Source organism: Hibiscus syriacus, unplaced genomic scaffold (assembly GCF_006381635.1).
Source record: "Hibiscus syriacus cultivar Baekdansim isolate YM2019G1 unplaced genomic scaffold, ASM638163v2 tig00111427_pilon, whole genome shotgun sequence".
In the NCBI taxonomy this organism is placed as follows: Eukaryota; Viridiplantae; Streptophyta; class Magnoliopsida; order Malvales; family Malvaceae; genus Hibiscus; species Hibiscus syriacus.
In genome coordinates, this window is record NW_024063088.1 from 2335057 (window position 1) to 2407145 (window position 72089).

Sequence of the window (72089 nt, forward strand, 5' to 3'; positions counted from 1 at the left end):
TTTAAAACTTATTACATTTTTTTTTACTTTTTTAAAATTTTAATTATAATAAAAAATACTTTCATTTGCCTATGATAATAAAAAAGTGCAAACATACATTATCATCTTAATTAAATTAAATTTTATGTTCAGATTCGGATATCCATATATGATTTTTATAGATTGAATACCGATCATAATTTTAGTAGAATCGAATATTATGTGATGGTTTAGTTTTTTTTTTTTCTCTAGGTAAGATTAGCTACTTATTTCTATCGGTAGATATCCGCTTGAGTTATTGTTCGTGCAAAGAATTATATATTATCAGGACATTAGATATTAACGTTTATTTTATTTTATGTAATAATATTTATTAGATTTATAAATAGACGGTATTTGATACGTCTAATTATAATTTTATGCATTGTTATTGAATAAGGTTCGTTTTGACATCGAACTGTTAGTGAACAAGATGAGCAGAGACGAAACAAATATATGCGGAGGGAAATTTTTATTAATACTAATTGGGACATATATCTATTTGAACCCTTAATTTTAATTCATTTGAACTTTTCCCTCCCATTTTTTATTATTAATTATATTTTATCCTCTGAGTTTAATTTTTGATTCTGTCCCTAAAGATGATAACATATTATCTAAAATGAAATTAAGTAAAGTTAATTTTAAAATCTATTAATGATATTCTATCATTTAACTCATTGATAATTAATTTAAATGGTTATATATATAATTTTAACTCTATTATTATTAAATATAAAACATACTTTCAGCTTTAAACCTCAATTTTCAATTATGGTTGTCCCCTACCTTAAATTCTTTGAATCCTTTGAAAAAATCATAAAATCTCATAAAATATAATTAACATTATCTTAATTTAAATGATTTTCTATGTACAGTTTTTTTTAAATCTTTCTATAATCTCGAAATTAATAAAATGTCTCACTAAAAAAAATAATTAAACAAAAATATCTTGTTGATAATGTACACATGCATACATAATATAAAACATTTAACAAATCATTATTTTATTTGTGAAAATATCTTTTTGAATGATGAGGAATATTTATTTTATTTTCTGTTATATAGAAATACATAAAAAAATATTTAAATTATTCATATCTTTTGATATATCATTGGACCTACCTCCGTAGAACTTTCTATGATATAAAACTCATTCTAAAAAATTTAATTTATTTGATTTAATATAATATAATAATAGTTTAATTTCATAAAAATAAAAACACGTTAACCATATCGTATTATAAATTTTATAAATAAAAATATGCAATATTTTATTATTATTATTATTCATCAATATTCAAATATTTATTTATTTTAATAAAATAAACAATTAAATTGAATAAACTAACCAGCACATAAATTGAAAAGTTATGCAAATTATTCTTATTTTTTGATAAATTAATAATTAAGAAACTCAGTTTTCGGTTTAATTATATATAATTATCGTGTGATAGTATTCTTATTTTGAACGATGAAGAAAAAAAATCTAAAAATTGCATAATTTTGCGTGAAGCCAAACGTGCATACCTTTCTTTCTCTATTTAACCATTATCAATATTCATTATCAAACATTCCAAAAAAATTAAAGAAAACACTCTTTGACAGTGTAGTACTCATACTTAGGTCTTCACTTTGTATACAAAAAACGTTTTTTTTTTCTTTTGAAATATTTGATCTATTGATCGACTAATCTAGATCGGATACTGCAGAAGTGAAGGCGACCCTCTCAACCGAGTTTACTCCATTCGCAAACGTCATGGTTTGAACCCCTAACTTTACTTAAGAAAACTAGTGTCTCATCTCACTAGATCAACTGGTTATTGATAAAATGTTTATTTCTTTGTTTATCTTTCTTATTCTTTCATTTCTTTAATTGTAGTGGTTTTAGCCCATTTATCTGAGTTCTTTAAATTGATTCAGACCTAATGAAAAAGTTCGACGAGCGAATCTTTTTATTTAAAGAAAAAGAGTTAATTGCATCATATGTTCCTAAACTATGATTTTTATTTTAAATATTTGAATATTCTATTTCATCCTCAAACTATGATACTCATTCTAAATTAGTCCTTAAACTTTTAAACATTCCCATTTCATCCTCAAACTATGACTCTTATTATAAATTAGTCCCTAAACTTTTAAATCTTCCAATTTAATCCTCAAATCCTTCCAAATATGTAATAAATTTTAACCATAATTTAACCTAATTTTTTTTCAAACATATAATAATATAACTTGACCTAATCATTTCTTAGGATATTATTATTACATGTTTCCATTTATCATTTATTATGAATACCATGTTAAATGATATTCATGCATACAACATATATCCACAATGTTATTTCAAGCATGTTAAGTATGATATATTAGTCTTGCATTCATTTAAGCATGATTATCACATATACATCAAGGCAACATAATTATCATTCATTTTATCAGCTCTATGCATTCATTTTAGCACTTAGGCTTTATGCATTAGTTCATACATATTATAATATGATATATTTAGCTCATGACCTTCAATCATAACTCACATTACCATATTCATGCATGGCAGTAAGGTATTTAGCTCATATCAGCTCAATGCCATGTACTTACCTTGTTTGCTTGCACATGTAGGTACATTGGATCATGGCACACATTGGGGTAGATTGGTGGATTATTTGGACATCAAATGAAGCTCACAAGGAATATGGCAGCTCATGGAACACTAAAGAAAGCTCAATTCAACTGGAGGAGCTCAAGGCTAGCTAAACTCAGCTAGTTGGACTATTTGGAGCTGAGTTGTCATAAATGATATCAATGGTAGCTGAATGTAGATGAACATGATGTTATGGAGCTCACAAGGACTCGGCTAGGAAGCTTGTTCACAAACAACCCCATTCTTACTAAGCTAGCTCCACATTCAAGATAGCTAGGAGGAGACACATGCACGACCAAGATGGAACACATGACCAGCCATCATCCCATGCACAAGGCTGCACCACAAGGCTCCCTAGATCACCCATGTGCATTCAAGTAGGCTGCCATGTGCATCATTCAAGCATGTGCACTCCATGTGACATCAAATTGGCGCCAAAACACCAAGGGATGCTTCCTATTCGGCCAAAGACTCTTTCATCTTCATTTTGGCACCCAAATAACTTCCAAAAGCATTCAAATCTTCCTTAGGGCCGAACCAACACATAACCATTCGGCCAAGAGCATGTATTTTCATTAAAGTCTTGTTTTTTCATTAAAAATTATGTCATTTTAGGAAGGTACAAGGGCTGGCCGAACCAACATGTACCTATTCGGTCAAGTCCCTTTAAAAACTATAAATAGGCTTTCCCATTTCATTTGTAATCAGACCTTTTGATTAATATAAGTGAGATTATTCTCTCCCTTAAGTTATGGTGACTTTTATCACTTATCAAGTATTTTATACTTGTGACGTCAACCCCTTTCTTTTCACCTTGATACTTCTAGTTCCTAGTTCATATAACTAGTGGGTCAAAGTACTTAATACCACCCCTTGAAGAAGCATTATAAAGTCTGGGCCTTTGCTCTCTATAGCATTGGTTCTTCTTTGAGTCTTCTTTAAGATACTATCCTCACAACCATCCCTTTGTTTCATAAGCCATAACCATAGCCTTATCAACCATCTTCCGCTTCCATCTCTCATTTTAAACAGCTACCTATTCACCATACGTCTACCACCCTTAACCCTCTCATTTTGAGTCATTCACTTGTGCATGTTGTTTGCTTTCTTCCTAGATCCACAATCAATTTGTTAAGGTACAAATGCCTTACATCAAGTGGTATCAGAGCTATTGGTGGAAGAAAGCAACGTGAAACAACAACAAAAAGAAAAATACAAAAAGAAGTGCAAAGTCAAAGAAAAAAAAAGAAATTAGAAAAGAAAGTGAAGCACTCAAAAGAAAGAAAAATTCAGCACTCAAAAGAAGAAAAAGCAAAGAAAAGAAAGAAAAGAAGTTGAAGCACTCATCAACAATTATCATTACCAAGCAATTCAAGTAAGCCGTGTAAATTGATTGTGGTGATAGAAGGTTATGAAGTGACTTGTGTAAGTAACCCTTTTTGTTCACTTCTTTCTATTTCTAAGCCACCCTTTCATTATATTTGTTTTTCCATTCCTACAAACCCTTTTGCACTGACGCCAAACAAGTAGAAATTTACTTGATACGGTCTTGAGTAAAGTCCTCTAGAACTTGGAACAAGAGAATCAAGAGGAAAAAGGCTAGAGCGTGTGTGAGATCAGAAGAGGACAAGTAAAAGCCATTAAAGTCCTAGAGTGCAAACACGAGCGGATTGAGTGACATTCAAGTTTTCCTTGGAGTGACTCTTGAGGCTTTGTGAGAGTATATTCTGGTAAGGTCCTATACACATTTCGTTTTTCCTTATTTGCTAACATGCCTCTTCCATCCAACATCTTTGTAGTCAAAAGGACTTTAAACATTCAAAGACAAGAGGATGAACAGAGAGAGAACATTTTCCATACCAAATGTCATGTGGGAGATAAAGTTTGTGTGGTGATCATTGATGGAGGAAGTTATACAAACATAGCAAGTACTCACATGGTGGAAAAGTTGGGTCTCAAGACTTCCAAGCATCCTCATCCATACAAACTTCAGTGGCTCAATGATGTGGTTGAAGCAAAGGTAACCAAACAAGTTGTTGTACCTTTTTTAATTGAAAGATACAATGATGAAGTCCTTTGTGACGTGGTGCCCATTAGTGCAAGCCACCTTATACTAGGGCGACCTTGGTAGTATGATAAGAAAGCTACCCATGACGGATTCTCTAACAAGTACTCTTTCCAGCATCAAGGAAAGAAAATCATATTGGCACCCTTGTTACCAAGTCAAGTTCATGAATGCCAAGTGACCCTTAAGTCACGTATAGAAGAATGGGAGAAAATGAAGGCCATAAAAAGAAGCTTTGAAGAAGAACATTTTGAGGAGACAAGAAAAATTGGAAATGAATATGTTGGAGTTGAAAAGGAGGTTTTGCAAGTAGTGGAGCAAATTGAAAGTGGCAAATTTGAAAATGATGAGTATAGAGAAGAGAAGCAGAATGAAGGAAAATTTTACCTAACAATTCTTCTTCTACTATTTCTTTTTCCTTGCAGGATATTCAAAGAGACATATCTTTTCAAGTAGAAAATTCAAGAAACGTGTCTTTTGAAGAACCAATAGGTGTGACCTTTGGTAATCCACAAGACATGTCCTTTGACGCTCTAACAATTATGGCACTTGAAGTTCAAAAAGATGTGTCACTTGAAGTGCCACAAGTTGTGATCATTGAGGCTCCAAGCACATTACAACTATTGAAGAGATTTCAGCAACCAATGGAAATTTTCATCATCAAGCAACCAACACCCATTAAACATCCTCCATGGTTTGCTATTTCCATTCACATTGTTAATAGTTTTTCATTTACTAACTTTGATTTGTGTTGCAGCAACTTGTTTCATCCTTATGGTGAAATACTACCAACCTTAAAGGAATCATTTTAAGAGTCACAAAGGTGAAAGGAGTCATTCAAAGAACAATTATTTTCACCAAGTGACATGGTGACTCCAATCAAGAGACAAACCTTTTCACCAACAAGCATGGTGAATTAAAAGGAGGAATTGAAGAGATAGAGGTCCTTTCCAAGCATTGTGATGGTTCAAAGAATAAAGTAGAAGGATCAAGTTGTTTCGTGAAGGGATATGTCTTTTCCATTCAAAGGACATGTGATGGTTCCCAAATATTGTGTCCTCCCATCAAAGGACGTGAATTTATCAGATTTGAAGCCAAGAGGTTGAACATTTAATGTGAATCATCTATTGGAGGAAAGCATAAGGATTTAATCTTTCCAACATCAAGAAGGTTTTCAATGAGAAACTACTTTTATTTGATGACAAATCGCCTAAAAGAAGGGGAGGATGATACGATCCAAACTAGCTCCAATTTTCTCCATGACTTAATCACACTTTGGATATTTTTCATTGTTGTTTCTAAGGGTGTTCTTCCTTACCCTATCTTATATTATATCATTCATACATTATATTCTATCATAAGCATGCATTCACATGTTAGTATAAATTATCATATTAATTCCATCCTATGCCTAGTTGATCATGTCCTTCATGTCATTCAAATATATATGTTATGATTAAATATCATTTCTTAGGATATTATTATTACATGTTTCCATTTATCATTTATTATGAATACCATGTTAAATGATATTCATGCATACAACATATATCCACAATGTTATTTCAAGCATGTTAAGTATGATATATTAGTCTTGCATTCATTTAAGCATGATTATCACATATACATCAAAGGAAGCATAATTATCATTCATTTTATCAGCTCCTATGCATTCATTTTAGCACTTAGGCTTTATGCATTAGTTCATACATATTATAAGATGATATATTTAACTCATGGGCTTCAATCATAACTCACATTACCATATTCATGCATGGAAACAAGGTATTTAGCTCATATCAGCTCAATGCCATGGACTTACCTTGTTTGCTTGCACATGTAGGTACATTGGATCATGGCACATGTTGGGGTAGCTTGGTGGATTATTTGGACATCAAATGCAACTCATAAACAGCTCACAAGGAACATGGCAGCTCATGGAACACTAAGGAAAGCTCAATTCAGTTGGAGGAGCTCAAGGCTAGCTAAACTCAGCTAGTTGGACTATTTGGAGCTGAGTTGTCAAAAATGATATCAATGGTAGCTGAATGTAGCTGAACATGCTATTATGGAGCTCACAAGGACTCGACTAGGAAGCTTGTTCACAAAGAGCGCCATGCTTGCTAAGCTAGCTCCACATTCAAGCTAGCTAGGAGGAGGCACATGCACGTCCAAGATGGAGCACATGACCAGCCATCATCCCATGCACAAGGCTGCACCACAAGGTTCCCTAGATCACCCATGTGCATTCAAGTAGGCTGCCATGTGCATCATTCAAGCATGTGCACTCCATGTGACATCAAATTGGCGCCAAAACACCAAGGGATGCTTCCTATTCGGCCAAAGACTCTTTCCTCTTCATTTTGGTGCCCAAATAACTTCCAAAAGCATTCAAATCATCCTTAGGGCTGAACCAACACATAACCAGTCGGCCAAGAGCATGTATTTTCATTAAAGTCTTGTTTTTTCATTAAAAATCATGTCATTTTTAGAAAGGTACAAGGGCTGGCCGAACCAACATGTACCTATTCGGCGAAGTCCCTTCAAAAACTATAAATAGGCTTTCCTATTTCATTTTTAATCAGACCTTTTGATTAATATAAGTGAGATTATTCTCTCCCTTAAGTCCTGGTGACTTTTATCGACTTATCAAGTATTTTATACTTGTGGCGTCAATCCCTTTCTTTTCACCTTGATACTTCTCGATCCTAGTTCATATAACTAGTGCGTCAAAGTACTTAATACCACCCCTTGAAGAAGCAATATAAAGTCTAGGTCTTTGCTCTCTATAGCATTGGTTCTTCTTTGAGTCTTCTTTAAGATACTATCCTCACAACCATCCCTTTGTTTCATAAGCCATAACCATAGCCTTATCAACCATCTTCCGCTTCCATCTCTCATTTTAAACAGCTCACCTATTCACCATACGTCTACCACCCTTAACCCTCTCTTTTTTGAGTCATTCACTTGTTCAGGTTGTTTGCTTCCTTCCTAGATCCACAATCAATTTGTTAAGGTACAAATGCCTTACATCAAAAAGTAACAACATTTTTTCTTTCAGTTTTCCTTTTAATCTAATGAAGCCTTGCCTTGGTTGGTTGGTGCCAGCCATGATATTCGAGCATCGTTGACAGGCATTAATGGTTTCATCATGAATGATTTAGGTCGTATTTAAAGCAAATGAGTCATTGTGCACAAGATCTATTTGGTAACTTGTTGCCTTTTGCTAGCAAAACTTTACTTTTTAGTATTCGAGTCTAATTAGCTGCATATATATAATTTACAGGGTTGCTTAATTATATACTCGATGCCAGCAAAATCAAAGCTGGCAAGATGAATTTGGAAGAACAAGAGTTCAACTTGGCTGAACTGGTTGAACATGTAGTTAATCGGCATCATCCTGTGGGTATGAACAAGGGTGTGGATGTTGTTTTGGACCCATGTGATGGATCCATTATTAAGCTCACACGAGTTAAAGGTGACAGGGAAACTCATGCAGATATTAAGTAATGTGCTAAGCAATGCTGTTAAGTTTACTGCTGAAGGGCATGTATGCCTTAGAGCTTGGGATCAGAAAGCTTGATTTCGAAACCTAAACACTTTCTTCTAGCCTGAACAGTTTTCACAAGTATTTGTCCCGCTTGTTTAACGACAAGAACGGAACCAATGGTGACTTCAAAGCAATAAGTGCAGTTATACAAAATCCCGATTCCATGCAGATCATGTTCAAGGTCGATGATACAGGTAAAGGGATTCCCAAAGAGAAGCAAAAATCTGTTTTCGAAAACTACGTGCAGGTTAAAGAAACAGCAACTGGACAAGTAGGCACTGGCTTAGGCCTTGGAATTGTTCAATCTTTGGTAAGTCACAAATATTTGCAGAACGTCAGGTTTCTACACGTATGCATGTGCGTACGTATTTAGTACATTTCATAGCCTCAAGCCCGTTGAATTTGCTGGAAACCACTTTGATTAAAGGTTCGGAGTCTGATAAATTCTTGCAAGCTGTCCTAAAACACAAGCTGACCAAAATTTGAAACTCTGTAGCTGTCTCGGAAAAACGATTGTTAAGAAATATATTTTCCATCTTTGAAACCTCAATGTTATTCTTTTCACAAAACAAAGAAACTTCTTCAAGTAAAGATTGCCATCACACATCTCTCATCATTCACAATTGTTGTTAGGACACACTAACTAATTGCATAACATTCACAATATCTTGATCACTCCGTTGCAATGCTATAGATAATTTACTAGTAACCCCTAATATGTTTTCATCAAGTGCAAATTAAACACAAACTCAAAAGACTGTAAAAAAACTCAACAACATACAAGCTTCAGCACTTTGCTCTGAGTGTGCTCCATCTTCCTCAATAATTTCAAGCACACCCATCACAGAAGAAAACATAGTAATCAAGCTAACAACAGTTTTATAATGTGAACCCCAACAAGTATCTCCAGTTCTCTTTATAACATTTTCTTGATTTAATCTGCGGCCACTGAAGATTTCACCATTTTGTAATGCTTCTCTTACCTTAATCATTTGATTAGATTGAAGAAGTTTTTATCTTACATGAAGCATCAACCACATTAACCATACTAGCAACCAAATTAAATAGAAAGCCAACCTCAACTTGTTTTTTTAACAACAAGAAGTGCTAACTGAAGCTAATGTGCAAAACAATGGACATAAAAACACACTCGTTACCTCTTAGAATCAAACTTTTAAGCCTGTTAAATTCTCTTTACATATTACTTGCCCTGTCAAAACCTTGTCCTCTTATTATTGAAAAACATAGTCTATGAGTTGCAAACACATCTTCAAGAGCATTTATAAGTGAAGTAGCAACAATATTAGAAACATGAACAATACACATAAATCGTTCGACAACTCTTCCAAGATCACTAATAATTACACAAGTAGTCTCACTAGCAACTGCACTAACAATATCGTTTTGTATAGTCGGTGCTATTAGTTTAAGATTGTCACGAGCATTTTTAAAAACATTGTTAACAGTTTCATTATGAGTAACAAGAAACTGCAAAAGCTCAAGAAAGTTACCTTAATTACAAGAATCTTGAGACTCATCAAGTCCACGAAAAGCCAATCCTTGTCGCAAAAAGAATTGAAAGCAATCAATTGTAGTTGTAAGATGAGTTTAATATTCTTGTTTGGCTTGGATTAGATTGCTTTATAATGACAACTTCAACATATTGTTTCTGGAGCTTTACATTTTTCAAAGCTACATTATGAGCACTATTAGGACCTCCAACATGAAGTTGTAATATGTTCTTATCTTTCCAATTCTTAAATCCATCAACCAATAAATGTATCACGTCCTCCTTGTTCTCCCCTAGGTCCAGGTCTTATAAGGTAACAATGTAAATAAAAATGCTGCATCATTGGATACACTATATTCTAACCAACTTTTATGTTCTTCGAACCATGTAGGGTCGAAACTTCACAATTTATCATTATAATTCGGGCTAGGGAATGGATTTTTAAACCCAAAAAATTTATGTTTATAATGGGCGTTTTTAGTTGTCTTTTGTGCATAAAAAAGTCCATGATGGGCACACATATAAAAAATGAATATTTAATAAATTAAATTTTATATTTTAGAGTGGACACGTGCTCACCTCGAAGGTCATATAGCTCCGCCAATAATAAATTATATGACTTGCAGACACCGGAAAATATGCATTTGGAAACAAGGATAGAATTTTTTATTAATCATGTTTAATATTAGGAGATCCATTACTGAAATCATGAAAAACAGGAGACAAAAACCAAATGCACACTACTCATGAAGAATACCCAAGAGATTGACACAAGAAATCAGTCCCTTCACATATTGCTCGGTAGTTTCAAAATGCCAGGCAGGCATGTGAGTAAAATGGTTTAATGATTTGTATTCCATGAAGCTTTGAGTTACAACTTGTAATAGGAAATCTAATTAAGATGCTTACTTGACGAAGTCTTGAGCAAGTTTAATTACTTGCCCTTCCGAGTTAGAAAATTTTACTCGGTAAGAGCTGATAGCCTCCGCTAACCCACTCACAGAACGCTATTCTTAGATATATAGTTGGAAACAAGTCCTCATTAGTCTATCTAGATGGTAGTTTTACTCCCCAGGCCTCCTTTACATTTTAGGGGATGCCGAAGAAGACAAATCCAACAAGCCATATAGAGAGTTTTTTTAAGGGCTAGTTCATTTCCTCATTAGCTGTAATAATATGAATGACTTTTACCTGTCTAGGATCATTAGATTCAATGGACACATTCTCAATATCATCTGTTTTAGGCTGAAGGTCTCCAAGAAATTGCTAAACTTTTCAAGCAGTTTTACCTGTAAAGTGTAAACTATCCACCTGTCCAAATACAGATAATCCTGGTTATGCATTAGAATATATGTCACTCAAACAGATATATGAAGATGTGTCAAAAACGTTTTACAATGTTATTGAAACTTGCAAGCCAAATATATTTCCCGCACGTTTTGAAGGTTTATAGTAATAGAAGTTCAAATGTTTTAACAAGACGTGAGAGGGAAATTATTTACATCCATTTGCTGATGCCTTTCATGTGGAGTATAGCCATGCATGGTAGTTTAGTTTTTAAGCTCCATTTTAACTTCCACAGAACCAGCTAGATATTCAATCTGAAAGTTGGAGTATAAACTGGAAAATCCAACTGCTTCAAAAGAACGGCTGCTTGAGCTCTAGCTTGAATGGATTCAGAAGCTGAGAACAGCTTTCCCTGAGAAGTTAATTTTGCAGAGAAAACATTAAAAACTTCCTTTTTTCTTCAATAATCACCATACATGCATAAGGCAAGACTAGGCATACCTGCAAGTTTTTTTTTACTATTCTAGACTTCTAGTAATTGCTTCATCAGAAGCTAGCTTATAGTCCTGGAATGATGAATTTCCATATGCCTGATAAGAAAAACAATGATGTGTAAAACATTAGAGGAAGTAAGGTGATTTCGTTGTTCGTTCAAAATATTCCAACGAGATATCACTGGAAGGGGCTGAGACAAGTGTTCGGTAGACACGGTGCAGTAGTGGACTCATACATTGCCAGAAGATTGGATAGGACAGGTAAACGATTTGGTTTTGTAAGATTTGCAAATAAGGCGGATGCAGATAGAGCAAGTGAAAGGCTGGATGGCTTTAGTCTGAATGGTTTCCGATTAGCAGTAAAAGAAGCAAAATTAAGAGAGAGACATCTCCATTGGAGAAAGAAACAACGAATATCCTCAGCAGCTAGATCAGAACGGAAACCAGAAATGCAAACAGGCTATGAAGGAAAGAGCTGCAGCTTCAAATGACAAACGCACTGAGGCGCAATCTCTTAACGTGGAATCCGAGGAAGATAAAAGGAAGCTGGTTACTGTTCAGGGTCATGTTGAGGAGGAAGCATTGGAGAAACTTAACATGTGCCTGGTAGGTACAATGGCGTCAGTATGTAGTTCTCGTCAAGTGGAAGAAAGATTACATAATTGGAATTTGGGAGAGATAGAAGTCAAGTTTATGGGAAGTCGAAACTTATTACAACAAATTGAAGATCAAGAAATTGTTTAAACTATTAGAGGACCACAAATGGTCTTACTTAAAGGAGGTCTTTTCTGCGATCGAACCTTGTGTTGGAAATGAAACACTCACACAAACAATTTTTATTGAAACTCAAACAACTATTACAAGAGCACTCTCACTCAAAAACAAGAACTACAACTCACTCTTATAAGACTTTGTTTTTTCACTTACTTAGAAGCTCTTAATTTTTCTGATGTTTAAACTAAAATGGGGAGGGGTATTTATACTACTTAAGAACAATCCTACACCACACAAATAAAATAATTTAAACCATTAAAAATAGACAAATACTTAACTCTCACCTAACTCTTCACCTAACTAAATTGATGTAAAAAATGACATATATTTAGTTTGGGTTTAGGTTTAGGCTCCCATAATGGATCAAGTTTATGATCCAACACTCCCCTTAAACTTGATCTTGTGACTCCTAGTAAGTTCCTTAATCTTATGAAGTCTTCGCTGGTCAGTGGTTTGGTAAAAATATCGGTAACTTGATCTTGTGACTTCACGTATTCAACTTCCACATCATTTCTTGCAACACACTCCCTTATATAGTGGTAGCGAATATCGATGTGCTTGCTTCGATCATGGAATACTGGATTCTTTGCTAAGGCTATGGCTGACTTGTTGTCGACACAAACTTTGGTAGGCTCTTCTTGTATCAAACCTCTCTTCTTCAATAGATTTCTAAGCCAAATTACATGACAAAAGCATGAGGTAACAATAACATATTCCACTTCACAAGTGGACAATGTGACAATCGGTTGTTTCTTGACATCCATGTGAAAGCAATATCTCCCATGAAAAATACGAATCCAGTAGTACTCCTTCGATTATCTATGTCTCCACCCCAATCACTATCGCTGTAGCCAACAAGCTTGTAATCATTAGAAACTGAATAGAACAAGCCAAAGTCAATTGTACCTTTCAGATAGCGAAGAATTCTCTTTGCAGTTTTAAAATGGGTAGTTGTTGGAGATTCCATGTAGCGACTAACCAATCCAACTACATGAAGAATATCGGGCCTTGTGCAAGTTAGATAGCGTAGACTTCCCACCAAACTTTTGAAGAATGTTGGATCTACACTTTCTCCTTCTTCATGTTTGGACATCTTGATCCGTATTCTGTCGGTGTGATTATTGGCTTACAGTTCTCCATCTTGAACTTCTTCGGAATCTCCTTTGCATAGCTTTCCTGTGAAATGAAAATTTCATCCTTTTGTTGCTTAACTTCAATGACAAGGTAGTATGCCATGAGCCCCATGTCTGTCATCTCAAATTCTTTCATCATCACATCCTTGAATTCATTAAACATGCTTGGGTTACTTCCGATGAAGATCAAATCGTCCACATAGAGACACACGATCATAATATCTCCATCTTTGATTTTGATATATAGAATGTGCTCGTAGGGACATTTGTTGAAGCCATTCTCTTGGAAATACTTGTCGATTCGGTTATTCCATTCCCTTGGTGCTTGTTTTAGCCCGTAAAGAGTCTTCTTCAACTTCAACACCTTGTCTTCGTACCCTTTTACTTCGTAGCCTGATGCTTGTTTAATGTAAACTTCCTCTTCAAGAACTCCATTTAGGAAGACAGACTTTACATCCATTTGTTGTATCTTCCACTTGTTTTGAGCTGCCAAAGAAATTATTAGTCTGGTAGTCTCCAATCGAGCAACATGAGCAACACTACTAGAAAAACCCCCTTTAATGACGCACAATGCGCATCATCTATGGGTGCAGATGACACACAAGTTCATGTCATTTAAGCCACCAAAATAAATATCAGATGACGCGTAATTGTGCGTCATAAATCTATGACGCGCATTTATGACACGCATTTATGACGCGCATTTATGACGCTCATTGCGCGTCATTGAAGCCCCCGTCATAAATGAAGATGCCACACATTTGTGTGTCATAAATTTATGACACGCATTTATGACTTACATTGCATGTCATTGAAGCCCCCGTCATAAATGAAGATGACACACATTCGTGTTTCGTGATTGTATTTCGTAAATTATATATATATATTGTTGACAAATAATCAAACTAAATCACATTTAATGCTCATAATACTAAATATATATATATATATATATCATATTATATATAAGCAATCCATTTGCATACAATATATTAACATTAAGTTATCAAAAATATTATAATCATATGTCGATACAAAATATCACGGCATAATAAATTTTGCCACACAAGATACCCATTCTTTGCGAATATCATCAATATCATCATCCGTGTATTCTTCCTTCCCATCGCCAACCTAAGTAAAAAATATGAAATAAGTATATAATTTATACTTATTTAAAGTGAAGTATATAACTATCAAAGAGTTAGCAAGCAATTGAATTATACACAGATGTCACTGTAATATGCTGAGTTAGCAAGCAAATGTGTGATTGTTAGAATAACATGCTAACTTTTTGAATTATACAGGTCACTTTTCAACTTAATCTCAAATTGGCCCAAGTTCTAAAGACCTTGCGAATGAATTCACAAGTTACAGGCGAATGAATTCACAAGTTACAGACATGGATCTATCCTTGTTTTCAATATTATGCACTAAACACTTCATTGAAATCAGCCCAAGTTCTAAGCTCTAACCTTGTTTTCAATTTTATGCTCTAAACAACCCTCTCCTCAATAATAAAACACATGAAAATATTCTGAACATGCTGCTAGCGAATCAATAATGAAAACATAAACTCTTTTAGTAGATATAGAGCACCATCAAATCCAATATTATTGAGTACGACAATAATTCACTTCATTTTTTAGCTAGTTGGTATCAATATTTAAAAACATTGCCTGACACCAACAATAACTTGTAAGATTCGCTACTACTTAACATTTGAATCATATATTTCATAATCACTTTCAACTCAAAACTAAGAAACCATGAAATATATAGGGAATGCATTTGTGACCTTAGCTTGACACATTTTAATCAGCATAATCGGGAAACAAGAGACAAAATCAAGGAAATAGACATTTTCCTGCATTCCACTTTTAAATCACTCCCAGAAAAGCACATGAGTGTAAAAGCACGGTGATTTTCTATTTTAGCCATCTCCTTGCCCCTTTATCTTTACATTCTTCCAGTATTCAACACTCTTGACCAAGAAAGTTTCTAAAGTTCAATATAAAATGCAAAGAATTTGGCACTTTTATTTGTTTGTACCAATAAATAGATGTCGTTCTTACATCTTTCAATAAACATTAGCTTCATTATTTGTGAAATCTTTTATGGATAAAACTAGCAAAGATCATCAAAACATATTGTCCACGTTCATCACAACAGTCCAAGAAATGAAGAAAGATATCCTCAACCCTATACAGGGCATGATAATTTTTTTATCACAAGATGCATTTAGAACTCGAAAACACAAGAATATGGAAATAAGAACACAAATAACATTATTATCTATTAGAGACTCTTCATCACCTTCCCTTGCTAGCAAAACTAGTAAATTGACCTGTAGGAGAAAACATCATAAGTCCAACATCGGTATCACTTAACATAGATAAGTCACAACCCTCCTGAGAATGATATCCCTGCGTTTTATATAAGTCATATGATGAGACCAAGAATTACCATTTTTCTTCTTCGTGTGAACTATGATCAAAGAAATTAGATAAGAAAATGAAGAAAGAAGAAAATTGTTGTAGACTATAAAGAGAAATGGAGTTCATATAAGAAGGGAAGAATATGAATTAAATTTTTGGGGCTATGCAAGAGGGTAAAATACGCATGGTAATATGACAACTGTAGAAATAGTCCCTTGATTATAATCACTAAGGGTGCATTTGGTTCACGGAATAAAGATTACCAGTGGGAATAAAAGATTACCAGGAAATAGGATTACTGTGAATGTTGTATTGTGTGATTGGTTGGTTTAGCAGGAATGTAAGATTATCGTGTTTGATTAAAGGAATAAATATTATTTGAATGTATATTTGACCAAATTGTCCTTATTATATATTTGTTTTTTTTATCAAATTGAAAAATATTTATATATTCTCTTTAAAAAAATTAAATTCATAAAATTTATATAATTTTATTTTACAAAATTGAAAATATAAAAAAGTTTAATGAAATGGTAAAATTTTATTTTAACCCCTGAACTTCATATAAAATTTTAATTATAGACTTTATTTTGTAAATCAAAAATAGTTTAAGGATATATTTATAATTTAACCTTCATATAATTTTTATTATTCAATGACAAAATAAGGATATTTTTGAAGAAAAAAAATTTAAGGGCATTTTAGTCAAAAATGTCGGTAATCCAACAATACCTAAGGAAATGAAGGTAATGACATTTCCGGTAATATACCCAAAAAAATCCACTATTGGTAATGTAAGATTACCGAGAATGACATTCCCGGCCAACCAAACGGGGGAATGTGGATTCCATTCCCATAGGAATCTCACATTCCCCCAACCAAACGGGGGAATGTGGATTCCATTACCTAAGGGATTTTCTTTGGCCTGATAAAGCTTCCAGAGTAAATTGTATATATCCTTGAAGTTAATTATGCCAAATAAAATTTTAAAAGTGCAACCTAAAATTAGAGTTTGATTAAAGCAAAAATAAAAGAATACCCTTACAATGGTTTAGGGCATTGATGGGAGTTATCCAAGAAGGTCGCAACAATGTTTTCCAACCAAAACTGACGGATTGACATGCTCCGCGTGGCATTTTCATAACGAAGTCGTACAAATTTAAAAGAAGATTTGTTCTTCACAAAATAAGTACCATTTCGCCAACAGAGAGAATCCATGTTCGGTATGAAAGATTAGAGGCAAGACATAACTTTGGAAGGCCATAAAGTCATTTTCTCATAGGAATTTTAGAGATTGCATGCAGGTAATATACAAGCGAGATCGGATAAGATTTGGAATATAAGAGATAATTGTCAAAACATTAATATAACTGAGAGTATTAGCTCACTTGTCAAGGATTTAGATTCGGATGTTTTATAATTCCTTTATTCTGCTTCAATCACTCATCTAAGTAAACCATAGAATTCAAAGAACCAATATTCCATAAATAAATAGTATGCACTTAGAAAAGGAGAACAAGCAAACTGGAGTAGATCCAGTCTTCTAATGACTATGATATTTGAATATTGACTCTACTATGACCATCTCCGTTAAACACAATCATTCGTCTTTTCCACTGAATTGGACAGTTCTTAAACCCCACAAGAGCTCATTTCACATATAAATTACCATAAATCATGGAAATTAAAAGGAAATTGTTGAAGCAAATGAACAATAAACGTAAATTATAATAAAAACAGTAAAAAGATACAGAAGATAAACATCAGGAATCAGAAAAGAGGATCTTTTCAAATTCCAAAAATGACCCAACCACCTAATGCAGCTAATCAAACAAACGTTTTACTTGTCATTTTGTAAATAGGGGAAGCATGCAATCTCAATATACCATGAAAAAAGGGGGAAGCGTTACTTTAAACTCACCATACGAAGAATCGAGCGGGAAAAGAATTGATGGGACTCAAAACTCAAGAAAACTCCAAAACAATTGAACATTGTTTTTTCTATTTCAAATTGAACAATTATGAAGAAAAAAAACCCAAACAAGAATCGAATACAACAACGGGAGAATAACATGCTTTCCAAAGAAAATAACGAAAACCCAGAAAAAAGATTGGGGGAGGAAATGAGGAAAACCAAGCTTTATGAATTCGCCGGAAGCCAGAGCATCGACATAGTACTTTTTATTGTAACGAATGGGGAAGATAGCAGTGGTGAGTTTCTTTAACAGTACCACGTTCTTGTCCCTCACATTATCGAGTGATATTGTTACTTCTCGACCAACCACCATTATTATTAACTCTCCAAGAAAAACAAAAGATTTGGGGAGGGGATATAACAATGGCGTGGTGAGGGGATTGTGTGTGAAGACAGAGGAAAGATAGGCTTTGAAATTTTGGGGGGAAACCATGCGTACGTGATGAGAATAATGGGGGAAAATTAAAATACGACTTTTACAGATGACACACAATTAAAACTATACTCCGTGTTTTTGCAAATTTTTTGGATTATGACTATTAAATATGACACACATTATTGTATGTCATAAATCATTCAGATTTTAAGAAACATGACATTTTTTATGACACACATTTTTTGCAAGTCATAAATTATTATGTATCATCGTTCGTGTGTTATTAAAGGTATATTTTCTTGTAGTGCAAATATCTCATCATAGTCAATTCTAACCTTTTGACTATAGCCTTTAGCAACTAGCCTCGCCTTGTGCCTTTCAATTTCTCATTTGACGTTTTGCTTTGTTTTGTACACCCATTTGACAACTATCGCCTTATGTCCCTTGGGAAGTGAGGTAAGTTCCCATGTTCATTCTTCTCGATGGCTTTGATTTTTTTCGTCCATTGCATCTCTCCATTTCTTTTCTTGTACTACTTCTTGAAAGCTCACTGGTTCACAATTGACAAGCTGACAAAATAATGTAAGATTGTCTTGTTGTTCAATTACTACATATAGATCTCTAAGGCTTTTTGTATGTTGCACAACTCTTTCACTTTGACTCCCTCTTGACGATGACGAAGGTGATGAGTCTCCTTGAGTGGTTGATGTTGGTGAAGTGGGTGGAGTTTCAAGCTCTTGTTGAGGTTCACCTAGTTGTTCCCTCATTGTCTGCTCATCTTCTTCAAACTAAGGAAAGAAATTGAAGTCATCTGCATGAGAGTTAAAATCTATTCTCCTTCTTCGTTGAATAACACATATCGACTAATCACAATCTTCTTATTGTTTGGATTGTACAGCTTGTAACCTTTCAAATTAGCATCGTAGCCGATGAAGATAAAACTCTCACTTTTATCATCAAGCTTCGTTATTCTCTCGTCTGGTACGTGAACATGGGATATACTTCCAAAGGTTCTCAAGTGGGAAATGTCATGCTTTCTTCCTCTTCATGCCTCTTGCGGTGTCTTTCCCCATACACTTCTTATTGGAGATCTGTTTGACAAGTAGATTGTACACGCTACTGCTTCTGCCCAAAATTTTTGGGTAGTTTCTTTCTTTTGAGCATGCTTCGTGCCATATCGAGTATTGTTCTGTTCTTTCTTTCTGCCACACCATTTTGCTGGGGGGATCTAGGAACTGTCATTGGTCGACGAGTTTCATTTGCTTCACAGAACTCTTGAAACTCCTTAGAAGTAAATTCTTCACCTCGGTTAGATCTCATGGCTTTGATCTTTCTACCACTTTGTTTCTCCACTGCTGCTTTGAACTTCTTGAAGACTTTGAAAACTTCTGAATTCTGTTTCAAGAAATATACCTAGGTTTTTCTTGAAAAATCATCAATGAAGAGAAAAAAAATATTTACTATTACCGAGAGAGCTCTGACTCCTTTGGAAAGCTTTTCCTGAATTGTTTCTCGACTAGACACCCTTCACAAAGCTGGTCAGGATGGTTGATGTGAGGTAGGCCCTTCACCACATCCTTCGTAGATAGCAGCTCTAAACCTCCAAAATTGAGTTGCCCAAATCGAAGATGCCAAAGCCATGATGCATTTTGTAGCAAGATTTCAGGCACTTTGCAACATCATTTTGTATGTTGATCAAGAACATTCTATTCTTTGACATCAACACTTTAGAAAGATTATAATTATTCATATGAATATCATAACCTTTCTCTAATAGTTGCCCTAAACTTAAGATGTTACTTTTCATATTCGGCACATAGTAGACATTTGAAATAAATTAATGTCTCCCATCTTTCAAACGAATAAGGATGTTACCTTTCTCTTTCACTGCTATTATGGAATCATCTCCAAATGAAACATTTCCGCTTACTAACTCGTCTAGCTCCACGAACATGTCTTTCCTTCCAAACATGTGATTGTTTGCACCACTGTTAAGATACCAGAAATTTGCTTGGCCACCATCAGTTTCCTTTCGTGCTAGAAGAAGAGTTTTTTTGTCATCTATCTTTTCCTCCACATAGTTGGCATTCTCCTCAATTTTGTTATTGGGAGCTTTACATTCTGAAGCATAATGTCCAAACTTTTGACAATTATAACATCGAATTTGAGATTTGTCATACTTTGAGTTTGGATTGATTCTTTCACGACCTCGTGTTGAGTTTTCTCCTTTCTCATAGTTGTTGTTGGAATTGTTATTGTTGTAATTCCAGCCTCGTCCACGACCGCGACTTCCACCTCGTCCATGGCCTTTACCTCTGCCTAAGCCACATTGGTTTCTATCATTGCGTTGGCTCTCATGCATATCCTTGAGTTGCAGCTTGAAGAGTTGCTCAGTAAACACATGCTTCTTCTTATGCTTCTCTTCGTGTGCTTGCAATGATCCTTGGAGTTGCTCGATCGCCATTTCTTCCTAGTCTTTAGTTTCTTCAATCGTCACGATGATGTGCTCAAGTTTGGGATCCAACAAACGGAGTATCTCTTCTATTATCCTCACATCTTCTAACTTTTCATCATTTTTTAATTGATTAGAAACATCTACTACTCTTGAGAAATAATCTAAAATAGACTCTGATGCTTTCATGTGTAAGGATTTAAATTCACCTCTTAATGTTTGGAGATGGGCCTTTTTCACTTGCTCGGATCCTTTATAAGAGGTTTGCAACTTCTCTCACGCTTCCTTGCTAGAGCTTGCACTCAAAATCTTTTCAAAACCATCATCATCTAATGCTTGATAAATGTGGTAGAGAGCCTTATTGTCTCTCTTTCTTGAATCCTTCAAAGTTGTCTTTTAATCTGATGTAAGAGTAGCAAAAGCATCATTATTCGCAGGCTCGTTATAGTCTTTCTATATGATATCCCACACATATTGTGATCCAAGAAGTGCCTTCATTTTGATACTCTAATTGTCGTAGTTGTTGTTGTTGAGTGTCAAAACTTGGAATGATGTCATACCATTTGCCATATCTCTCAATATAGTGAGAATTTGCAAAATCCGATTGCACGTATAAATCTGGAACGCCGAAAAACCTTGGGAGGAACTTGGACGACTTGGTCAACAGGCTTACGACTAGGTTAACTCGGCTTAACTTGGTGAGTCAACTCGATTTTCTAGCAGCAGTCTTTCGGCGGTGCGTCAGAACTTAAATTGGGAAGATTCTAGCGGCATCAGATTCCTCTCATTGAGACCTTTGATCTTTCTAACTGCTCTGATATCACTTTGTTGGAAATGAAACACTCACATAAACAACTTTTATTGATACTCAAACAAATATTACAAGAGCACTCTTACTCAAAAACAAGAGCTACAACTCACTCTTATAAGACTTTGCTTCTTCACTCACTTAGAAACTCTTAATTTTTCTTGATGCTTAAACTAAAATGGGGAGGGGTATTTATACTACTTAAGAACAATCCTACACCACACAAATAAAATAATTTAAACTATTAAAAATAGACAAATACCTAATTTTCACCTAATTAAATTGATGTCAACTAAATTGATGTAAGCAATGACATCAATTTAGTTTGGTTTTGGTTTAGGCTCCTATAATAAATCAAGTTTATGATTTAACACCTTGGTCAGAAACTTTTCATCTGCGAGAAAGAACAACTTAGACCTATTGGAAGGAATTCCACTACACTGTTGGAAGATTGTGATAATGTCTCCCTTTTGATTGCCACGAAACAAAAAGAGAAGATTGAAGGGGTCATTGACCTAGAGGTGAAGAACAAAGATTAATTTTTCATGACTCCCGAGGAGCAGGAATAGGGAAAAAGGAGATCAAAGATACAAATATCTCATCAGAAGACAAACCGGTATCAAATCACAGCAATATTCCAATGAACAATAGGGATGCTGATAGTCAGAGGGAGTTTGGGAGATGAGTCTACGTTGCATGGGGAACACACTTAGTGGCGGTGCCTCTTTAATCAGAAATGATTATGGAAGATTCATAGAGGAGGATGCTTAAGAGCTGATTTGAAGGATTTAGCCTTTACCGAGACATGACCTCTGATAGAAAAGTATGGAGACTTAAGACCAGAGTAGCCGAGTAGTGTGGGTCACAACCATATGGTGTAGCATCTCTGTCTTCTTTGTAATGCCTTTGTAGTAATTTTCAGGACTTCTACTTTTTATATATTTCTGTCATTGGAATTTATGAAGGCTTAGAACTAGAGTAAAGAGTAGTTTGCCTTAGTTTAGATTTTAACCCATTTGACTTTATTCCTTCTCCTAGCTTGCTATCGCTGACTTCTGTGTATCATTCTCTTCATGTTTCTCTTTTTAAATTTAAATTTAACCAGGTCTTACGTTTTTGTCTATATGCAGAGATTTTTATGCAGGGATTTATTTGCAGGGATTACTTCCCATTACAGACGCGCATATAAAGACTACATAAGAAGACTGTTCAACTATGTATTTATATATTTATTTATACATACATTGTATTGTATCTTTATTTTAAATTTTCTAACTGCCGGAGGTCTTCCACGGAAACTGCTCTCAATTGGCGTTGGGGCAGCCTACTATACTACCTCCCCTTATCCCATTGTATATGAGAATAAGATTTTGTTGTTGTTATTATCATCATAGGGGAGGCAGAGATTATGGCTGCAGTGAAAATGATGCGTTGTCAGAGCACGTGAAGGAATTGACAAAGAATCAAAAAGGCGCGGTTATGAAAGAGCAATTGTGTCAGGTTACAATGAACGAGGGCTCGAGCAACGAAGGACTTTTGAATTGTCTAGAGGAGTCAACTGGGCCCAGAAAAGCTGGGTCGAACAAACTACATCTTTTTGAATTGGATGAATTAAATAGAATGGGGTTTTAAAATCATGAATTTGCAAATAATATGAGCGTAGAGGATGATATATATAAGGTCAGTAATGAGACATATTTGGAAATCAAGAGGACTTGAGACCTACTGGAGACTTATCGTGGGAACAAATGGTAAACAATTTGAATAATAGCCCAGTCTAAATAAGGAGGTTGCTAAAGATGAATCAGCTTCTAAAAACAACGTATCGACTCCACAAAATAGAAGCGAAAAACCATTGCTACTGAAACAGAAAAGGTATGGATCTTTAGCAAAAATCCAAGAGAAATATTTAACAAGTATTGAAAGAAAAGAAAATCACGCGGAGGCAGAAAGAAGAAGAAACAGGTTATTGAGGAGGAATTTTCCGGATTGGAAGGAAGGTCGATATCGGATTCTGATATTTTAGCTAGAAGATCGATCTTATCAAGGGAAGCAAAAATAACTTTGGAGCTTGGAAAAGGATTGGGGAATACAAATTCGTGGATCTCAAGAGGAAGTAGTGCGAGACCTAGCATTGTTGGAAGGATCGGACGATGAGTCGATGGCTTTTTAAAGAAGAATAAGAGCTTGCAGTTCGACAGCGTAGGGGTCGAGGACAACGATGAGGATTTTGTCATGGAACATTAGAGGTATAGGATCCGATGTAAAATTTTCAGCTTTGAGAAAAATTATAAACTTGTGTAGAGTAGAAGTGGATTTCATTCAATAAACTAAGGAGAGGTTATTGGAGTTTGATATTAGGAAACTGTGGTAAGATGATATTTTTAATTTTCGGTTTGCTGAAGCAAATGGTAAAGTTGGTGGGATTCTCTCTATATGGGATAGGAGCAATTAAATATTGCTTCTTACGCAGTAGAGTGCTCCAGATTAAAGGAATTTGGACTTCGGATGGTACAAGCTACTCTCTTGTAAGTGTGTATGCATCTTGTGATATTGAAGAACAGAGGCTTCTGTGGATTCAATTTGAATCGTTAAAAAAGGTAAATGACAGCAAATGGTTCATGGGAGGAGATTTCTACGCTGTCCGAAATCGAAGCGAAATGAGTGGTTGTGGTGAGAGGCGGGCTGAAACAGATGCTTTTAACGATTTCATTGAGAACTGTAGTCTATTTGAGTCCAGTTTGTCTACACTCTTCACAAAAAAAAATACAATGGTTGATTTCTTTGCTAAGGAGGGTTTAAATAGAAGTGTCTTGTCCAAGGCGTGGTGGTAAGAATTTAAATAGAAGTGTATTGGGATTCCAGCTTCCAGTGGTCTTAGTTTGGTCTATGCAAAGCAAGTAATTTGCTTTTCCTCCGTTCCTCGGGTGCCTCCAGGATTGTGTTTAAAGATTGTACTTAGTGCCTTGAGTTGTAGCGGGTTTGATGGCTTAGTTGTATGCTGCAGTGTTGTTTTTTGGTTCCATTTTTTACAAGAGTTACTGCGAAAAGGGTGTTGTAGCTCCGTTTTGGATCCCTGAGATCGTTTAGACTGTTTTTTCATGTAGAGAGTTTGTTGATTAAGTGATAGAGGTCTTAGGAGATCTTGATGATTGTGTTTTAAAATTTTCTTATATTGGTCGGGAAAATGTACTATTTTCCTTCATATAGGTTTAAGGAGATTTTTTTAATGAGGCATCATTCCTTGGTTATGGCCTTATCATTTTAATAAAATCATATTTTACTGAGTGAAAAAAAAACAATGGTGTGTGTTAAAATATTTTGAATAGAAAATTTGGACATAAAAGCAAACTTATGTAACAATGAAGAATTAAAACAGAAATAAAAGAAAATGGACAAGACAAGCAACAATGACCTTAAAAATTGGCATTGCTCTAGTGTAGAACTTGACAACATCAGCAATATGCTTCTCAGCTTTTGACTCAATGCAGTTTCCAAGTTTATCGGACAGATTATAAATGAATTGTTCTTCCCCGAACAAGAGAGCTTTTGAGCAAATAAAAGATGTTTATATAAACAAGAAGTAATTTAAGGTCATCCTACTTGAATTTTTTTCCTTATAGTTTCTAATGTTAAGCTGTAAAGTCTAAAACCATAAATGATAACCACAAATGATAGTGGGAAGATCACTATCCTCATTGATAATGAAGGGTAAATGTCTAGGAAAACTACATGAAATGGAGAGAATACTATGTGCAATTTTTAACATACAAAGTAATCATTATGTGCTATAAACCTCAAACAACAGTTCTAACAGAGTCTAGAAACTACCTAGAGGGCATTAATTCCATTACTTGAGACTTTGGATCAATTGCATTTGTCAAGCATGGATGACAACTACTTAAAGTTGAAAACTACCTTTTTAATTCTAAATATTTATTAAAATAACTTCACTAACAAGTTAGTTGACATCAACAAGAGAAGCCAACCACAAAAGTAGGTAAAATATAACAACAACAACAAAATCCTATTCCCATGTGTAATGGGATAAGGGAGAGGTAGGGTAGTAGGCTGCCCCCAACACCATGGTTGAGAGCAGCTTCCGTGGAAGACCTCCGGCAGTCAGAAAATTAAAGATAAAGATAAAATGCAATGCATGTATAAATAAATAAATAAATACATAGTTGAAAAATCTTCATATGTAATCTTCATATGCACGACTGTAATGAGAAGAAATCCCTGTAAATAAATCACTGCATTAAAATCTCTGCATATAGACAGAAACGTAAGACCCTAGTTCTAAGCCTTCATAAATTCTAATGATTGAAAACATATATAAAGTATAAGTCATGGAAAATATTAAAAAGGCATTAAAAAGAGGACAAAGATGTTACACCCTATGTCTGTGACCCGCACTACTCGGCTACCCTGGTCTTAAGTCTCCATACTTTCCTATCAGAGATCATGTCCTCAGTAATGGCTAAATCCTTCAAATCATCTCTCAAACAGTCTTCCCACCTCCGCCTTGGTCTTCCTCTCCTTCTTGTACCGTCGACAGTAATCGACTCTACCCTCCTTGAGTGCATTAATTCCATTACTTGATACTTTGGATCAATCAGAGCTTTATTTGTCAAGCATGGATGACAACTACTTAAAGTTGAAGACTACCTTTATAAGTCTAACTATTTATTGAAATAGCTTCACTAATAAGTTATTTGACATCAACAAGAGAAGCCAAACAGACAAGCAAGTGCATTAATTCCATAACAATTTTTTGTGGGGTAATGTTTTCTTCTTAGCCATGAGGTCAGTAAGGACATTCAAAGATCTCTGTATCCAAAGAAATTTGCAGTCATCCAGATCATTATCAATTTTGTAGAAAAATTGTCAGAATATGTAATTAATGATGTTAATAAGAAAATTTTTTAATAAAAAATCATAATTTCATACTTACCTAAATTTGGACTCTGAATCTTGGTCCATTCTTTTTTCGATAGATTTTGAGATATAATCATTTTGTACGTATTTTTATTGTTCATATTCTTATATAGCAATTTTTATTTTACAACTTTCACCTTCTAAAAATAATTAAGAACCCATTCAATGAATAGTAATGCGTTTTGACCCATAGCAGTAAATGAGTCACACTCTTTGAAATCAACTTTTGAATTGAAATGTTTTGACTGAAAAATCTTTTCGGTCGAACTTTGGAGTACGATCCCACCGAATCCTTTACCATCAACTACCGAAGCATCAATTGATGCATAATAATACATAAAAATATTTAATTAATTAATATTAAAGAAAACTTAGTAAATAAAATACATTAAATTCTTTTTTATATAAATAAGGGCCTCGTTAAATCCCGTCACACTAGAATCATATCAAAGTATTCCTTCTAATAGCGGAAGGGGAAAAAAGTGTCCAAAAATATTTATTCATAAATTAACAGTAGCAAAGTTTATAGACAAGACCTTACAAAACCTTGTTCCATCGCTAAGTATATAGAGGCCCTAAGCTTCACTCAATAAAAAAGAATTTCCTACCACTATGATGAGTGTTTTATTTTGTTAATATTTTATCGCTAATTACTCCGTGTTATCTTTTTGATATCGTTAAGTTGGGTCGTTTATGTTTAATTCTGTGCAGGACTCTATTTTCCAGAAAACAACATTTAAAGGACGAGTTTTGCATTTTTTTAATTTCTGGAATCAAGACTGAACACATGGGCATGACTTCGGGCATGATGATGCTAACATGGTAGAATCTGCAATTCAGTCAGCGATAACTTCTAGAAGATGACTCGGTCAATATCAAGAAAAAAAGAAGGGTAGACGAAAAATTCTTTAGGACTCAAAGAATTATAACTGAATTTAAATATTTGGGATTTATTATTATTTTAATTAGGATTCTAGCTTGTTATCAACTAGGATTCTAATATGCTATTATTTAGGATTCTAGATTGCTATTAATTAGGATTTAAAGTATTTGAATATTTTTAGGATTATCTTTTTGCATTTTATTTTCTTTAGGTTATCTCAAGCTATAAATACCCCTTTAGGGTGAAGGTTGGGATATGTACTGAATTTGGCTTGGCTTTAGGGTTTTCAGTTCTATAAAGTTATTTTTTCTTCTTCAGCTTTATTCTATTTTTCTTCATAGCTTTCTTTCTTTTTAATGCTAAGTATGATTTCAATCATGCTTAGCTAATTTTCCTATTAGCCAAAAACTAAGCAACAACTCAATCGGTTTCGTGAGAATTGAAAAGTGCTTCATACCTTCAGTTATCCTTCTTGATTTTCTGCAAACTAGGATTGAAAATCGGCCATTCCTTTAAATATCTCAACACTTTCAATCCAAAAAGTGCACATTGTATTGCATGTTGTTTTGATTTATCGTTGGGGAGAAGAGTCAGCCTGTAGCAAATTCAAATTCCTAAAAAAAACTTAGTGGCAATCTGCTAAGGGAAATCCAGATCAGGTTCGACTCTCATTGAGACACCATAGTTTGAGCACAGGCTTTTCCAACACTTACAGTAGCATTGGTGTAAACACCAATAGTTATTGTTAATCCAAACAAGGATTAAATTCCAAGGATTGACTTTGAAAATTAGTTCACAAGATAGAAGGGGTTAGGCCATCCAAACATTACAACCGATTGAGGCGAAGCGAAGCTGAAGGTTATCTCTCATCATAATTATTTTCAATCATTTATTTTTATTTATTTTAATTTAGATTTCTAAAAGCCCTTTATTTTTCTTTTGCAATTTTCTTGGATCAATATCAATTCAAACCAATGTTGGAAATTTCTAAGTCCATGCAGATCGACCCTTTCTTCTTTATACTACATCATTAACTTATTTATTTGAGAAAAATACTTTATTTATTTGACAATTACGATGCTTGTCAAATTGTCGCTGTTGTTAGGGACTTCGGTAAATTACTGATATTGTTTGTTTTGATTTATGACCAGAAAGAATCAGGGCAACCTAGTTGATTTTGAACCTGAGATCGAAGCACTAACTTGAAACTACACGCACACACGCTTAGGGAAAGAAGACAACAACAACAAGAACGAAACCTACCTGATCCAGTTCTTGAGTAACGTCTGATCCCTAAACAACATCTGACGTAGAATCCCTACACGACAATAAACCGATCCCTATGGTTGATCCGACAATTCGATAATTACGTGTGGCACCTATCGATCAACAACCATTATGCATCACATTACCGCATGAAGAAACACCATTCAAACTCAAGACCGACTTGATCCATCTTCTACCTACATTACATGGATTGCCAAGTGAAAATCCTCACGGACACCTTACTGGATTTCATATGGTTTAATCAAGCATGAAACCACAGGGATTATCCGTGGATCATATTAAACTTCACGCTTTTCCATTTTCCTTAGTTGATTTGGTTAAGGATTGGCTAATTTACTTACCGTCTAATTCCGTTACTACTTGGGCCGACATGACTTTTTTTTTCTTGACACGTTCTTCCCTATTGTGAAAGCGAGTGAATTAAGGCGAAGCATCTTAGGAATCCGACAAAATAATGGAGAGTCGTTATATGACTATTGGAAATAATTCAAGAAACTTTGTACTAGTTTTCCACAGTACGGGTTAATCGAATAGACTCATCTTCAATATTTCTATGAATGGCAACTTCCTTTGGAGATAAAGATGATTGGCGCATCTAGTAGAGGAGCACTTGTGAATATGACTTTGTATGTGGCCAAAAATCTAATTTTTACCATGGCCGCTAACTCTCAACAACTTGGCTCTTCTAGTGAACCTACTCGTTAGGTTCATGAGATAAGTACAATTTCATTAAAAATAAAATTGATAAGTTGGTTGATATTGTTCAATCTCTTGTTACAAGCAAAACAGGTACCGCTAGATTTTATAGAATATGCACAGTGTCGGACTATCCCACGGATTATTGTCCGATGTTACAAGAAGACGCTACCTCACAAGTGAATGCAGTTGGCAATTTTCTAGGACCTCCTTAAATACATTATAATCCTAACACAAATACATATAATTCGGGGTGGAGCGATCATCCAAACTTCAGCTATGCACAAAATCCTAGACCAAATCAAGCATATTAACCAAGGCCACCACCACGTTAACATCATCATTAGAATCTATCGTCGAACATTTGGTGTTATCCCAAGAGAAGCTTCAACAAAAGACTGAGGCATATTTTCAAGAGCTTGACAAGAAAATGAGTCAGCTAGCACAAGTTGTGAGTCAATTGGAATCCCAAGGAAAGTTACCATCTCAAACCGAGGCTAACCCACGAGAAAACATTGGTGCCATCACCCTCCAAAGTGGCACTGTTGTTGTATTAGTCCATAAAGATGATGTCACACTAGTCCTTAAAGATGATGTTGTAAGATCCTAAGAAAAAGAATATGTTGTCGCAGGTTCCAGAAGAAAGAAGTTGACACAGGGGAAAAAGAAGAAGAAGAAGAATCAAGATCCCAAGAAGAAAAATAAGAGGTTGATGCAAGATCACAAGGAAAAAAGAAAGATGTATCGCCAAATTCTTCCATGTTATCTCCCTATGTCGTTTGAACTCCCTTTCCTTTGAGGTTAGTTAAACGTGATAAGCAAACCAAGGAGAAGGAGATTCTTGGTGTTTTTTTTTTGAAAAGTAGATATAAGAATACCTTTTCTTGAAGCAATTCAAAAAGTGTCAAGGTATGCCAGATTCTTGAATGATCTTTACGCAACCAAAAATAAGACTTACTAGCAATAAGAAGGTAAATTTAGTAAAAAAACGTTTTAGTTGTTTATCAACGTAGGCTTCTTTTGAAATTAAAGGATCAAGGTATGTTCGTTATTCCTTGTAAAATCGATAAGAAAGGAATTAAACGAGTTATGTGTGATTTGGGTGCTTCCATAAATGTTATGCATCTTTCTAATTACAACTCACTTTCTGCTGAGCCTTTGAAGGAAACTAGAGTAACGATTTAGCTCATTGATCGATCTGTCTTTATCCTAAAGGCCTTCTTGAGAATGTACTACTTAAGGTAAACGATTTAATTTTCCAGCGAATTTCTATGTCATTGACATGGAAAATGATCGAGCCAACACTTCTTCCGAAATGCTACTTGGTCTTCCCTTTCTAAGCACGACACATACCAAAATTAGTGCAAGGAATGGATTTCTTACCATGGAATTTGATAGTGAGGTTGTTAAATTTGACGTTTATAAGGAGATGAAGTATTCATATGATGTTGTGAACATTAGTTTCATTAATGTTATTGAACTTGTTGTCGATGAATTTACGGAAACTAATCTTTATGATGATTTGTACAAAGAATTAGGGGATGAAGATGACAAATCAAGGGAGTTGAAAAATATTTCGTTTGTTGATTCAAATTTACAGTTAACCCCTTCACAAACTAAATTTTTACCTTCTATTCTACAAGAACCAAAAGTAGTGTTGAAACCATTGCCAGAACATATGTAGAACTCATTTTTTGGTAAAGAATATGTATTGTCGGCCATTATTTTGGACAAGATTTAAAACTGGGAAAGATCCGAAGATGCTTATGAAAATGTTCAAATCTACAAAGATAAAATGAATGAACTTTATTATCGTAGAATTTCTCATAAGAAATTTCTTAGATGGAAAAGCATATGAAGTGGAGGAAGTATCTCTCGTAGAACCTATAGTATGGACCAGGTCATCGAGCTAATGACATTAAACAAAAGTGCTCCAATGGGAGGTAACTCGTTTTATTTTATTTTATTTATTTTATTTATTTTTTATTTTTATATTTTTGTTTATTTATTTATTTTTATTTTTAGGTACCCCAAATATTTTCAAACAAACTTAGATGGAATCAGATCGAGTAATTTTAGTCGAACATTGAAGAAATTTTTTCATCACCACTGTTGATCTCGGGGTCGCGATCACGACTGACACTAAACAATGGGAATATCTCTATTCCTTCGCATATGCTTTAATTTTCGTATTGGGATAATACACTTTAAGTAAGGGGGTAGAGTGAGAATTTCACCTTGCTTATTCATGTTGGTTTAATGAGATATTTCGATACTTATGATTGTTGCTTGCGTTGGTTGACTTGTTAGTTTTGTCATAATTCCTTGTTTACAAGCTTGAGTTAATCTTGTTATGCATGAATAATTGATTTAAGTCAATAAGATGATTTGATGAAAATGTTGCTTAAATGTGAGCTTGTGCTTATTTCGTTAGTGATTAATGTTATCTTTAGGTGTATAACTTTGTGAGACGATTGTGAGTGGTAGACCCTTTGAATGTGACCAGATTGGAGAACCGGGTGCTTGGGTTGTCATCTCGTTTCCAATTTAAAGGTTCAGTGACGAGTCGAGACTATAGAGTTAAAAAGGTAGAGAGAAGCGTAGAAAAAGGGAGGAATTTAAAAAATGAAAAACGAAAAAAGAGAAAGGAAATAAGCGTTTAAATACAAAAAAAAGTGAGTGATACAAAAGGGGAGGCAAATAAAACTCACACTCTGCCAATTGCTTCTCATGAGGAAACTAAACTTGGCTCGATTTCATCTCATAAGAAAATAGCAAATAACAAAATCTCTGCGTATTTAACCCTTATTCATTTGGTTAATTGTTGTTCATTGGATTAGCTTGTCAATTTTATTTGATTATCTTGTCTAACTTTTTCAATCCATGCTTGAACTTGAGATTTAAAATTTTTTTTTATGTGTAAATCTTTGGTAAATGATGGAAATAGGGATTGAAGTATGCTTGAGGACAAGCATTGAATAAGTGAGGGGGAATTTGATGATTGTTTTATTTTGTTAACATTTTGTTGCTAATTACTCTGTGTTATCTCTTTGATATTGTTAAATTAGGTCGTTTATGTTTAATTCCGTGCATGACTATATTTTCCAGAAAACAACATTTAAAGGGCGAGTTTTGCAGATTTTTTTTATTTTATGGAATCAAGGCTAAACACAGGGGCATGACGATGTCAACGTGACAGAATCTACAGTCCAGTCAGTGATAACTTCTAGAAGATGACCCGGTCAATAGAATTAAGAAGAAAAGAATGACAGACGGAAAACTCTTTAGGATTCAAAGAATTATAATTGAATTTAAATATTTGGATTTATTATTATTTTAATTAGGATTCTAGCGTGTTATTAATAGGATTCTAATATGCTATTATTTAGGATTCTAGATTGATATTATTTAAGATTTAAAGTATTTGAATAATTTTAGGATTATCTTTTAGCATTTTATTTTCTTTAGATTACCTCAAGCTATAAATATCCCACTGAAGCTTGAGATGGATTGAATTTGGGTTGGCTTTAAGGTTTTCAGTTCTATAAAGTTCTTTTTCTTCTTCATCTTTATTCTATTTTTTTCTAGCTTTCTTTCTTTTTAATGCTAAGTATGATTTTTATCATGCTTAGTTAATTTTCCTATTAGCCAAAAGCTTAGCAACAACTTAATCCGTTTCATGAGAATTAAAAAGCTCTTCATACCTTAATGTATCTTTCTTCATTTTCTATAAACTAGGATTGGCAATCGACTCTTCCTTTAAATATAGCAACACTTTCGATTCAAAGAGTGCACATTGACTTGAATGTTGTTTTGATTTACTTTTGAGGAGAAGTGTCAGCTTGTAGCAAATTCAACTTCCTAAGAACAAACTTAGCGGAGATCCCTAAGGGAAACCAAGAGAGAATAGCAAATACAAGGGTTGTGCCTTGTAGACTGTAACAGGCAATAATCCCGAAGTAAAATCTATTTCAATGATTGAAACCGATTAAGACGAAGCGAAACTGGAAGCTATCTCTCATCATAATTATTTTGAATCATTTACTTTTCTTATTTTTCTTATTTTTATTTATTTCAATTTATTCAATTTATTTTGCAGTTTTCTTGGATCAAGATTAATTCAAACCAACATTGAAAATTTCTAAGTCTCTGCGGATCGACAGTTTCTTTTCTATACTACATTCTTAGCTTATTTATTTGATAATTACGACGCTTGTCACACTGACAAGAAACCAAAATGCAGGATTAAAATATTTTATCAACTAAATCCCTTCCATGATAACAAATGAATTTCACACCCCCAAGAACCTGTTTAACCTCTACTCACATAAATCTAACCTGCAAAAAATATAGTATGGATACTAGAGATCATATAACCAACTGCCAAACGAAGATGTTAACATATCCCTCTTTTAGCAAGAGAGTCCGCCTTGATGTTTATGGCTCTTGAGATATATCGAATAATCAACCAACCTTCATAGATAAAACCAACACAGGAAGGACACCATCCACGTTCAGTTTTAACCAGCCGAGAGGGGGAGGGCACCAAACAGGAGTAGGAAAGGCTAGACGGTGTTGTAACAGGGATCTCTCAGCTCTAACCATATCAGCTATAAAGTCATCCTTGGAAGCCGACACATCGGGAAATTTGGCCAAGCCACCCGAAATTTAATTAAGACGATCGACTGTGGAAGATTAAAGACCTTTGCCTTGAATGTAATCTCATTCCTTGATAACCATATAGACTAAATAATCGTAAATGGAGAATTTTCCAAATTGCACTGTCCTTAGCATTTGGTCGAGCTCCCAATCAAGCTGAAAAAAAATGAACCTGGCTCCTTGGGGGAAACCATAGAGATATTCCATAAATCATAGAAGAAAAATAAATGTTCAATAAATTCATTCCATTGTGCTAATTCCCAAATGACGACATGCTTTAAATGAAGATCCGATACTTGAGAATGCAACTGGTCTTAGAATTCATGTATCAAGAATGTAGAGATCGTTGGATACATGTACTTTACCAATAATCTTCTTTATCAGAAGAATATTGAACAATACGAGAATAAGGAAAATGAGATATAATGTGTTAGTATTACATGTCATTTGATCCGTACACCAGAGTTAATTAGCCATTCGTTTGAAGAATAGATTAGATGTATATTACTTGTATTATCAATGGTAGTGATCAAAGTAGTATCTTTTGAACTTATCAAATGATCTCCGTTGTTAAATGGAGTGTTGTTTTCCTTGTAATCACCCTATATTATTAAAAAAAATAGTATCTTTTAATCAATCTTGGTATTGAGAAAACTGAGCAGATAAGGTAACGATTCTTCGAGAGAATTTGGAAGTAGTGATATGAATCTTGGTATTGAGAAAACTGAGCAGATAAGCATCGTCAATTCCGATTCAAGTCGAACGGATGGAAGCATCGACACTTCCGATTCAAGTTGAATGGAGAGAAGCATCGGCACTTCCGATTCAAGTCGAACGGAAGAAGCATCGGCACTTCCGATTCAAGTCGAACGGAAGGAAGCATCGACACTTTCGATTCAAGTCGAACGGAAGGAAGCATCGACACTTCCGATTCAAGTTGAACGGAAGGATGTATGTCTTACCTTGTTGAAGGAGGAGGAGAAAGTAGAGAAAATATTAAAATAACTAAGCAATTAAGGATTAGTTAAGGGAGTTAGAACTGTTAGTAGTTAGTTGAGTTAGTTGTAAAGCCTCTAGACTTGTGCTAAGCTTCTATGAGCTGCTATAAAAACAATGTAACTGATGCACTGAAAGCAATGAGAAAGAATTCAATGTGTGTTGTATATTGAAGCTCAATCTAGTTTCTTAACAAAACTGAAAGAGATCAACTACCTTTGAGAGTCAACATTAACTCAGATCAACACAGTGAAGAGTGTGTGAAGAAATACAAATTCATGTCTTGCATTCATAATGAAGTTTATGATGTGATCTTTACAAGGATCATGGCTTGTGAGACTCCTAAAGTAGCTTAGGACAAGCTGAAAGAAGAATTCCAAAGTTAAGAGAAGACTAGACAACAACAACTCTCATTTTAGTGAAAAAAAAAAGAGTTGTTAAGAAGGTTATCACAATACTTCCAAAGAGATATGAGTCTAAAATCTCTTTTCTTAAAGACTCGAGATATCTAAACAACATTTTTATATCAGAGCTTATTAATTCTTTTTATACTCAAAAAATAAAGAAGAACAAGAAGGCAAGAAGAACATTGTAGAGGGTGCACAACAAACAAAGCAAAATTGTAAGGACGATAAGCTTAGTAAAAACATACCTTTTAGATAAAGAATAAACAAAAGGTAAATTATAAAATTTAGTAGGCTTGTCGACCATCTCTGTAGCAGGTGGCTAAGAGCTTCAGTTGACATATCCCCTTCTTCTAGGTTGTGGATTCATTACCCATTAGAAGTAAAATTCTCTTTCCTCTCCCCCTAGATAGGAATTGTTTATAAAAAAAAGGTAGGGTTCCTTTCCTTTTCTCGGTTTTCAAAAAATAATAAGGGAAATAAGAGAAAATGAGTGATATTTCAACAATCCACTTACATTCATCTAATGATCCTAAATTTACACAAAATTAAAGAATTTTACATGATCTAAGTGGATCCTATCTCTAAGTGAATAAATAGAAATTTCATAAAAAACAAGGGAAGTTTATATGTACTTTTATTTATTTAATATGCTTATATTTAAAAATAAAACAATTTTAACTATATATATTATGTTATATATACATTTTATCTAATATACTTGATGGTCATTTTCCATTCCCACTATAATTCAACTTACTGCCACTGCTTTTGAATTCACCTTTTTTCAATTTAACCACTACAACACTTGATCTTATTATTAGAGTAACAAATATCACTACCACTCCAATTTCTAATGTTAGAAACCAATTTAACTTGTGGCAACTGCTATAACATTAACCATAAGAAGGATAGATATTTATATTTGCTCTTTAATTTGCAGAGATTCAATGAAAAGACAAAGAAAAAGGACTGATATTCATAGTTTTGGTACTATACATGTGGGTAACACATTTCAATTTTCAAATGGCTAACGGGGTGCTTTTCTCATTCCTATATTATGCCATATTCCCTTCTATCCAATATTCCAATTTATAGCAATAATAGCATTACCAGTTGCATGGAATCATTTATGTAGTAATATAATCATGCAGCATGGAATCATAGGCATCCTATCACCCTTTCCAATGACTAAGGCATCAAAGACCTATGTAGTAGCAAAATGATATCAGGTCAGTCATGCAACACAACACCAATACATCTGTACCAAAAACTCGCGCTGCCAGAACTAAAAATACGGTGAAGCGCGACTTAAGTATGACACCCTTATAATTAGCAGCCTTATTTCCTCTGATATGCCTCCTTTTATACTCCAATGGCTATCAAATATATTAACTTCTTAAAGCAAAAGGCTTGACAAAACTCTCAACCCATTACAATATTCTCACCCTCCAAATAAATTTATGTATCAATGAAACTAAGAATTGATCAACGGAAATCTTATCACTTCAATTTGATGTAAGAAAAGTATCAACCATGAATAACCAACAAGAAAGCTAGGTAACCATTCACAACTATGTATCTCGAATTCAATCATCAGCTTCATCAAATAATTTTCAGTTGTCTGTACGAGAAAAGGAAGAAAGAATTCTTACCATCCTACAGCTTGCATATGTTTACAAGAAGCCCTGAACAAACCTAACCTGACAAAGAGTGCTGATACAAAATAACATGACATGAGAAAGGGTTGTCATATACCTTTCCTTAATTTGCTGCTGAGATCAAATCTATTGCACTTAACTATCAAGGCCAAGGCTTGCTGGATATAAGATTATCGATCAATCAAGATGTTATATATTAGCTTTAGTAGTGAATGTATTTGAACTTGCTTCAGCTTCCTCATGCTTTAAACTCAAATTCATTTCAGTTTCCTTGTCCTCAGTGACACCTTTGGCAATTTTATCAACTTCCTGTAGATGCTTTACTTTATTTGAACTTGCTTCCTCATGCTCTACACTCGAATCCTTTTTAGTTTCGTTGTCCTCAGTGTCAACTTTGGCAATTTTATCAAGTTCTTGTAGCTGCTTTACTTTATTTGAACTTGCTTCTACTTCCTCATGCTCTAAACTCGAAATCTCTTCAGTTTCCTTGTCCTCAGTGATGCCTTTAGCAGTTTTATCAAATTCCTGTAGCTGCTTTACTTGAATTCTGACACGCTTTCCTTTGATGTACCGATATTCCCATTTCGGAGGTGGATATTTCTTCTTTAATTTATCATACTTGTCCAACATGCACAACTTTTGGAAGACAATTCCAATCATTGAAACAACTGATATACTTGGCTTGACACCAAGCTCTTCCATGTCAGCAAATACCTATAAAAGTATTGCACTGGTTACATTAGTAGGTGTGGAGAGGTTTAGAACATCCATTACTCACTCATAGGGTCATAACATATTTAAAAATTTAAATTACTAAGGCTCTGTCTGTTTGATGCTTTTTCTTTTTGGTCTTTCCAATAGTAAGTCGGAAGCAAAAAAAAAATTTGAACTGACAACCAAATAAAAATATCATAAAATAAAAATATCATAAAGTAAAAGCACCAACGAAATGGAGCCTAAATTAATTCAGAAATTATAAATGCATGATTAACCAGTGCCTAAAACCAAACTGATTATCGTTTTAGGTCAATAGAAGATTTAGAACACGAGGAAATGAAGACAGCTATGTATCGTATTGACAAAGAAAAGCACAATAAAACGATGACAGATTTGGAGTTACTGGATTACAGGAATCTACCCTAAGTTGTGCCAATACCGCATTATATTTTCATTTTCACGAACCATCTCAACTCTGCTACATGGTGTTTCAAGGGAATATAAAACCAGACTTGGGATCAGAAGATTCAGAACTAGATGCACGCTCACTCGGAGAAATCAATGGAAGATTAAAAAAAAGGCTAACCAGTACGTTCAAATTATGATAAAGCACATCGTTGTGATAAGAGTCTTGAATGAGATGACAATACAATACCTCAAACATCTTATCATGCATGTCCTTGTGGTAATAAATTGAAATCATTTTATCAAAGAAAATACGCGGGGTGCTTCCTAAATTATCAGAAAACAGTTTGGCCCATAGCTCTTCAGCCTCCTCAAGTCTCCCATCCTCTGCCAAAGCATTCAGTAAGGTGAAATATGTCCCCATTGTTCTTCCTTGACCTTTGCTTAGCATCCATTTTATCACCTGCAAGTGAAAGTGCACTTTCCTAGACTAATCTCTTTTTAATGTAGAAAGCCAAAAACAAGGATAAAATTAAAGAGAAATTACAAAACAATCTGAAATGACAGGTATTTACCTGAATTATTCTCTTCCACTCTTGTTCGTTCTGAAGGATCTTCAATGCTTTCTTCACTATAATTAAAGGGAACTCTAGTTCCCACGCAATAAAGGAATCAAGAGCCCCGTAAACTTCCTCCTTGACATTTGACCGTTGTTTTACCTACATAAGCATGGCCAATAATAGATGAATATATCTCAAGATTTCTATAGAAAGAACCAAATTCACATCGATCATTTCGTATACAAGTTCACCCTACCACGAAAAACTCAGCTTAACTCATTTCCGAACCAGCAACCAACTAGGATATCTGTTTTGCTAATATTTAACTTGCATAAGATAGTAAAAGCAAGAACAACTTACACAAGCAACAAGATTAGCTGATTTTGAGACAGTTCCAATTCTCTTCCTTGATTTCCATACCCGAGGATATCGAGGCCTTGGACCTTTAGCGGCGCATACCTGAAAATCATTTGAGATTTACCGATTCATCATAAAGACAATTGAATTTTAAAAATTACATACACACATTCATATAATACTGAAGTTTCAAATGAAAACGTACCGAAGTATTCCTAAATCTCTGGGTTATTTTAACTGATTCCAACCTTTTAGTAATAAGTGGCAGAGCATATCTGCAACAAAGCATCCTGGAATAATGCAAAACCAGAAACAAAAAGAAGAAATATTGATTAATTACGATAGCACCAATTACCGTTAACAAAGCAGTTTTCTTGTTTCAGCATTTTCTCAGCAACCAAACACAATTACTTAAAAGAGAAGGAGACCGGAAGAGGCTTACCGGCTTGAGAATTCGAGGGTTTAAGAGAGAAGATTTCAATGTTTAAGTCCCAAGAGATGGCTTCAATGTCGTAGATAGAAGATACGTTCCCCCTTTGTTCCTTTTTTTTCCCTTCTGATTTTCTGGTTATCCAAACAAGGTGTCATTCAAGTGTGTCTGGGCTTATTTGTCTTTTCGCCTCTCAGATAAAATTTATATAAATTCAATATCCAATCATATTTTCCCACGTGTAAGATTGCCGTAAATACAAAATCTCATTCGCCGCAGATGAACTGCACCTTCATACCTCATCTTCTCATTAGCTCTTCGAAGGGGAACGAACGCTGGGTGCATCACAAAAACACCGCTCAATCTCACATATGTCAGGAGAGTGAGACACAACGAACCCAATTAATTTCCTTTTTTTTTGTTCTATTTTGAAATGATGATGATGATAGAATCAGCTATGGCCGTCCGATTCCCCACCGCTGCAAATTTCTTCTACTCCTCCGCCTTACACCGTAACTCTCTTCCCTGTCCTTCACCTCCTATTTGTTACATTTATGAATCATAAATTTTTTATACTGTTTACAGCTTCTCAATTCAGCTTTGTTAATGAAGCAGCTCGACTCAACTGAGTTGCAACGAACAACTCGATATGTTTAGCTTTTATCCAAGTTTTCTTGCATTTCTTAGCTGCCAAACAGAGACTTAACCCCTTTTTTGTATATGTTGTGCATTTACTGTTTGAGTAGATTCTCGTCCTACCTGCAGCTCTGGTGAGGTTACTAGTTGCCACGTCACCTCTCGCCGGCTGTTTCGCGGTGGAGGCTTCAACGTAACTTGGTACTAAGTTTAATTTATGTCTTCTTTTTGAGTAATTACTTGTTAGATTTTTCTTTTCTTTTCTCTCATGTGATTTTAAATTTTTCCCCAGTAACTCATTTTTAGACTGCAAAAGAAAAGAATTGTCAAATTCTGCAAAATATCATAAATTGATTGCAGTCTAAACCTATAAGGGAAAAATAGTTTTTTCCTTTTTTCCTTCAGGGTTTTCAAAAGATTTTGTGTTTTTTGTAAAAATGTGTCCGTCGATAAAGAAAAATAGTTATAAGCATGCGCTTGGTTGAGTTAAATAATGGAAGGATGGAAGAAGAGAATGAAAAAGAATACACAAAATAAAATTTTAAATGTGTTGGGTGTGAAAAAAAATAGAAAAGATTATCATCTTTCATACTCATGTATAAAAACATTTTTTTCTAGATCGGAATGATAAGAAGAGAGGAAATGAGAAAGGTGTAACTATAGGGTTCAATATATATATATATATATATATCCCGTGGATCTGAAATGAGAACTTTGATTCAGAGAGAATTTTATTCTTTGAACGTGGAAATGAGGTCGTGTCTTCCAACACAAAATTAAAGCCTTTTTATTGAAAGTTTCCGTCTCTTTTTACATTTTTGTTGTAGCCAATGAAAATGACTAAAGCTATACAATAATTCAAAAGATAATTCATAATAGTTTGAAATAACATAAGTTGAACAATAATTTCATTGGATACTCGTCCTTTTGCTTTGTAATGGAGACATTTTATTAAATTATATATATATATATATATATATATATATATATATATATATATCCTCTCACTTTTCATACTATGCAGTGAATATAAAGTTTTTTATTCTTTCTTTCAGTTTTTCCATCTTTCCTACTAAAAGATTTGTTTTTGAAATCGGTTTGGAGGGATAAAGGAAGTCTAATTCTAGAGAGTGATTCTTACAATCCGGAGACATGTCCAGATCTTTATGTTCAAGTGGTCAGAGTTATAGCCAAGTTAGTTAGTCAGTTCAATGTAACTACTAGGCTTGTTAACAGATGTATAAATGTGGAAGCTGATCGTTTAGCTAAATCAGGCATAGGATAGCACAAGGGTTTGTGTTTTGTTTGTATTTGGTGGTTGTCTTTGGGGTTGGTTTAAAGGGGTTTTATGTTGTATTTTATGTTCTGAACTAGTTGTATCTATTGCTATAGTAATAAATCTTTGGGCACTCTTCTCCTCCTTCTTATGATCATTGAGTTTCTAGGAGCTTAATGGTTATGAAGGGGTTTTTTAATGAGGCCCTATTTCTATAAAAAAAAAATATTCTTTTCCATCTTTCTACTTTTTTACTCCTTCAATTCTCCATCTTTTCGATTACCTTTCCATCTTGCCAAGCAAAACCTAAGAGTTGCTTTTGCAGGAATGGATTTGGAAGGCTAAATAGTGCTTCCCTTTCGAGAAGGATAAAGAACAACATTCGAGCAACAGCAGAGCATTTAGGTTCAGCATCTGATCCTGCCAAGCAGAATGGAAGGTCAAATTTCCATCCTTTTGAGGAGATTGGTGAGTCTACGTCTAAAAATAGTGATGATGCTACACTCACAGCTGCAGAAACCTCTAGGACGATCGTTGAGGTATCGCATTCATTATTGATAATGGAATCAACTTCCTTAGGAATGGCTTTACTGTAAATAACATGTTTGTATTTTGTATATGGTATTCTTGTTTGTTATTTTTGAAGAATCGTAAATTAGATGTATTTTATGCATTTTGGTTTGGTTAACATTTGGAATATGTACTCTTATGTTTCTGATTCCTGCTATTCAGCCTGTTTGTATGGCTAATGTTGGCTGTCTTATGTCTTTTTCAGGTGAATAGTAAAGCAACAGTTATGTTTTCAGGGATGATCAATGGTGAAGTTCATGAAAATATTATGTGGCCAGACTTGCCTTATGCAACCGATGAGCATGGAAGTAAGTTGACTATTCCTGTTTCAAGTATTTGAGCTTGACAGCCTCAATTTGCAAATTGAAGTTTTTCTCTGATGCCTTGCAGATGTATACCTGCACGTGAAAAGTGATGAAGATATTTTGCAAAGTCTTACTGTAGAAAATAACTTTGTGGTATGCAACATTTTTCTTTCATAATTTTGCTAATGCATGACTTGTATGCATGTCTCAAGATGGTATTTAGATCTTGCACGCAGTTTTCTCTTTTCCAATTTGACGTTAGTGCTGTTTTTCCATGCAACCAATTCATAACTGATTCTTGACATATGCATTGCATATTCTATTTAATATCCTTGATCTGACATTTTAATGACTACATCATTCTAACACGCAAATGGGCATCATTTTGAGTTGAGTTGGTGCCCAACATAAAATGTTAACAAAAGAGTCCTCTTTTTTGCTACTGTGTTCCTTAAAGCTTATTTAATTCATGTAATGCAGCAAGTCATTATAGGATTTGACACTACAGAAATCATGAAGGAAATTGAGTTATCAGGTCCATCAGAAGTTGATTTTGGAATTGAGGAAATTGACGATGAAGGTATTGATATTGAAGATGAAGATGATGACGACGACGACGACGACGACGACGACGATGATGAAGATTATGATGAGGTTTGACCATTTCCCTTCTCCCTCTTCCTTTCATATTAACTTTATGCATGAATTTAGCTCTCAAATATGAAGACGGATTTAGCTTTTCCTTTCAAATATTAATTTTTTGTTTGTAGGAGTGGATTGCTGCTTTTGAAGATGAAGCTGATCAAGATGATTCTGATGGGACTCTAGGAGACTGGGCAAAATTGGAGACAATGCGTTCATCCCATCCTATGTACTTTGCCAAAAAGTTGACTGAGGTAATGGTACTTCATGTTTAATACTAAATGCAAATTAGCCTGGAAGCAGTATTAGGAAGACGACTTGTATATAGCATTTACTAACTTGCATTAAGTACCTTACCCCATGGTCACATCTGTATCTTGAAGAAAATATCTTTTATGCATGGTTTGTTCTGACGACATTTTCACAATGGTTTCTCTTAATTTATGTTTCGTAGGTTGCCTCAGATGATCCTATAGACTGGATGGAACAGCCTTCGGATGGTTTAGTTATCCAAGGCCTTCTAAGGCTTGCCTTCACTGAAGAACATTCTGAAATTCAGAAGCATATGTCTACTAATCAGTCTCATGATTCTGCTACAAATCATCAGGATGCGAAAGTTGAGGGATACAAAGTAGAAGATCTTGGCATAATTAATGGTTGCAGAAATGAATCAGAATCATCAAAAGATAGTTCAACATCCGAAGAATCAGAGAAAAATGATATATCAACAAACGGGTCTTCGTTTTACAAATTAGAGATGATTAAAATTCAGCTAATCACAGCACATGGACATCAGGTTTGTAAAAGGCTTTTATTTTCAGCGGTTATCATTCCTTTCCTCCTGTAAATTTGGTTTTATTAACTTATGGACATCCATGTTATGTGTGTGAGATATTAGCAATGTTTATGGTCTCGTTTTCCTCAGATAGAATAATCATGCTGGTGATTGATATGCATTGTTTATAGCTGTAATCAAGAGACATTCTTTTATAAATATATGGTTTGCTTGATACATCTTTTGGACATAGAACATTCATTCCTCAGAACAATTTAAGTGCTACCAAGTCCAGGATTTTGTGAAGATGTATAGGCTTATCGCCTTTTTGGCAACATTAAAGGTTCTCTATGATACAGCCTGTTATATTCATAGTACTTTTTGCATCAACTTCTATGTGACAAATCATATGCTTTTATTTCTACCTGCCTTTGCTATTGTCATTAGAGTTTTCACTTTTTATTTATTTATGTAATTTTCTTTTTAGCCTTTTACCACACCATATAAGATTTCAGGATGATAATTGATTTCTGTTGATTCTCCAGACAGATGTTGAACTAGAAGACTTCAATCAAGCTCAACCTGATGCTATTGCACACGCAGCTTCCAAGATTATATCTCGCTTGAAAGCTGGTGGAGAAAAGACCACGCAAGCACTCAAATCACTCTGTTTGAGATGCAAGGGTATTCAAGTGGAGGTAAAAAGAAATAATTTAAAGGGTATGAAATCATCATAGGGATGAAAGTCCACTGTCTTGATGTTCTTCTACAGCTACCCTGTTCAACTCGACTTATACTCTTCTAAGTTGTCTGTCCATCACCAGGGATGGACCAAGGGGGCGACCGTCTCTTATAATTTAACTATTTTTTTGTATTTTCTATTGATAATTTGTTTTTGTTCTCCCTAAAATTTTATAAGTTCACCTCCCTAAGCGTAAAATCCTGTATCCATCCCTGTCATTCACCATTTAAGATGGATATATGGTTATATAAGAGGAACCAATCTAGCTGACGTAGTATCATTTGTTTTTTGGTTAGCTAATACTTCTTAAAAATGATTCATTTTGTTTGCAAACAATTATAGGAGGTAGCTATTATCAGTGTGGATTCCCTTGGGTTTGTGCTGAGAGCTTGCAGTGGAACCCAAATTGAAACCTTAAGATTCGCATTTAATTCCCGGGTATGTGACCTTTCCTTTTTTTGTTGGAACTTTTTCAAGTATGGCACCTTTGTTTAATTGAATTGGGGTTTGCAGGCCACCTCAGAGTATAGTGCTGAGAGACAACTTAACGACTTGTTGTTCCCAAGGAGCCATCAGAGACCACAAAAACAGAAAACAGGCTCATCAAAATGAATGCTCAAGTTGTCTCTGTGCAACATATTTGTGTATCATTTCGTCTACCATTCTTCCAAGGTTTTTGTATTTGGCAGGCTCAAAAAAAAAAAAACCTTTGCTGGCTGCCATCAAATGTATCCTTTCTTTTGTTTTGTCTCTCTCCATCAAATGTAACTTGTTTATGGAGTGAGGATCGTTGGTGTATTCTTCCCTTCAATCATCTTTCCTTGATGAAGTATAATATAATATTAGCATAAACTACAGTTTATCACCTAATCATAAAAAGTTTATTTTGGTAACCGAAAATAAAAAAAAAATCATTTTTTATAATTGAATATATACATATAGGATCATGTTACAATGTAAATTTTTTTTAATTTTACACAGATTTAGGATTGATGGATGAGTGAAAATAGATAGATGAGATTAACAGTAGGAAATAAAAAGATGTTTACTAGAAAAAAAAACGAGTCAATCTCAATCATCTATTTTCATTCATGCAATAATAGTCTAAATCTTTTTTTTTCTTCTTATAACTCAAGACACTCTAATGTCCAATATTATTCTAATGTTGGATTTGATATAATTTTGTATTCTTAAAAAACAGAATATATAACTAGGTAAAGTACATAAACGGTTCCTCAACTATAAGGTACTATTTTGTTGTGTCTCTCAACTTTTAAAAGTTATAATATAGTCTTTCGATTATAAGATGTTGCTTTGTTAAGTCGTTCGATTATTAAAAGTTACAAAATGATCATCAAACTATTCATTATGTTTTAAACCCATCTTGATCAGTTAAAAAATGAACGATTGTTTGAGCATGACATTAACATGTTGACTGAGATATGTAGTCGTTTGAGATTATGAGATCAGATTTTATCATATCTCAGTCGGCAAGTTAACGTTCAACTCAGACTATCGTTAACTTTTTAACGGAACAATGTCTTATAGTTGGGTGACTATTTTTTATCCTTTAATAGTTGAGGGACTCAAAAAATAGTATTCTATAGTTGAGGGACCATTTGTGTATTTTACCCTATATAATTTTATTTTTCAATTACATTTTTTTCCACAAACTTTACACGCCAAATATGGAACCAAAAATATCTGATATGAAAACTATAAGAGAAAGCACTGCCGTTCAATGTTTTGGATAAGGTGCTGATTGTTATGTTATAAGAAGATTAAAAACTGCTTCTTTGGAAGGAAGCTAATTGAAAGAAACAATGAAGACTTTACTCTCTTCAGAAACCCAGCAATTTTACCTTCCAAAGCCATCTCTGCGGAATCCAAGAACCGCAACTATCCTCCCTGCAATCATCAAAACCCATAAACAAAACCAATCATGGAAGCTGCACGCCAATGCCAAAGGATTTTCCGGCACACCACCGGTCAAAGATAGTGCAGCCAAGAAGAGCTCAAACAATAAAAACAACAAAAGTGAGGACGAGGAAATTCCCCAGGTAGTGTTCGAGAGGATGATAAGGAGGATTTTGGTATCGGTGGGAGTTCCGATGGCCACTGGCTTGGCTTTACTGCACCTGTTTGGCGAAGCAAAAGATCGAAACTTGTGGGACGTGCCGTTGTGGTTGCCGTTCTTAACTACACTCATAACGTTTGGGGCATCGACGCTTGGGATTGCTTATGGGACGTTGTCTTCCAGTTGGGACTCGGAGAGGAAGGGTTCGTTGCTGGGATTGGAAGAAGCTCAACGCAACTGGGTTGAAATGTGGAAAGAGGAAAATAATGGGCAGTGGTGATTGTAGTAGAATCATAGATAACGGATTTTAATTTTGTAGTCGTTTTCGATTGTCTTATGTTTTCTATGATTATAATAATAATATGTTATTATGATAATTACTGAGTATTAAATTGTATAATAACAATTTTAGACTTTTTTTTTCTGTTACATAACATTCACTATTCTAATAGTGTAACACTATTCTAATATGTGTTCATTATCCATTCAATAAACAACTTACTTCTACATTTGCTGTATATATTTGTTTGTATGTTTATTTTTAATAAAGGAAATTGCAGCTTAAGACAGAGACTAAAAAAATAATGTTAAAAAACTGAAATTGCAGCTTAGTTTATCCATCCAATAAATTAAAATAGAGTATTAAAATGATCGGTTCGATTAATAATTGAAATGATTATGCATTAACTGAATTAATTATGTTTTTAAAATTCTTCACTGTTAATCGGATCAAATTATTGATAAAAAATCATTAATTGGACTGAAATGATTTTGAATAATTTGATCTGTTTTTAAATTAACCAATTTGTTTAATAAATTTTAGTTTTGATTTCCTTATTGTATGGAATTTCCAACCGATTAGTAGAAATTTTAAGCAGCTATGGAACTTGTCCTTTATTGGATTTGTCTGAACTGTTTGGTTGTGTAGAAATGGCGTCGTTTTTAATGGATGTGACTATGATAGCGAGAAACTGTTCGAGTCAGCTTTACTATTAATTGGTTGTCTTGTCCGTCAATCATTGATTTTGTAAGAAATCACAATGGTCGTGGAATTGAATTTGGTTGCCAAACTGTGGTCATGTATGACGGGACGGCAGATTAATATACGGTTAATATACGATGTTATTAGATATATTAAAAGATATTTAATAAATTCGGTTTAGCGTTATCGAAAATGTTGACTAATAATAATGTAGTAGGTCTAAGTCATGAAGAAATATTAAAAAATTATACAACCGGCAAACTTAACTTGTCGGTTCGTGTCGATCCAAATTAAAAATGTATCGATCCACAACGATATAACAGGTAAAACTATGACAAAATCATATTGAAATGATAAAACCGGTAAAGCGGTACCGAATATATTTAAAGTGTCGGTACTTTAATATAAGGATCGACACTTCGTTAATTTAAAAGAGAAGTAGTTTGATAATTGAAATTATTTGTGTATGTCCTCAGAAAAAGGCGGAAACATACGAGAGTATTTGGAAAATTTGTTGAAGGCCCCTAATGTTCCGGAATTCGTTAGAAATAACCCTTTTTCATCGGATTAATTTCGTTTGTCGGTACATTATTTGAACATTGTTGTGTATGTATCTTTTGGTTTGATTATATTGTATGTATATTTTCATTAATTATTCCATATTTGCTTCTCTGTATACATATATATTTGAGGATTGTTGAAATATTAATACTAGTTATTAATGTATTTTACATTTGCTTGCAAATGTATCCAAACTTAAAGTCTCCCATAAAGTGTCGATCAATATATAAAAAGTAACGACCCCAAAAACATCGAAATCAATAATTATATTGTAATGGCTAAATTTTCATTATACCCAAAAAAATATCAGCATAAAGTGTCGATACATTTTCAAAAAGTGTCGATTGAAAAAACGTCGGAACCCATAATTATAATGTAATAGGTAATTTTATAATATAACCGGTATAGATATACTGGTTCTATGAGAGAATAGGTATACAACCTATATCGACACTTTTTAATATTGTGTCGCTACTTTATGTCCAGAATGGATGAAAAAAGTGTCGATACCTTTTCAAAAAATGTCGATTGAAAAAACATCAGAACCCACAATTATAATGTAATAGGTAATTTTTTAATATAACTGGTATAAATATACCGGTTTTATGAGAGAATAGGTCTACAACCTATATCGACACTTTTTAATATTGTGTCCATACTTTTAAGTAACGCGGTTTTTCTTCCTTTATTCAATATTTATATGTACATCTTATACACAATAGGAGAAGAGTTATGTTGATACTTACGATATATGGAGATCGTTGTCATTCCATTCCGTCTTCGAAAAAATCAGTTGATGTAGGCTGTGTGCTTGTACTTAAACTGAGCTTGACTTGAGGACATATTAGTTTGTTTTGTCCCACACCGTTGCAGTACCCACATCGCCTAATTTTCTTCTCGACCTTGTTCTTTGGCACTTCTTTTCGCTTGCGTTGTTTTCGTTGAGGGTCACGAACATTGTTTACTACAATGCTCTGGTTGACTGAATCATTCAAACCAAACGAGTTTTCTAATTCTTCTATTAGTTTTTTCATCTCATCTCTTGCGGTTTTGAAAGACTCGTCTGTCTTTGATGCAATGTAGCATAACCTACTTGATGTTGAACGTAGAGCAGCGAACCTTGCCATCTGCATCACTTCTGGAGACACATTCATGTCAACATAACTGGGTGCAGAAGCCTTCGCATCATTAGTCCACCTACTTTGAATCAAAGTCCCGGGAAAATATGTGTAATCCAAGTGCTTCAAAATGTGAAGTTGATGGCGACACGGAAGTCCAACGGTCTCGAATTTTTTGCAGGAGCAAATTAGAGTTTTCGTACGAGAATCAAAACTAATTTCAAATTTCCTTTTTTTTTCTGCGTACTTTGACAAAATATAATGTTGACATTCATCTGATAAGGACTTAATCTCTGCCTCAATCTGGTATAATGTCTCACGTATAAGTTCATCTTGGAACGCACAAAAAGATTCGCGAGTCAAAATCGCAGCGGCATGGCTTTCAAGGTCGACCAGTTTTGTGATCTAGAAGGGCTTCGTATGGGAACTTAAGTAATCCGCTTTCAACTCGTTAATACGCATTCTACTAATTCCATCTTCAATTGCACGAACAACATCTAAATATGTCTTCTTGTGTTTCAGTGCAATCGCTAGTGAAGCATTCATAGACTTGCACCTTTGTGTTGAGTGAATATTGGCAAAGAAATGACCGGATAGGTATGCTTGTGCCCATAAGTGTCGTGTATTTCCCTTCTCAATCACCCATGGATGCTTTTGGACGTTGAATTCTGAAACAATCGAACGCCATTGAATATCAAATTCCTCGGTTGTCCACCAAGAAGCCATGCATTTTGAGAATGCTGCTGTAAACTTTAGGTCACCAATGTTAGCTTGTGCATTGCGAGAAAGATGCCAAGAACATAATATGTGCTTAGCATAAGGGATAACAGATCTGATAGCCCTCTGCATTGCCCTATCCCCATCGGTGACAACTGAAATAGGTGATTTATTCATCATGGCTTCTAAAAAATTCTGTAGCACCCACTCGAAAGATTGAGACGTCTCGTCAGCGATTATGGCAGTGGAAAACACAATTGTGTTATGGTGATGATTGACACCGACAATAGGCATAATTGGTCGACCATACAAATTATCTTTGTACGTTGTGTCGAATGCAATTACATCACCGAAGCCTGTGTAATCCGATCTCGATGTAGAATCCGACCAAATAAGATTATACAATGCCCCCGATTCGTCTACCGAGTATGTCATAAAAAACCCGGGATCATCATGTTTCTTATAATCAAAGTAGGCAATAAGCGCATTCACATCCCCATCGACGATTTCCTTTACTTTACCTCTTTGAAGTGCATTATAGAGGTCTTTATGTGTAAATCCAACATTATGATAGCCCCCTGCCTGCTGCGTTAAATAGTTCATTACTTGTGACGTGCCAACACCGACCTATTTCAATGTTGTTGCCTCATCGATATCAGCCTTACTTACAGCTCTATTAGAACGCATAAATGGTGTCATAGCAGGTGTGCACAATGCATGATTATGTTTCTGATCAGACTTACTTATAACCCACTGATCGTTTGTATTTGTTGTTGTAACTAAGACTCTAGCCTTACATCCTGTTCTTGTGACTGGCGTATGAGCACGTTGACGATCAACATTATTGACTTTTGATCCTCGAAACCCTTCTTTAGAACAACAAAATTCTTGTGTCTTCACATTCCCTTCCACGTCAAGCCGTGTTGTTCCCTTACGTGCACTAAACCCATGTTCCCGTGCGAATCCCTTGTAAAAGTACCAAGCTTGATCACGTGAACAGAAGAGCTGACCAACCAATCTGTCAGATTCATCAACATTATGTACTTCATGGCATTCCTCGGTTGGCTTAACATTGTCTACATCAGTATGATCCATGGCAAAAATTTTGTTGTGCAAGTTCAGTGGTCCCGGAGTTGATGGAGATGTAATAAAAGGTTCATTTTGAACATGTTTCAGTCGTGCTGCTTTCAATAGGATGTGCTATTGGTAATGGTAGTTAAATGGTGGATACAACATTAAATTCGCAGTACATATTTAGGTATATACAATAACTACCTAAATATGTGTCAATACATTTTCTACCTAAACATATTGTTAAATTTAAATTCTAAATAATATTTTATAAAATATCAAAACAATCAAATAATTTTTTTGTGTAAATGAAATTATTAAATTAATATTGTTGGTGGAAAACATGAAACACTATTAAAAAAAATTGAAACATAAATTACATAACTTTAAAAAAAGTATGGATCCTTTTTATAAAAAGTATGGACACTTTCAACATATCAGGTAAATTTTACCTTTTTTAAAAGAGAAGAAATTATATCGTCAATAAAGTGTCGATACTTTATAAAAATGTATCGATCCATAACAATATAACAGGTAAAAATATGACAAAACCGGTCTTGAAATGACAAAACAGGTAAAGCGCTACTGGTTATGTTGAAAGTGTCGATAATTTATTATACGTATCGACACTTTTGGAATTTAAAAGAGAAGAGTTATAGCGCCAATAAAGTGTCGATACTTTATAAAAATGTATCGATCCATAACAATATAACATGTAAAAATATGACAAAATCGGTCTCGAAATGACAAAACAGGTAAAGCGCTACAGGTTATGTTAAAAGTGTCGATAATTTATTATAAGTATCGACACTTTTGGAATTTAAAAGAGAAGAAGTTATAGCGCCAATAAAGTGTCGATACTTTATAAAAATGTATCGATCCATAACAATATAACAGGTAATAATATGACAAAACCGGTCTCGAAATGACAAAACAGGTAAAGCGCTACCGGTTATGTTGAAAGTGTCGATAATTTATTATAAGTATCGACACTTTTGGAATTTAAAAGAGAATAAGTTATAGCGCCAATAAAGTGTCGATACTTTATAAAATTGTATCGATCCATAACAATATAACATGTAAAAATATGACAAAACTGGTCTCAAAATGACAAAACAAGTAAAGCGCTATCGGTTATGTTGAAAGTGTCGATAATTTATTATAAGTATCGACTTTTGGAATTAATAAGAAAAGAAGTTATAGCGCCAATAACATGTTGATACTTTATAAAAATGTATCGATCCATAACAATATAACATGAAAAAATATGACAAAACCGGTCTCGAAATGACAAAACAGGTAAAACGCTACCAGTTATGTTGAAAGTGTCGATAATTTATTAAAAGTATCAACTTTTGGAATTAATAAGAGAAGAAGTTATAGCGCCAATAACGTGTCGATACTTTATAAAAATGTATCGATCCATAACAATATAACATTTAAAAATATGACAAAACCGGTCTCGAAATGACAAAACAGGTAAAGCGCTACAAGTTATGTTGAAAGTATCGATAATTTATTATAAGTATCGACACTTTTGGAATTTAAAAGAGAAGAAATTATAGAGCCAATAAAGTGTCGATACTTTATAAAAATGTATCGATCCATAACAATATAACAGGTAATAATATGACAAAACCGGTCTCAAAATGACAAAACAGGTAAAGCGCTACCGGTTATGTTGAAAGTGTCGATAATTTATTATAAGTATCGACACTTTTGGAATTTAAAAGAGAAGAAGTTATAGCGCCAATAAAGTGTCGATACTTTATAAAAATGTATCGATCCATAACAATATAACAGGTAATAATATGACAAAATCGGTCTCGAAATGACAAAACAGGTAAAGCGCTACCGGTTATATTGAAAGTTTCGATAATTTATTATAAGTATCGACACTTTTGGAATTTAAAAGAGAAGAAGTTATAGCGCCAATAAAGTGTCGATACTTTATAAAAATGTATCGATCCATAACAATATAACAAGTAAAAATATGACAAAACCGGTCTCGAAATGAAAAAACAGGTAAAACGCTACCAGATATGTTGAAAGTGTCGATAATTTATTATAAGTATCGACACTTTTGGAATTAATAAGAGAAGAAGTTATAGCGCTAATAAAGTGTTGATACTTTATAAAAATGTATCGATCCATAATAATATAACATGTAAAAATATGATAAAACCGGTCTATAAATGACAAAAGGTGAATGCATATAGTGTCGATACATTTATAAAAAGTATCGATCCAAAAAATATCGAAACCGATAATTATAATGTAATAGGTAAATTTACAATGTTACCGGTATAAATATATCGATTTACTTATAAAATAGGTCAATATAAGCGCTACCTATTACATTATATAAGCGTTACCTAATATGTTATTGTACTTAATAATATTTCCGGTTAAATACCTATTTTATTATATAAGCGCTATCTATTACATTATATAAGCGTTACCTAATATGTTATTGTACTTGATAATATTTTCGGTTAAATAATATAACATAACCGATCTAAATTTTAACCGGTCACTTGTTTAACCGATCACACCGTATATTAGCCGTTTTTTAAACGCCGCACAACAGAACTACCCATGTATCACTGGATGTAGGTGTCTTATAAATTTGTGGTTTGCTATGAATGTTGAAGTATTCTGTGAACAAGATTGTTGGAAGAAGGTATTCGTTGGGGTAGAGAAGACGATCTTTTGGGTATATAGTTGTTTCGTTGCAGCCTTTTTCGTGTGGGGATAATAGTCGTTCTGGTTGGAAGCTTGTTTTGTGTTCGCTTTTTCATGCAGGGTGAGGATTGTAGTTGCTGTTTGGTTTCAGATTTTCCCATTTTCTGATCCAGACTCTATTGCGTGGAGTGATAGGTTCAAGGTTATGTTGGATGGGTCTACGTGTCTTTCCTGGTGCTCCATCGGTGTATTCGTGTGCTTTTCAAGAGGAGTGAGCAGTGTTGTGTTGGATGGGGATTGTGTTGTAGTAAAGCAGGCTTATGGTCTTCTGTTTCTAAGGTGGATAGTTGTGGCGTTTTTGGTGTTCCTTGGTTGGCTGTGTGGTTTTCGACTAGCATAGGGGGAGTTTAATGTTCTGCTTTGAATCTGTTTCGATTGAAAGTGGTGCGGTAATGGGAGTTTTGGTATTGCAGGATTCGAACAATGTTGTCACCCCAGAAGAAGTTAGCATATGTCGGCATTTGAAGTGTGTTGGTCAAATTTGCAGGTACATCATTTGTTGAAATTTTGTTGGTCAAACTTATAGGTGCATCATTTATTGAAATTTTATTGGTCAAACTTGCCGGTGCATCTTTTGTTGAAATTTGTTGCAAAATTGGTTGTCAAGCCAACAACCCAATTGACGATGCATCTTTTGTTGAAAATAAGGAAAGCCAATTAAATGAATTAGTTAGTAGTAATAGAATTGGGCGCTTCTGCATCTATAAATAGCTCACCCCAACAGGTTCTTTATATATCCAAGTAAGAAACACACAAAGAAAAGCTTAGAAAGAAAAGCTTTACTGAGAGAAAATTGAGAGCAATTTTCAGGGTGTAATTGGGTTGTGAGTGTTTTTTGTAAACACCTGTAAATTTTCTCCCTTTAGTAAAAGATCTGCAACAGTCTGGAGACGTATGCATAATTGGCCGAACTCCGTTATCAATTTCGTGTGTTATTATTCCGCTTTTAGTTCACAATCTCACTAATCTGATTATAGGAAAATTACTCGTTTAATTTCCCAACAACTGGCATTAGAGCTTTTGGTGGTGAATTTTGTTAGTTTTTTTATGCGAGGTTACTATTTACGTGAATAGTAAATTTCGTGAATAGTAAAATTTGGTCGGCGATACGAGTTTGTCGATGGAGGTGTTCTAATACACGGTGGTTCGCAGGAATTATAATAAACAATCCAAAAGAAGCCAGATCGAGTGGGAGCGATGGCTGTAGACGAAGGGAAGGTGAAAATTGAGAAGTTCGATGGTGCGAACTTTGGCTTTTGAAAAATGCAAATTGAAGATTTTTTGTACCAGAAAAAGCTATATCAACCTCTCTTAGGAAAACAACCAGAGGACATGGAGGATGAAGATTGGGTCTTCTTGACAGACAAGCCCTTGGAGTTATCCGACTGACGTTATCATGTAATGTTGCTTTCAACATAGCAAAGGAAAATACCATGGCAGATCTTATTGCGGCTCTCTCCAGTATGTATGAGAAGCCATCGGCCGCAAACAAAGTTCATTTGATGAGGCGATTATTCAATTTGTGGATGGCGGAATGGGCACTAGTGGCTCAACACCTAAATGAACTCAACACAATCACAACCCAGTTGAGTTCCGTGAAAATTGAATTCGACGATGAAGTTCGAGCTTTAATTCTCTTATAATCTCTACCAGACAGTTGGAATGTTACTATTACAGCAGTCAACGGCTCATAAAAAAATAGTAAATTAAATTCGACGATGTTTGGGATCTAGTATTGAATGAAGAAATTCGACAGAGAGAATCGGGTGAAGCATCAAGCTCCTCATTCCTAGAGGGAGAACTTCAGAAAGAAATTCAAATAGTGGCAGATCGAAATCTAGAAGGGGAAAATAATGGTAAAGAAATATTTTAACTGTTATAATTATAGCAAGAAGGGTCACTTTAAAAGAGATTGTCGAGCAAAGAAGAAAGATATTGTCGCACAGGAATCTGCCAACGTGATAGAGGAAACAGGTGATGCCATGATTCTAAGCGTCAACAGTCTGATTGAATCATGGATCTTGGATTCAGGGACATCTTTCCATGCCATCTCATGCCAAGAAATCATGGAGAACTATGTCAGTGGTGATTTTGGGAAGGTTCATCTAGTTGATGATGAAACCTTAAAGATCGTCGGAAAAGGAGACATCCGATTAAAGTTGCCAAACCAGGCCACTTGGAAGCTGAAAGGAGTGAGACATATTCATGGCCTCAAAAGAAATTTGATTTCTGAAACTTGATGGAGAAGGATATTGTACAACATTTTCAGGCTATGAATGGAAGAATACCAAAGGAGCACTAGTCATTGTTCGTGGTAAGAAGACTGGTACTCTCTATGTAACCTCAAATTTGGAGAATATCAATGTAGTAGCAGATGCTGATGGAAAATCAAACCTATGGCACCAAACGTTTGGCCATATGAGCGAAAAATGGATGAAGATACTTTTTTCAAAAGGGAAGTTGTTGAATCTAAAGAGTATAGATGTCGAACTATATGAGGATTGCATCTTTGGCAAACAAAAGAAAGTCAGTTTGCAAAGATTGGCAAGACACCCAAGGCAGAAAAGTTAGAGTTGGTTCATACTGATGTATGAGGGCCATCTCCAGTTCCATCTCTTGCAGGCTCACTATATTGTTTCATCTTCATTGATGATTCTACAAGGAAGGTGTGGGTTTATTTTGTGAAGAAGAAATCAGAAGTCTTTGATACCTTCAAAAAATGGAAGGCCATGGTGGAAAATGAGACTGGTTTGAAAGTCAAGTGGTTGAAGTATGATAATGGAGGAGAGTACAAAGATAATAGATTCAAAGAATTTTGCGCAAATAATGGCATCAAGATGGAGATAACAGTTCCCATGACACCACAACAGAATGGCGTAGCAGAGCGCATGAACATAACTCTGAATGAACATGCAGAAGCATGAGGATACATGCCGGTTTGCCCAAATTGCTATGGGCTGAAGCTATCAACACTATAACTTACATGATCAACTGTGGGCCCTCAGTTCCCTTGGATGGTGGAATATCAGAGGAAGGTTGGAGCAGAAAAGAAATAAACCTTTCACACTTAAGAGTGTTTGGTTGTATTTCTTATGTACACATAAATTATGCTGAAAGAAGTAAACTTGTTGCTAAGTCCAACAAATGTGTCTTTATTGGTTATGGTGGTGATGAGTTTGGTTACCGGTTTTGGGACTATGAAAATCGAAAGATTATCAGAAGTAGAGATGTCATTTTCAATGAGAATGTGATGTACAAAGATAGGTTAACCATAGAATCAAGTAGCTCCAATACCAAAGCTGAAACAAATGAATTTGCTGAGTTTGAGGAGATTTCTAGAAATGATGTTCACATCAGTCCTGAAGCAGTTCAAGAAGAACCAGGAAAATTAAAATTGAGACGCTCCTCCAGAATTCCTAAACCAACCTAGTGTTATTCGCCTTCTTTGCACTACTTGTTGTTGACTGACAATGGTGAACCAGAGTGCTATGATGAAGCAATGCAGGTGGAGGATTTAGTCAAGTGGCAGTCTTCTATAAAAGAAGAGATGGACTCGCTTATGTCAAATCAGACGTATGAATTAGCTGAATTACCACCAGGCAAGAAAGCACTCCATAACAAGTTAGTTTACAGGATCAAAGAAGAGTACGATGGGATCAAACGCTACAAAGCAAGATTGGTTGTCAAAGGTTTTCAGCAAAAAGAATGTATTAACTACAATGAAATTTTCTCTCCAGCCTTGAAGATGTCTACAATCAGATTGGTGTTGAAAATTGTAGCTGCAAAAAATCTACATCTTAAGCAGTTATATGTAAAGACAACTTTCCTTCATGGTGATTTGGAGGAAGAAATCTATATGAGGCAGCCAGAAGGCTTCATAGAGGCAGACAAGAAAAACCTGGTATGCAGGTTGAAGAATAGTTTGTATGGTTTAAAACAAGCTCATAGATAGTGGTACAAGAAGTTCGATAGCTTCATGGGTAACCGTGGCTTTACCAAATGCCAAGTAGATCATTGTTGCTACATTAAGAAGTTCAACAACAACTTCATTATTTTATTGTTGAACGTTGATGACATGCTCGTTGCAGGCTCAGAAATGCAAGAAATTATAAACTTGAAGTAAAAATTGTCGAAGCAGTTTGCAATGAAAGATCTGAGCGCTGCAAAGCAGATTCTTGGGATGAGGATTAATTGAGACATAAAGTCAGGGACTTTGATGTTATCACAGGCTGAGTACATTAACAAAGTACTCTCCAGGTTCAACATGCAAGATGCTAAACCAGTAAGTACACCTTTAGGTGTTCATTTTAGACACTCCTAAGAACAGTCACTAGAGACAGATGAAGAATGTGCACATATGGCGAAGTGTCGTATGCCTCAGTAATTGGAAGTCTGATGTATGCCATGGTTTGTACTAGACCATATATTGCTCAGGAAGTGGGAGCTGTTAGCAAGTACATGAATAATCCGGGCAAGATACACTGGGAAGTAGTTAAATGGATCCTCAGATATATGCGGGGTACCACAACAAAGCACTTGGTTTTAAAAGTGGAGATACGATACTGATAGGCTATGTAGATGATGACTTAGCTGGAAATGTTGACATCAAAAGGAGCACTAAAGGGTATGTCTATACTCTAGGAGGTACCGTAGTGAGTTGGGTTTCTCAACTATAGAAGATAGTTTATCTCTCCACAACTAAAGCAGAATATGTCGTTGTTACGGAAGCCAGCAAGGAGATGGTTTAGCTCCAAAGTTTCTTCGAAGAGTTAGGCAAGAAATAAGAAATCAATGTCTTGTATTGCGAAAGTCAAAGTGCTATCCATCTAGTGAAGAATCCGTCTTTTCATTCCAGGACGAAGCACATACAATTGCGATATCATTTTATCTGGTCTCTTTTGGAAGATGGGATTTTCAAACTTGAAAAGATTAGTGGAGCTCAAAATTCGGCATACATGTTGTTGAGTTAATCGATCGATGAAATAGCCAAGAGGGGGTGAATTTGCAATTAAAACTTTGGTGGAAGCTTTTACAGAAAATAGAAAATATTTGCACAACGATTTAGAGTGGTTCGACTTTCTCAACCAAAGTCTACGTCCACTACCTTAGCTATCAACACTAAGGATTTTCCAACAAATTCACTAATTTTTTCTTTCTTTTTAGGACAAAGAGTAACCTTACAACTCCCTCAAGAATTATACCCCAAATTCTTGAGAACACTCTTTCCCAAAGAGAAATACACAAATTTGCAAACTTACAGAAAAACCTCACAAGACAAGATGTTTGCACAATTCTAAAACAAATAAAGAACACTAAAAAATGAATACAATTGAGCACAATAAGTTTTCTTGAAATAAAAATGAATATTGAATGAAATTTTGGCTTGAAATGATCAAATTTGAGGTTTGATGCTTTCTCTTTGATTCTCTAGCTTCACTTCCTAATTGTTGTTGATCAATGGCTCCTAAGCTTGTTTAAATACTCCTTGAATCACTTCTGAACATTGAGGATTATTGGAGAAGTCAATAGAGTCGTTATTATATAATTATCATTTAAAAAATCTATTGAGAGCGTGAGTGTATCGGTACACTCTCATGGTGTATCGGTACACTGTGTGCAAAATTCAAATATTTCGACCGTTAGTTGGTATCGGTACACTTGGGGTGCATCGGTACACTAATTACATTCGATGTTTCAAAAGAGTTAGGAGTGTATCGATGCATGGTTTGTACATTGGTACATAAAATGAATTCGATGTTTAATAAAATAAAGAGCGTATTGATGCATGGTCTGTGCATCAGTACATAAAATGCATTCGATGTTTAATAAAATAAGGAGTGTATCGGTATATTCCTTTGTAAATTTTATTTTTTGCTTGATTTTGGTTCGAAATACTTTGTAAAATTGTTTCAAAATATTTTATAAGTTTAAAACACAATTTTACACTTTAGTAAGGATTAAATTGACCTTTGAAAAACTTGGAGTAATATTTTGATATTCGAATAATTTAATCGAATATACTTTAAAAATGATTATAAAATCTTAAAATTAAATAACACTTAATTTTTTATATGGAAACATCAAAATGTTTTCAACAATCTCCCTCTTTTTGATATAACAAAATATTTAAGTAATTTTAAGATTTTCTTTGAAAATCATTTTTGAAATCAGTTTTGAAAATTACTCCACCTATCTTTATTCTCCCCCTTTTCGTTAAATCGAAAAGACTCTAAAACGTTTTTAAACAAGTTTAAAAGAAAATTAGCCTATGGATATTTAGATTAAGCTGCTAAGATCAGAGTCAAGAGAAAGATTAGCCATTAGTTTCATAAACAATGTTCATAAATAATGTGTAATTGTAATTGGTCATATTTTACTATAATTGAAATGATGCAAAAATTAATTAAAAAATCAAACTAAAAAATTCAACCAAACCAAATATAAGCATTCAAATTTAAACATCCAAACATCCAAAATAAAATAATTCAAAAACATCCAAAATGTTTAACAATAAGTTCTAAGTTCAATTCAAGAAAACAAAGCAAGGCAAGGTCTAATCATCCATAGGTGGATCAGAAGGAGGAGGATAATGTGTTCGCATCTCAAGTGTAAGTGCATTTAACCGTTCGTTCATAGCTTCATTATTTGTGTGCATCTCCCGTTGAATTTCTAATTGTTGAACCCCCATAGCAGTTAAATGGGACTATATGGGTGCAAACCTCATATCAAATGACTCCAAAAACAATCGAAAGTATGGAGGCATTTAATCCTCTTGTTGTGTCGGTTCGTCCTCGGGTACATGATCTTCTAAATCGCGCATGAGTGCTTCAAGCTCTGGATTATCGTCCGTAGTTGGTGTCGGAGGGTCTCGTGAAAAGCTAGCTCCCAGTGTTTTCTCGATGGATCGAACCCATTGATCCTTGTCCCCAGTCCATCCCAATTTCTTTAAAGATGTGCAATTTATTTTGTTCTTGAGAGGGATGAGAATATCAAGCGTGACCCTAAGACCGATTTTGATAAACAAATTACTAAAGAGATAACCGTAAACTAAAGTTTCTACATTTTTGGATGGGACAGTGTTTACGGTATCTACTAATTCACCGAAAATGATATGTGACAAATTTATTTTCTTCTCATGTTGGATACAATGTATCCACCAAAGTTCTAGTACTCTAAGCATAGAAAATATACCTTCGGATGGTCTAAACCACCAAGAGATGATTAGATGAAGAAAACGCTCGTCAAAAGTCTGTAAGGTACTAGCACTAGCTTTGACTTTATAAGGAGTAGCCAACATCTCTTTTTCGTTATCTAAACCTTCATTATCTAGTCCAAAGGTGTTAGCGATAGTGTCAGAGTCAATATACATGAATTGACCTAGAAGATAGGATCAAATTCCTATGGTTTCGGCACGAGCTTCATTTTGGACACAAACCGCATTGGAGTATAAAATATGGACTAGTTGATGATAGACAATTGGTTTAAGGTGAAAGAGTTTATTAAATTTCCAGGATGTAAGGGTAGGAAGATATTGGAAATTCATATCAACCATTGCTTGCATAGAGGGAATACGCTCTTCCCGGATTTTATATGACTCAAAAGAATTATGGTATCTATGGTAGAGATCTTGTCTACGACCAAGCACATTAAAACAGGAGTTTAGAAAGATCATATTCGGGTCATTTGGATTTGGATTTTTAGGTGGAGGAGGAATAGGAGGTCGGTTTTGGTTTGAACGACTAAAAGACGTCCTAGGGCATTTAGAGTGAGACATGGTTAAAGATCGGAATGGGTAAGGTAACCTTGAAATTTGAAACACATGTATGCAATATAGTCAATCCCAAAACTCAAAATGATTCCGCAATATTCAAGGTTCTCTAAAATAATCCTAAATGGGAAAATTTTGAAAATTAATTTTGAAGAACAATGTTTGAACGTAAATAAAACAAAATAATTAAATCAAAAACATCAAATTCTAAAATCAAAACATTTTTTTTTAATTTCGAATAAAAATTGACAAAATTGTGTGTTTTGATGAAATTAGTTGTAGAATATAGTTTAGAAACATAATGTAAGTAATGCCCTATATATAATTCATCCTAGAACTAATCAAAACTAATCCTAAGTTCAAAAATCAATAAAATAGAGGTTTTTGAAATATTACCTTGAAAATTCGGATTGAGTGAGAATATGATATTTTTGCACGAATTTGATGATTCCAACATGTTTAGAAGTTGAAGAACTATTGGATTCTGACTATAGATCGAGGGTTTTGAGCAAAAGAGAGATTTAGGGTGAGAGAGAGGAGCGTACGGTGTGAGGGTGTTTGTTTGGGGTTTTGGCAAAATAACAAATTTTAGGGATTATAAGCCTAAAACCCGACGAGTGTATCGGTAAACTATAGAGTGTATAGATACACATTCAAGGAATGCATCGGTGCACTTTCATAGTGTATCGATGCACATTCAATGAATGCATCAGTACACTAACATAGTGTATCGATGCACTATGCACAAAAATGTTAAAATCCGTTTTTAAACACTTAAAATGCTAAATTAATTAGCTCTAGTGGTATTGGCAATGAAAATTAACAATGTTCAATCAAGCAATTCTATCATTAAATTTTATTTGAACATATAATTAATTTTCACTAAAGAATCATAAAATCCCCCTAACTATTAGCAAAGAATGCAATAAAAAATATTATTTTTATAAGCATTTTTCAATACTAATTAAAAATGCTAAAATTATTTTAAACACTAAGTCAAGATAGGTTAGTTAAACCTAATTCTCTCCTAAGTGTCCAAAATATTTCTTTATCTAAAGGTTTTGTAAAAATATCCACTAATTGATGCAAAGTATCAACATATTCTAGAACTTTATCTCCTTTTGTGACATGATCTCTAATGAACTGATGTCTAATTTCAATGTGCTTAGTTCTAGAGTGTTGGATGGGGTTTTTAGTGAGATAAATAAAACTAGTATTGTCACACTTGGTAGGTATGGTACTAACTTCAATTCCATAATCTAAAAGTTGTTGTTTCATCCATAAAACCTGTGCAAAACAACTACCAGCTGAAATGTATTCTGCTTCAGTGGTAGATAATGCAACACAATTTTGTTTCTTTGAAAACCGTGAAATCAGCATATTTCCTAGGAATTGGCAAGTATCGGAGGTGCTTTTCCTATCTATTTTGCATCCTCCATAATCGGCATAAGAGAAAGCATGCAAGCTAAAGCTAGAGTCTCGAGGATACCAAAGTCCTAAACTAGGAGTGTTCTTAATGTATCTAAAGATTCTCTTAACTGCTAGTAAATGTAATTCTTTAGAGCATGACTGAAATCTAGCACATAAGCAAACACTAAACATAATGTCCAGTCTACTTGGGGTTAGATAATACAACAAACCAATCATTGACCTATACAATTTAACATCAACACATTTACCTCCTTCATCTTTGTCAAGCTTTGTAGATGAGCTCATTGGAGTGTCATGGGGTTTGTCATTTTCCAATCCAAACTTTTTGAGCATATCCTTGACGTATTTTTCTTGATTGATGAAGATGCCAACTTTTCTTTGCTTGATTTGGAGTCCTAAGAAAAATGAGAGCTCTCTCATCATGCTCATCTCAAATTCACTCTGCATTAGCTTAGAAAATTCTTGGCAAAGAACATCATTAGTAGAACCAATATTATATCATCAACATAAATTTGAACTACTAATAAATCTCTACCTTTTCTCTTTAAAAACAATGTAGTGTCAACCTTCCCTTTTGAAAAATCTTTTTCGATTAAAAAATTTGACAATCTTTCATACTAAGCTCTAGGAGCTTGTTTTAAACCATATAATGTTTTTGTCAATTTAAAAACATGATTTGGAAAATTTGAATCTTCAAAACCTGGAGGTTGTTCCACATACACTTCTTCTTTTATAAAACCATTTAAAAATGCACTTTTAACATCCATTTGATATAATTTAAATTCATTGAAATTTGTAAATGCTAATAACATTCTAATTACTTTCAGCATATCTACGGGAGCGTATGTTTTATCATAGTCTATGCCCTCTTCTTGAGTATATCCTTGAGCAATAAGTCTGGCATTGTTTCTCACTATATTACCACTTTCATCAAGCTTATTCCTAAATACCCATCTTGCACCTACAGTAGATTTATTACTAGGCCTTTCAACTAATGTCCATACTTTACTTCTCTCAAATTGATTTAATTCTTCTTGCATAGCCATAATCCAGTTTTCATCATCTAATGCTTCTTTGATATTCTTAGGCTCTATGCATGAAATAAATGCAACATAATTACATATATTTCTAAGAGAATATCGAGTTGTTACCCCTTTAGATGGATCACCTATTATCTCACCATCCTTGACATAGTTGTATTATCTTGGGTAAGAGATTTCCCTTTCTTCAATGGTTGGATTCTCAAGAGCATCGTGAGTTTCCTCATATTTTGTTCCTTCCTTTGATGATGGTTCTCCAGCGTCATGACTACCGTCATTTTCTTTTACAATACCTACGTCATCATCAACACAAGATTCCTTCATTGGAAGGAGAATATCATAAAAAACAACATGTATAGACTCTTCTACCACTAAAGTTCTTTTATTAAATACTCGATAAGCTTTAGAATTTAAGGAAAAACCCAGAAAAAATCCTTCATCACTTTTAGTATCAAATTTGCCAAGATTTTCTTTACTATTGTTTAAAACAAAACATTTACATCCAAAAGGATGAAAATAACTAATGTTAGGCTTTTTATTTTTGAAAAGTTCATATGGAGTTTTCTTTAAAATTGGTCTAATCATTACTCGGTTTATAACATAACAAGCGGTATTTGTGGCTTCCGTCCAAAAATATTTTGGCAAATTGTTTTCACTAAGCATGGTTCTAACCATTTCTTCTAAAGTTCGATTTTTCCTCTCAACAAATCCATTTTGTTGAGGGGTTCTAGGTGATGAAAATTTATGGTTAATACCATTAGAATTACAAAACTCAGTAAATCCAAGATTTTCAAATTCAGTACCATGATCACTCCTAATACTAGTTATGGAATAACCTTTTTCATTTTAGATTACTTTTGAAAACGTGATGATTTTTTCTAATGTTTCATCTTTAGTACTTAAAAATAAAACCCAAGTATATCTAGAATAGTAATCTACCAATACAAAGAAATATTGTTTTCCACCCAAGCTAATAGTCCTAATTGGCCCAAAAAGATCTATATGGATCAATTGTAATACTCTACTAGTTGATACATCATTAATGGACTTAAAGGAAGCTCTTTGATGTTTTCCTTTAGCACAAGCATCACAAATTTTATCTTTATCAAATTTTAGCTTGGGCAACCCTCTTACTAAATCTCCTTGAACTAGTCTTTATAAAACACTCATGGTAATATGTCCTAGTCTCCTATACCATAACCAACTATCATGTTCATCCTTAGCAACTAGACATAAATTCGTCATATTTATGGAATCTAAATGCACCATGTAAATGTTTCCTATTCTATGACCAATAAGCATAATCCGATTAGATGCAATGTCAATTACTTTACAACCATTAGTTTCAAATATGACATTGTATCCTTTATCGCATAAATGACTAATACTCATATAACACATTTTTAATTTGTATGGAAGAGGTATTACCTATAGTACTTATACCTTCAATGTGACCTTTTGAATTATCACCAAAAGTCACATGTCCTCCATTTTTTTCATTAAGCTCTATAAACCGGCTCTTATCTCCGGTCATGTGTCATGAGCATCCACTATTAAGGTACCATAAGTTTGAACTTGTTTCTCGTGCCTTGTTGCAATGCTCCTTTCCCTACAAACATAGATTAATTTTTTATTTTTTGTACCCAATTTCTTTTGGGTCCATATTCATTAGTTTCTAAAATTCTAGCCCCCTTGGGTATCCACTTGTGTAGGATATCCTTATATTTAGTAGTAATTAGTTCTTTAGGAACCCATATACTTCTAACAATTTTTCTATTAGAGGTTTTTTGGGGACCTATATGATTGTAGTTTTTAAAACTTTTTCTAACGAAGTTGGATTTTGAAATTTCTCCATTTTCACAATGTTTTATTCCAACTTTATTAAAAGAAGCTTTAAAATCATCAATTTCTTTTTGATGATCGTCATAACTATTGAAAGTAAGTTATGCAAATCAGTATTTTTCTTTTCAAACTCATCTAGTTTGATTTGCAATTCTTTGACTTTACTTTCAAGATCAATGTTGGTTTTTGATATGAGATTATTTTCGTTTTTCAATTTTGAAATATCATTTTTGTATTTAAAAAATAATTTCTCATAATCTGAAGCCAACCCAATATATTCATCCAACAACTCATCAAAAGAATAATCTTTGAAATTAAATGAGCTAGAGGTTACCTGAGAATCCTTCCCGAAAGCCATCAAGCACAAGTTTTTTACTTCTTATTCCTCTTCATCTGAAGCTTCATCATCGCTCCACGTAACCACGTATGTCTTATGCTTCTTTTTGGATTGACCCTTTTTCTTTAATTTTGGGCAATCGTACTTGACTTGCCCATGCTTTTTGCATTTGTAGAAAATGATAGGGTCTTTCTCTTTTGATTCATTCTTGAAGCCTTCATTACATTTGAATTTTCTTCCTCTATTGGGCTTCATTAATTTTCTGAACCTTTTGGCTAATAATACAATTTCCTCGTCATCCTCATCTTCATCAGAATCACTTTCATCTTTTGTGGATTTGAGAGCAACTCCAACGTTTTTCTTCTTCTCCATCTCCTTCTTTGTCTCGTCTCTTTACTTGAGGTCTTCCTCATCTTGAAGCATCATTTCATGCGTAAGGAGAGAACCAATAAGATCATCAAGGGTTAAAGATTTTAAATTTTTAGCCTCGATAATTATTGTATTCTTTGATTGTCAAGCTTTTGGAAGAGAGTAAACTAACTTCCTCATAAGCTTCTCGTTTGGAATGATCTCTCCATACGATTTGAGACCATTGACAATCACAGAAAATCTATCCGTCATAGCTTTGATGTCTTCATCCGGTTTCATCCTAAAATTTTCATAGCTATGAGTAAGAAGACTAATTTTAGATTATTTTACCTCGTTTGCGCCTTCATGAGTGACTTGTAGTTTATCCCATATTTCATTGGCGGTTATACAAGATGAAACACTCTTGTATTCATCTGGTCCAAGAGAACAAAAAATAACATGGATAGCCTTTGAGTTGAGCTGGAACATTATTGTCTCTCCTTCACTCCACAATCTTGAATGAGTGGAAGGCATGATGTATTCGTCTTCTATGATATTTCATGCTCCCATGACACTTGCTTGAATGAAGTACCTCATTCTATTCTTCCAATAAGCATAATTAGCTCCATTGAAGAAAGGAGGCTTGTTGACGGGCATTGAATCAAGATTGAAGTCGACGTTCGAAGTGGAGGCCATTGATGACTTGAATATCAATATAACTCCTCCCGAATCGACTCAAGAGATGATTAAAACTTCAAATGAGTGTGGCTCAGATACTAATTGTTGAGTTAATCGATCGATGAAAAAGCCAAGAGGGGGTGAATTGGCAATTAAAATTTTGGTGGAAGCTTTTGCAGAAAATATTTGCACAGTGATTTAGAGTGGTTCGACTTTCTCAACCAAAGTATATGTCCACTACCTTAGCTATCCACACTAAGGATTTTCCAACAAATTCACTAATTTTTTCTTTCTTTTAAGGACAAAGAGTAACCTTACAACTCCCTCAAGAATTATACCCCAAATTCTTGAGAACACTCTTTCCCAAAGAGAAATACACAAATTTGCAAACTTACAGAAAAACCTCACAAGGCAAGATGTTTGCACAATTATAGAACAAAGAAAGAACACTAAAAATGAATACAATTGAGCACAATAAGTGTTCTTGAAAGCAAAATGAATATTAAATGAAAATTTGGCTTGAAATGATCAAATTTTATGTTTGATGCTTTCTCTTTGATCATCTAGCTTCACTTCTTAATTGTTGTTGATCAATGGCTCCTAAGCTTGTTTAAATACTCCTTGAATCACTTCTGAACGTTGAGGATTATTGGAGAAGACAATAGAGCCGTTATTGTATAATTATCATTTAAAAATCTATTGGGAGCGTGAGTGTATCGGTACACTGTGTGTAAAATTCAAATATTTTGACTGTTAGTTGACCTAGTGTATCGGTACACTTAGGGTGTGCTGGTACACTAATTACATTCGATGTTTCAAAAGAGCCAGGAGTGTAACGATGTATGGTATGTGCATCGGTACATAAAATACATTCGATGTTTAATAAAATAAGGAGTGTATTGATGCATGGTCTGTGCATCGGTACATAAAATGCATTCGATGTTTAATAAAATAAGGAGTATATCGATGCATCCAAGAGTGTATCGGTACATTCTTTTGTAAATTTGATTTTTGGCTAGATTTTGGTTCGAAATACTTTGTAAAATTGTTTCAAAAATATTTTATAAGTTTAAAACACAATTTTACAATTTAGTAAGGATTAAAATTGACCTTTGAAAAACTTGGAGTAATATTTTGATATTCGAATAATTTAATCAAATATACTTTAAAAATGATTATAAAATCTTAAAATTTAATAACACTTAATTTTTTATATCGAAACATCAAAATGTTTTCAACAATCTCCCCCTTTTTGATATAACAAAACATTTAAGTAATTTTAAGATTTTCTTTGAAAATCATTTTTGAAATCATTTTTGAAAATTTATTCCCCTTACTTTATTCACCTTTTGTTAAATCAAAAAGACTCTAAAATGTTTTTAAACAAGTTTAAAAGAAAATTATCCTATTGATATTTAGATTAAGCTGCTAAGATCACAGTCAAGAGAAAGATTAGTCATTAGTTTCATAAACAATATTCATAAATAATGTATAATTGTAATTGGTCATATTTTACTATAATTGAAATGATGCAAAAATTAATAAAAAAATCAAACTCAAATTAAAAATTCAACCAAACTAAATATAAGCATTCAAATTCAAACATCTAAACATCAAAATAAAACAATTCAAAAACATCCAAAATGTTTAACAATAAGTTCTAAGTTCAATTCAAGAAAACAAAGCAAGGCAAGGTCTAATAGTCCATAGGTTGATCGGGAGGAGGAGGATAATGTATTCGCATCTCATGTGTAAGCGCATTTAACCATTTATTTAACCGTTCGTTCATAGCTTCATTGTTAGCGCGCATCTCCCGTTGAATTTCCAATTGTTGAGCCCCAATAGAGGTTAAATGAGACTCTATGGGTGCAAACCTCATATCAAATGACTAAACGATCGAAAGTATGGAGGCATTTGATTCTCTTGATGTACTGGCTCGTCCTCGGGTACATGATCATCTATATCGCGCATGAGTGCTTCAAGCTCTGGATCATCGTCCGTAACTGGTGCCGGAGGAGCTCGTGAAGAGCTAGCTCCCGGTGTTTTCTCAATGGATCGAACCTACTGATCCTTGTCCCCGGTCCATCTCGATTTCTTTAGAGATGTGAAATTTATTTGGTTCTTGAGATGGATGGGAATATTAAGCGTGACCCTAAGATCAGTTTTGATAAACAGATTACTAAGGAGACAACCGTAAACAAAAGTTTCTACATTTTTAGATGGGACAGTGTTTACGGTATCTACTAATTTACCGAAAATGATCTGTGGAAAATTAATTTTCTTCTCATGTTGGATACAATGTATCCACCAAAGGTCTAGTACTCCAAGCGTATAAAATCTACCTTCGGATAGTCTAAACCACCAAAAGATGATTAGATGAAGAAAATGCTCGTGAAAAGTTCGTAAGGTACTAGCACTAGCTTTGGCTTTATAAGGAGTAGCCACCATCTCTTTTTCGTTATCTAAACCTTCATTATCTAGTCCAAAGGTGTTAGCGATAGTTTCGGAGTTAATATAAATGAATTGACCTAGAAGATAGGATCATATTCCTATGGTTTCGGTACAAGCTTTGTTTTGGACACAAACCGCATTGGAATAGAAAATGCGGACTAGTTGATGATAGACAATCGGTTTAAGGTGAAAGAGTTTATCAAATTTCCAGGATGGAAGGGTAGGAAGATAGTGAAATTTCATATCAACCATTGCTTGCATAGAGGGAATACGCTTTTCCCGGATTTTATATGACTCAAAAGAATTATGGTACCTATGGTAGAGATCTTGTCTACGACCAAGCACATTAAAACATGAGTTTAGAATGGTCATATTCATGTCGTTTGGATTTGGATTTTGAGGTGGAGGATGAATAGAAGGTCGATTTTGGTTTGAACGAATGGATAACGTCCTAGGGAGTTTAAAGTGAGACATGGTTAAAGATCGGAATGGGTAAGGTAACCTAAAAATTTGAAACACATGTAAGCAATATAATTAATCCCAAAACTCAATATGAGTATGTAATATTCAAGGTTCTCTAAAATAATCCTCAATGGGAAAATTTGAAAACTAATTTTGAAGAACAATGTTTGAACGTCAATAAAGCAACATAATTATATCAAAAACATCAAATTTTAAAATAAAAACATTTTTTTTAATTTCGAAAAAGAAATGACAAAATTGTATGTTTTTGATGAAATTAGTTGTAGAATCTAGTTTAGAAACATAATGTAAGTAATGCCCTATATATAATTCATCCTAGAACTAATCCTAAGTTCAAAAATCAATAAAATAGAGGTTTTTGAAATATTACCTTAAAAATTTGGATTGAGTGAGAATGTGATATTTTTGCACGAATTTGATGATTCCAACATGTTTAGAAGTTGAAGAACTATTGGATTCCGACTATAGATTGAAGGTTTTGAGAAAAAGAGAGATTTAGGGTGAGAGAGAGGAGCGTACAGTGTAAGGGTGTTTGTTTGGGGTTTTGGCAAATTAACAAATTTTAGCGATTATAAGCCTAAAACCCGACGAGTGTATCGGTACACTGCAGAGTGTATAGATACACATTCAAGGAATGCATCTGTGTACTTTCATAGTGTATCGATGCACATTCAATGAATGCATCGGTACACTAACATAGTGTATCGATGCACTGTGTACAAAAATGTTAAAATACATTTTTAAACACTTAAAATGCTAAATTAATTAGCTCTAGTGGTATTGGCAATGAAAATTAACAATGTTCATCAATCAATTCTATCATTAAATTGTATTTGAACACATAATTAATTTTCACGAAAGATTCATAAACTCTCCCTAACTATTAGCAAAGAATGCAATCAAAAATATTATTTTTATAAGCATTTTTCAATACTAATTAAAAATGCTAAAATTATTTTAAACACTAAGTCAAGATAGGTTAGTTAAATGTAATTCTCTCCTAAGTGTCCAAAATCTTTCTTTATCTAAAGGTTTTGTAAAAATATCCGCTAATTAATGCAAAGTATCAACATATTCTAGAACTATATCTCCTTTTGTGACATGATCTCTAATGAAATGATGTTTAATTTCAATGTGATTAGTTCTAGAGTGTTGGATAGGATTTTTAGTGAGACAAATAGCACTAGTATTGTCACACTTGATAGGTATGATACTAACTTCAATTCCATAATCTAAAAGTTGTTGTTTCATCCATAAAACTTGTGCACAACAACTACCGGCTGAAATGTATTCCGCTTCAGTGGTAGATAATGCAACACAATTTTGTTTCTTTGAAAACCATGAAATCAACATATTTCCTAGGAATTGGCATGAACCGGAGGTGCTTTTCCTCTCTATTTTGCATCCTCCATAATCCGTATCAGAGAAACCATGTAAGCTAAAGCTAGAGTCTCTAGAATACCAAAGTCCTAAACTATGAGTGTCCTTAATGTATCTAAAGATTCTCTTAACTGCTAGTAAATGTTATTTTTTAGGGCATGATTGAAATCTAGCACATAAGCAAACACTAAGCATAATGTCCGGTCTACTTGCGATTAGATAAAACAACGAACCAATCATTGACCTATACAATTTAACATCAACACATTTACCTCCTTCATCTTTATCAAGCTTTGTAGATGAGCTCATTGGAGTGTCATGGGGTTTGCCATTTTCTAATCCAAACTTTTTGAGCATATCCTTGACGTATTTTGCTTGATTGATGAAGATGCCATCTTTTCTTTGATTGATTTGTAGTCCCAAGAAAAATGAGAGCTCCCTCATCATGCTCATCTCATATTCACTCTGCATTAGCTTAGAAAATTCTTGGCAAAGAACATCATTAGTAGAACCAAATATTATATCATCAACATAAATTTGAACTACTAATAAATTTCTACCTTTTGACAATATTATATCATTAGTAGAACCTTCCCT

At 34.2% G+C, this 72089-nt stretch overlaps 3 protein-coding genes and 1 long non-coding RNA gene across 6 annotated transcripts; 2 read left to right on the top strand and 2 right to left on the bottom strand.

The window, feature by feature from the left end:
* Positions 1 to 11056: 11056 nt before the first annotated feature.
* Positions 11057 to 11625, bottom strand: LOC120163082. The gene is made up of 3 exons (XR_005519623.1): positions 11576 to 11625; positions 11409 to 11486; positions 11057 to 11098 (listed from the first exon to the last, which is right to left on the bottom strand). It is a non-coding gene; the product is annotated as an uncharacterized LOC120163082 (long non-coding RNA).
* Positions 11626 to 32373: 20748 nt separating this feature from the next.
* On the top strand, positions 32374 to 45154 carry LOC120163153 (uncharacterized protein At3g49140-like). Of its 3 annotated transcripts, none has more exons than XM_039173148.1 (12): positions 32374 to 32386; positions 39901 to 40029; positions 40264 to 40354; positions 41755 to 41968; positions 42205 to 42307; positions 42390 to 42457; positions 42785 to 42958; positions 43075 to 43200; positions 43401 to 43742; positions 44267 to 44419; positions 44806 to 44901; positions 44974 to 45154. In XM_039173148.1, exons 2-12 carry the CDS (start codon positions 39951 to 39953, stop codon positions 45073 to 45075), a joined length of 1548 nt encoding a protein of 515 aa, XP_039029079.1. In that variant the 5' UTR covers positions 32374 to 32386; positions 39901 to 39950; the 3' UTR covers positions 45076 to 45154. The 3 variants fall into 3 exon arrangements, with proteins under 3 accessions (XP_039029079.1, XP_039029080.1, XP_039029081.1); XM_039173149.1 differs by having other exon boundaries at positions 44977 to 45154; XM_039173150.1 differs by lacking the exons at positions 32374 to 32386; positions 39901 to 40029; positions 40264 to 40354 and adding an exon at positions 40738 to 40806.
* Positions 36969 to 39667, bottom strand: LOC120163155 (pentatricopeptide repeat-containing protein At4g21190-like). Its single transcript, XM_039173151.1, has 7 exons — positions 39570 to 39667; positions 39530 to 39539; positions 39293 to 39377; positions 39091 to 39189; positions 38746 to 38889; positions 38421 to 38633; positions 36969 to 37762 (listed from the first exon to the last, which is right to left on the bottom strand). Exons 3-7 carry the CDS (start codon positions 39374 to 39376, stop codon positions 37238 to 37240), a joined length of 1065 nt encoding a protein of 354 aa, XP_039029082.1. The 5' UTR covers position 39377; positions 39530 to 39539; positions 39570 to 39667; the 3' UTR covers positions 36969 to 37237.
* Positions 45155 to 46227: 1073 nt separating the features above from the next.
* Positions 46228 to 46843, top strand: LOC120162958 (uncharacterized protein PAM68-like). Its single transcript, XM_039172991.1, has one exon. The coding sequence runs from the start codon at positions 46287 to 46289 to the stop codon at positions 46818 to 46820; it is 534 nt and encodes a 177-aa protein (XP_039028922.1). The 5' UTR covers positions 46228 to 46286; the 3' UTR covers positions 46821 to 46843.
* Positions 46844 to 72089: the final 25246 nt, after the last annotated feature.

Bases quoted from the DNA above. Each gene is read 5' to 3' on its own strand.
- LOC120163155 (XM_039173151.1), bottom strand. From the start codon at position 39,376: ATGCTTTGTTGCAGATATGCTCTGCCACTTATTACTAAAAGGTTGGAA. The intron at 38,634-38,745 runs GTAAATACCTGT...TTTCACTTGCAG, and splicing joins AGTGGAAGAGAATAATTCAG to GTGATAAAATGGATGCTAAG. The intron at 37,763-38,420 runs GTATTGTATTGT...ATACTTTTATAG, and splicing joins TGCATGATAAGATGTTTGAG to GTATTTGCTGACATGGAAGA.
- LOC120163153 (XM_039173148.1), top strand. From the start codon at position 39,951: ATGATGATGATGATAGAATCAGCTATGGCCGTCCGATTCCCCACCGCT. The intron at 40,030-40,263 runs GTAACTCTCTTC...CTGTTTGAGTAG, and splicing joins CTACTCCTCCGCCTTACACC to ATTCTCGTCCTACCTGCAGC. The intron at 44,902-44,973 runs GTATGTGACCTT...AATTGGGGTTTG, and splicing joins GATTCGCATTTAATTCCCGG to CAGGCCACCTCAGAGTATAG.
- LOC120162958 (XM_039172991.1), top strand. From the start codon at position 46,287: ATGAAGACTTTACTCTCTTCAGAAACCCAGCAATTTTACCTTCCAAAG.